The 72,089-nt window shown below is 53.4% G+C and overlaps 1 protein-coding gene across 1 annotated transcript; it reads left to right on the top strand.

Annotated features, from left to right (window-relative positions):
- The first annotated feature begins 16,146 nt into the window (after window positions 1-16,146).
- Window positions 16,147-70,596, top strand: LOC140428864 (immunoglobulin superfamily member 3-like). The gene is made up of 5 exons (XM_072515518.1): window positions 16,147-16,174; window positions 25,530-25,907; window positions 65,557-65,973; window positions 66,207-66,222; window positions 70,350-70,596. Exons 1-5 carry the CDS (start codon window positions 16,147-16,149, stop codon window positions 70,594-70,596), a joined length of 1,086 nt encoding a protein of 361 aa, XP_072371619.1.
- Window positions 70,597-72,089: the final 1,493 nt, after the last annotated feature.

Below are 72,089 nucleotides of genomic sequence, written 5' to 3'. Positions count from 1 at the left end.
GCAGCGGAGCGACAGCAGCGGAGCGGCAGCAGCGGGGCGACAGCAGCGGGGCGACAGCAGCGGAGCGACAGCAGCGGAGCGGCAGCAGCGGAGCGACAGCAGCGGAGCGACAGCAGCGGAGCGACAGCAGCGGAGCGACAGCAGCGGAGCGACAGCAGCGGAGCGACAGCAGCGGAGCGGCAGCAGCGGAGCGACAGCAGCGGGGCGACAGCAGCGGAGCGACAGCAGCGGAGCGACAGCAGCGGGGCAGCAGCAGCGGAGCGACAGCAGCGGGGCGACAGCAGCGGAGCGACAGCAGCGGGGCGACAGCAGCGGGGCGACAGCAGCGGAGCGGCAGCAGCGGGGCGACAGCAGCGGAGCGACAGCAGCGGAGCGACAGCAGCGGAGCGACAGCAGCGGGGCGACAGCAGCGGAGCGGCAGCAGCGGAGCGACAGCAGCGGAGCGGCAGCAGCGGAGCGACAGCAGCGGGGCGACAGCAGCGGAGCGACAGCAGCGGAGCGACAGCAGCGGAGCGTCAGCAGCGGAGCGACAGCAGCGGAGCGGCAGCAGCGGAGCGACAGCAGCGGGGCGACAGCAGCGGAGCGGCAGCAGCGGAGCGACAGCAGCGGAGCGGCAGCAGCGGAGCGACAGCAGCGGAGCGACAGCAGCGGAGCGACAGCAGCGGAGCGACAGCAGCGGAGCGGCAGCAGCAGAGCGACAGCAGCGGAGTGACAGCAGTGGAGCGCAGCAGCAGAGCGGCAGCAGCGGAGCGACAGCAGCGGAGCGACAGCAGCGGACCAGGCAGCAGCTGAGCGGCAGCAGCGGAGCTGCAGCAGCGGAGCGACAGCAGCGGAATGGCCAGCAGAGGTACGGGCTGCAGAGGGGCAGGTGGCGGCCACATAGGTTGGAGGGCCGGCCGCCCAACAGGCCGAGGAGAAGGTGCCAAGCAGGCACCGCATTAGCCCTAGTGTGTACCGGCACCACCTGTCATCAAGGATCTCCCGGACCAGGCATGCCATCGGAGACTCCAGATGAGCAGAGAAACAGTGCAACATATCTGCCAGAAGATGGCACACCTGGCACCGTGGGGATATGGGAGAGAACACCCGCTCCCGATGACCATCAAGATGACGGTCACCGTGAACTTCTACGTGACGGGCTCCTTCCAGTCGCCGAGTGGGGGCCTGTCCGGGATCTCACAGACCTCAGCGCACAGGTGCATCTGCGCCATCACGGAGGTCCTATATTCCCAGGCAGATCATTACATCCATTTCCATGTGGAATGAGCCCACCAGGGTGCCCGGGCAGCGGGGTTCCCTGCCATCATCGGGATGCCCCGGATCCAGGTGGCGATAGACGGGATGCATGTCGCCCTACGGGCACCTGCGGATACCAGGCTGCACTACACTAAAAAAGAAGTACCACTCAATGAACATACAGCTGGTCTGTGACCATCAGCTGCGCATTGTGCATCTCTGCACCCGATACCTGGGCACTGTGCACAACTCTTTCATCCTGGCACACTCAGTAATTCCTGACATGTTCGAGGGGCAGCCCCCCCCCCACCCCCCCCCCCCCCCACCCCCACCCCCGCCCGGCTGAGGGGTTGTCTCCTGGGCAACAGGGGTTACCCGCTGCGGCTGTGACTGATGACACCTGTCCGGAGGCCACAGACCGACATGGAGGTGATCGAGCGGTGCTTCAGCCTCCTGAAGATGAGCTTCAGGTGCCTGGACCGCTGAGGAGGGGCCCTCCAGTAGGATGCTGAGAGGGTCACCCGCATCGCAGTGCCTGCTGGAGGAAGAGGATGAGGAGGAAGGGCAGGCGTTGTCCGATGAGGAGGATGCGGGGGATGGGGATAATGAGCAGGACATGGGGCCCAAGAGGCAGGAGAGGCTGCACAACGTCATCGCCAGGGCCAGCGTGCAGGCCAGATCCACACCCCCTCACCCCCCACACCGCCAAACCGCCCCCTTGCACACCCCTCCATTACACATAACTGCGACGCTATGAGCTGGTGGCCCTGGGTTGGCAGTGACAGCGAGTCTGGCCCCTGGGATGGAGGATGATGACAACCCACATGTGATAAGCTCCGGTGCTCCACATAGTATGACATCATCTGACTCATGCCCACAGTCGCACATCCCACCTGGGTGATCCCTGCATGTGAGCTGGCCAGTCCAGCGCACGGTCCAGTCGAATCCCTGGGCTGGGGATGGTCAGGGCACGGGTGTGGGGTTGGGCAGGGTGTGGGGCAGTGTGGGGGGGGAGGATCACAATCCTCCCTAATCCCCCCCCCCCCCCCCCCCCCCGCCTACTACCCCCGGCCAGTCCGGACCAGCCCACTCCCACACCCCGCACCAAAGGTTTTAAAGGTGGTAACAGGTGTATATTGTGTGGAAATGTATAGTCTGTGCCCTTACCCCCATAACTAAACTGCGCCTTGCACCTGTGCCAACTTAACTGGTGTCTAACTTTCTGGCCTTACAGGCCCTAACGCTATGCCTAGGTGGTTCCCCAGATCGTACAGCAGGAGTGGAGACAGCCTGCTGTGACTCCTGACCTGCGACAAGGGTCTCCGTTGGCGCGCGTCTCCTGGCGCGACTCGGCCTCCATGGGCCCGGTCGCTGTTTCGGTGTCCCAGGTGGCGTGGTGCCACCCTGCTCTGTCTGCTGCCCACCAGGTGCACCATGGACACTGGGGGGGGGGGGGGAGGGTCCGAGATGCTGCACGGTTCCGGCACCTCCCCTGCGGGAGTCACCGGCACGGCCCACGGCCCCATCACCTCCTCCTCCCTCGGGGTGCCCGATGGCCCCCGGGCTACTCCATTGGACGAGGATGCAAGCGGAGCCATTCCCTGAGGCTCCCCCCCGCCACCTGGCATTCCCACTCCTGGAGGCCTGCTCTGCTCTTGACCAGGGTCTGCATGCTCGCGGCCATGGAGCACAGGTAGTGGACTATCTCGGGCTGCGACTGAACCACATCACGCTGCGACTGTGCCACCACTCTGTGAGTCTGTGCCACATCAGCCAGTGACTGGCCCACCTCCCTCATGGACTTAGCCACCCCACCCAGTGTCTACGCAACGCCGGCCTGCTGTGACTGGGCCACACTCAGGAGCGCCGTTGCAATGTCCAGGTGGCTCTGGCACGTGGCGCACTGTGAGATGGCAGCCCTGTCCTCGGCCACCGCCTGCACAGAATGCCCCAGGCCTTGGACATGCTGATCCATAGCCAAAACCATCTCCCCCAATGCCTCCACCGCGGACGCCACTTGTGCGATGTCGGCCTGGGTGGCACGCATGACCGGCACCACCCCTTGCTCCTGCACGCGGATAGACTCCTCCACCTGCACCTGCAGGTGCTGGATTCTCGCCGACATCCCCTCTTGTCGTCTCTGGCTGTCTGACTGCATCTACACTGTGGCTGGGACTGGATGTTCCAGAAGCCCCGGACCCGTCTGGACGGCAGCTGGTTCCTGGGGTCGGCCTGCCCTCCGACCGTCCTGCCCCTCGGCTGCTCCTACCTCCACCTGCCGTACCGGATGCGATGTGTGGTGCCCACCAGATAGTGACCCAGGAACCTCTTCAGTAGTGTGCCCAACCAAGGTGATAGTCTCTGGGATGGTGGAGGGTGCTGGAGACAGCTGTGATGGAAAGACAGTGGAGTGGGGTTGAGGGGGCTGAGGGGGGTGAGGTGTGAGGAGGATGAGGGTTGAGCAGGGTGAGGGGAGTGCGGGTTGAGGAGGGTATGGAGGGGGCGGGGTATCCACACACCTGTCTTGGGGATCCACAGCGAAGCGGGGTCTCACTTCCTCGCCCGCCGCCGAACTCCGTCTCGGTGACCTCCCTTTCCTCCAGGCCGCCGACCATCTCCAGTGCTCTCTGTTCAGGCATGGTGAGGGTCCGCAGTTCTGCTAGTCCCCCTTCAGTCTTCTCTAGCTCCCGGCGGTTGTGAGCAGCCTTCTCCTGAGGGCGGCGCAAACACAAACAACAACACCGTTAGACAGTCCAATGCGTGCATCCCAGGGGTTGGGCAGATGGTGGCCTCAGTGACCAGCGCACCCGGCCATGGCGGCTGGCATGGATGTTGGCATGTGGGGCAGGGTGGTGGTTTGGCTGTCCCCCGGGGGGGGAGGGGCCGGGTTACGGGTGTGTGGGGGGGGGGGGGGGGTTAGTGCCAGGGGCACGGAGCAGCCGATTCGCCCTGGCCGCCCTGAGGAAGTTGTGAAGTTTCTTCCGGCACTGCATGCCAGTCCGTGCGGCCTTGCCCACGGCGCTGACCACCTCTGCCACCTGCGTCCATGCAGCGCCTGCCGGGGTACAGGGTTATGTGCCTCTCCTCCACGGTGTCCAGGTGGGTGTCCAGCTCAGCGTCCCTGAACCGTGGCGCTGCTCTCCTTGCAGCCATCTTGTTGGCTGGGACGATATGTGTGGGGGGATGTGCACCAATCATGGACCCGCCGAATCCGGCACCATTTTCCATGAATTTGATTACGTTCCACGTGGCGAAGGTGCTCGCCCATTTAAAGTAGCTGAATGGGTGCAGCTGTTGTTTTATTCTGGCCCATGATGGAATCATTCACCTGTCTTCTGTCTTGCAGTAGCTGCTGATAATGGGGTGGGCCCTTCTGGTGTCCCCCGCCCCCAACCTCAATCACAACCAGAACCCCAGGTGTCGACGGTGATGACACCCACATGGATGTGAGCCCTCAAAGGCATCCCGAGACACCCAGAGCGCGAATCCAGGGATGGTACTGACTTCCGGTCACAGCTGTCTCCATCACCCTCCACCATCCCAGAGACACTCACCTCGGTTTGGGCACATTAGTGAAGAGGCTCCTGGAACACTATCTGGGGCGCCCCACCACACAGATGCTCTGGTACAGCGGGTTGAAGTAGGAACTCCTGAGGTGGCGGATGGTCGGAGGGCGGGCCGACCCAGGGAATAGCTGCCGTCCAGACGGGATTCGGGCTTCTGGAAAGGACGGTCCCATCGATTGTGGAGATGCAGTCACAGAGCCAGGGACTACATGAGGGGTTGTCAGCGGGTATCAGCATCTGCAGGTGCAGTTGGAGGAGTCCAACCGCGTGCAGCAGCAGGAGATGGTGCGACCATGCGTGTAACAGGCCAAAACTGGGCGGCCTCAGTGGAGGCATTGATGATGAAGGTTTCGGCCCTGGATCAACATTTCCAGGGCCTGGGGCACTTTGTGCAGACAGTGGCCGAGGCCTAGAGCATGTCTGCCCTCTCACAGGTAGCCATGTCCCAGAAACACCAGGGCATTGCAGCGGCACTCCTAAGCATGGCCCAGTCACAGCGGGCCAAAGTGGCAAAGACACAGAGGGAGGTGGCCCAGTCTCACAGGGAGATGGCACAGTCACTGGCTGATGTGGCTCAGACGCAGAATGTGGTGGCACAGTCGGAGGTGGTCCACTCCCTGTGTTCCATGGCTGTGAACATACAAACCCTGGTCGAGACGAGGCAGAGCCAGGTGCTGAGGGAGCCTTAGGGTATAGTTCTGCTCACAGCCCCATCCTATAGAGTAACCCAGGGGCCATTGGGCACCCCGAGGGGTGAGGAGGTGGTGGGGTCGTGCCAGTGACTCCGGCAGGGGAGGTGCCAGAACACCGCAGCACCTCGGACTCCTCTCCATCCCCCGTCCCTGGCGCATCCGGTTTGCAGTGGGCAGAACAGGGCAGTACCATGCCACCTAGGACACCCGAGCAGCAGCCGGGCCCATTCAGGCCCGATCGCCCCAGAAGATGGCTACCAACGGGGCCCAGGTCACAGGTCGGGAATGACAGCTGGTCACCTCCTGATGTGCCATCTGGAGTTCGACCGAGATGTAGCATTAGGGCACGAAAGGCCAGGAAAGTAGACACCAGCTCGGTTGGCCTCGATGATCTGTCAGGTGGCTGTGAGGGGTGGGCTGGTCTGGATTGGTCGCAGGAGGGGCGCAGGGGTGGGTGGATGGATGTACGTTGTGGGTGGGATTGGCCCGGGGATTGCGGTTCAGATAGCGCTGATGCCGCTGGTTGTGCATAGGCGCCGTTGTAGCAGGTCACCGTGTCGGTCTGTGTCCTCCAGATAGGCATCATCAGCCATCACCGCAGTGGATAACCCTTGTCGTCCAGGAGGCACAACCCCAACCGGGGGGGGTGGGGCATGCTAGGAACCGGCAAGTGTGCCAGGACGAAGGCGCCATGCAAAGTGACCGGGTATCGGACGCAAACGTGCATGATACGCAGCTAATGATCACACACCAGCTGCACGTTCATCGAGTAGAACCCATTTCTGTTTGTGAAGACTGGCCTGCCATCTGCAGGTGATGTAGTACCTGGGCATATTGGCGATGGTGGCGAAACCCGCTGCCTGGGCATCCTGGTGGCCTTGGTCCACATTGAATTTGAGTATTGTGCCGACCGGGCATATAGGACCTCAGTGATGGCGCGGATGCATCTGTGCACCGAGGTCTCTGAGATTCCGGACAGGTCTCCCCTTGGCGCTTGGAAGAACTCTGTGGGTGTAGAGGTTCAGGGTGACTATTACCTTGATGGCCACCGGGAGCAGGTGTCACCCCCTATTTCCCCTACGGTGCCAGGTGCGCCATGATCTGGCAGATATGTTGCACTGTCCCCTGCTCAGCTGGAGTCTTCGATGGCATGCCCCGTCTGGCAGGTCCTGGAATGACAGGCGCTGCCCCTACACACGAAGCCTCCTTTGCACCTCCTCCTCACCGGCCTGTTGCATGGCCTGCTCTCCATCCTGAGCGGCTCCCTCCTGTTCTTCTCGGGCAGGTTCCAGTGCTGCCGCATCCTTCTCGAGCAGCTCGAGCTCATACAGCCACAGTGCATCCCCCAGGGCTGCAGTGACTAGGGGCAAGGCCAGCATTGCTGGTTGTATTCCAAGATCCATTGTCTGCAGGAGGTGAAAGGCCGACATGTTATCATGGTGCGTAACCCGTGCCCAACCAGGTCCAACGGGCTATGCGGTGTCCCCGGCTGACACTGCGGACCCTGCCCCGCATGACCCCCTCTCCATCCCCACACCCCTGGCACTGTTGATGCCTGGCACTGTGGGCTCTCTGGCCCTGGTGACCATCCCTGCTGCCAGGATACCGTTCACTGCCATTTCCCATGCCACTGGATGCTCCACGGCCCTATTCCGGCATCCCCCTGTAGGGGCAACTGTGAGCGTTGCCCTTGAATGGGCTGGATGATGCCCCGCCGTTGGGTGGCAGCCGGTTGGGGGGGGGGGGGGGTAGTATTGCGGCGGAGTGTGCAGTGCAGGGGTGTCGGGTGGAGTATGGAGGCCGTGTGTTGGGTGAACCCATACGGCCAGTGTAGAACCAGGGGCTATGATGGGTGGTCAGTGGGATACGCAACAAGGTGGCTGCCTTGCACGCCACAGCAATTTTAGTATGTGCCTGGACACCACCCCAGTCCCTCGGGGGGTCACCCCAGCAACATGGCCTGTCCACCCATAACCCCCCACCGCACCCCATGGCCCTGCCAGAGCTCCCCCACCAGCCCAGCCAGTGTCAGGCCTGGCAACCCACAGTAACGCCTCTCCGTGTCCTACCTCCTCTCTCTCCCTCATCAGCCAGAGGCCTGTTTCCTGATTTTTAAAAGCACAAGTGAACCTCGCCGTCGGGAATTCCCCCCAGTGGAGGCGGAGAATCGCGGAGGCCCCGGAGAGGAATGTGTCAGGCTCGCTAAAGACATGCAAATGCCGTTTATTGTACATGCGTTCCAGAGCGCATTGACGCCGCTGTCGAGGCACCAGAGAATTGCAATTTGCCGTGAACCTGGCGCCCACCACGATTTCGGCGTCTAAGCCGATTCTCTGCCCAATCGCGTTTCCCGATTCCGGCGTCGGCTGAGGATATCCCGCCCTGTGTCTTTCATGACCACTGGAAAACTCAAGCTGCTTCACAGGCAACAAAGTAATTTTTTGAAGAGTAGCCACTGTTATAAAGTAGGGAACGCAGTGATCTATTTGCGCACAGAAAGCTCCGCCAAACAGCAAGGTGATTATGACCTTTTTAATGATCTTTTCCTGTGAGATTGAGGCATAAATATTGACTGAGCCCTGGGGATAACACCCCTGTACTTTGCTGAATCAGTACCATAGGACCCAAGGGGGCAGAGAGTTTAAAGTTTCATCTGAAAGGACAGCACGTCCAACAGTGCCGCACCCCCTCAATACTAGAATGCCAGCGTTCATCTGTGGGCTCAAGTTTTGGAATGGAACTTGAACACACAACCATTGTGAGGGGCTGTTTAGCATAGGGCTAAATCGCTGGCTTTGAAAGCAGACCAAGGCAGGCCAGCAGCATGGTCCAATTCCCGTAACAGCCTCCCCGAACAGGCGCCGGAATGTGGCGACTAGGGGCTTTTCACAGTAACCTCATTTGAAGCCTACTTGTGACAATAAGCGATTTTGATTTTCATTTCATTAATTCAGAGGCAAGCGTGCTTCCACCTGAGCCATGGCTGGCACCTAAATTTAACAACTCATTCAAATGTCAGTGTGGTAAACCACTGTGTTCCTATATTAAGGATTGTAAGGTAGAATCTGCACTACAGGTTCACCTGGGCTCCTGCATGCTAGCTCCGCCCAGGAGCCGGGTTATATATATGCGTGGCCTTCAGCTCGCAGGCATTTCGTCAGCTGCTGTAGGAGGCCACACTTCAGATACTAATAAATTGAGAGAAAAATCGAATGGTCGTGGACTACAGCCAGACTATCAACAGCTCGACGCGTACCCCCTGCCACGCATATCTGACATGGTTAACCAGATTGCACAGTACCGGGTCTTCTCAACAGTGGACCTGAAATCCGCTTACCACCAGCTCCCCATCTGTAAATCGGACCGGCCATACACCGCCTTCGAGGCAGACGGCCAGCTATATCACTTCCTTAGGGTCCCCTTCGGCGTCACCAATGGGGTTTCGGTCTTCCAAAGGGAGATGGACCGAATGGTCGACCGGTACGGCTTGCGAGCTACGTTTCCGTACCTAGACAATGTGACCATCTGCGGCCATGATCAGCAGGACCACGACGCCAACCTCGCTAAATTTCTCTGCACCGCCACTCTCCTCAGCCTCACGTATAACAAGGAGAAATGTGTGTTCCGTACAAACCGCTTAGCCATCCTCGGCTACGTGGTCCAGAACGGAGTTCTGGGGCCCGATTCCGACCGCATGCGCCCCCTCATGGAGCTTCCCCTCCCCCACTGCCCCAAGGCCCTCAAACGCTGCCTGGGGCTCTTCTCGTATTACGCTCAGTGAGTCCCAAACTATGCGGACAAGGCCTGCCCACCCATACAGTCCACTCATTTCCCCGGATAGCAGAGGCCCAACAGGCTTTCGCCCGGATCAGAGCTGATATTGCCAAAGCTGGAATACACGCTGCAGACGAAACACTTACTTTCCAAGTAGAAAGCGACGCATCAGACGTCGCCCTTGCCGCCACCCTCAACCAGGCAGGCAGGCCCGTGACATTCTTTTCCCGCACCCTCCATGCCTCCGAAATTCGGCACTCATCCGTCGAAAAGGAGGCCCAGGCTATCGTTGAGGCTGTGCGACATTGGAGGCATTACCTGGCCGGCAGGAGATTCACTCTCCTCACTGACCAACGGTCGGTAGCCTTTATGTTCAACAACACACAGCGGGGCAAGATCAAAAATGACAAAATCTTGCGGTGGAGAATCGAGCTCTCCACCTATAATTATGAGATTAGGTATCGCCCTGGCAAACTCAACGACCCCCAGACGCCCTATCCCGAGGTACATGTGCCAGCGCACAGGTAGACTGACTCCGGACCCTGCACGACAGCCTTTGTCACCCAGGGGTCACTCGGTTGTACCACTTCATTAAGGCACAAAATTTGCCCTACTCCGTCGAGGAAGTAAGGACGACCACCAAGGACTGCCAGGTCTGTGCGGAGTGCAAACCGCGCTTCTACCAGCCGGACCTCGCGCATCTGGTGAAGGCCTCCCGCCCATTTGAATGCCTCAGCGTGGATTTCAAAGGCCCCCTCCCCTCCTCCGACCGACACACGTATTTCCTCAGTGTGATCAATGAATACTCCCGGTTTCCCTTCGCTATCCCATGCCCTGACATGACGTCTGCCATCGTCATTAAAGCCCATAATTCTATCTTCACTCTGTTCGGCTTCCCAACCTACATCCACAGTGACAGGGGATCCTCATTCATGAGTGATGAGCTACGTCGGTTCCTGCTCAGCAGGGGTATCGCCTCCAGCAGAACGACGAGCTACAACCCCCGGGGAAACAGACAGGTAGAAAGGGAGAATGGGACGGTATGGAGGTCCGTCCAGCTGGCCCTGCAGTCCAGAAATCTCCCGGCCTCCCGCTAGCAAGAGGTCCTCCCTGATGCACTACATTCCATTTGCTCATTACTTTGCACTGCTACTAACAGTACACCGCATGAACATCTTTTTGCCTTCCCCAGGAAGTCCACATCCGGTGTATCGCTCCCAACTTGGCTCACAGCTCCAGGAACCGTGCTTCTCCGTAAACATGTGCGGCTCCACAAGGCAGACCCGTTGGTGGAAGGGGTGCACCTGCTCCACGCAAACCCACAGTACGCCTACGTGGCATTCCCCGACGGCCGCAAGGATACCGTCTCCCTCAGGGACCTGGCACCAGCAGGTACCGCCCCCGCACCACCCTCGTCGCCCCCGGCGCCACCTTCTCCTCCCCCGCCACCCCCATCACCCACCCTAGGACTGTCCGTCCTCCCCCTGCCCACCTCCGTTGATGAAGAGGATTTTGGCACGCTCCCGGAGTCAACTTCGACCACGACAGCACCAACATCGCCGGCTCCACTTCGTCGATTCCAGAGGACGATCGGGGCGCCGGACCGGCTGAACCTCTGACCGGCCCACCGGACGACTAGAGACATTTTTTTTTCACTGTTCTATAAATATTAAAGGTTGCGAATTGTATATAGTTATCCACCACCCCCACCGGACTCAATTTTAACAGGGGGTGAATGTGGTAAACCAATGTGTTCCTATATTAAGGGTTGTACGGTAGAACCTGCACTACAGGTTCACCTGGGCCCCTGCATGCTAGCTCCGCCCAGGAGCCGGGTTATAAATATGCGTGGCCTTCAGCTCACAGCCATTTTGTCAGCTGCTGTAGGAGGCCACACTTCAGATACTAAAGCCTCAGTTTGAATTCAACTTCGTCTCCAGCCAAATTGATTGTGCCTCAGTCAGCATACAATCTTTGGACCTCCTGAACTTTGTCTGTCAGCTATTTTGGGCAGACAGTTGGATATAAATAGGATCCGGGTGTTAAAATAGTCAAATAGACATTGTTAGTGAGTGCTGATCAGGTGTGTTGGGCAGGGAGTTTAGTTTGTGCAGTTTGACCTTCAATCTGCCCCATCCTTCTGACAAAACACCATCCGCCACCCCCTCACCCCAACCCCCCTGGTGCTTCCAACTTACAAATCACAGACAACCAATTTGCAAACTGTCGTAATGCAACCCAGACATGGAGCAATCCTAGGCTTGTTACTACATTTCATCCTAGACTTGACATTGTTCAAAATGAATCTTTTACACAGCTGTGATCTGGAACGTACTGCCTGAAAATGTGGTGAAAACATTCAATTATAATTTTCAAAAGAGAATTGTATATATACTTGAAGGGGAAAACCTTACAAGGCTATGGGGTAATGGGCAAGGGAGTGGGAGAAATTGATTATCTCCTTGAACGGGCAAGCACGGGCACAAGGGGATGAGTGGCCTCCTCCTGTACTGTATCATTCTATGATTCTGATTCTAAATAGGCCGACTAGATAACACACTGCACATGGACTCTATTGAAATACTATTTATAATAAAAAGCCATTAAAAGGAAGTAAATTCCCTGCAAGAAGAGGAAGGTATTAGGGAAGGATTTCACTATTTTTTCAGAGGTTTGAATTAAACCACATTTGGAGATGTATGAAGTTTTGTTTTTAATCTACACGTTTCCTGGAAAAAACTAAATTGGAATATGAATTTGACACCATTGATTTGTTGCGACATGCTGATTGACACTGCTTGAGGTACATGTTTCATAAAAGGCCACACTGCATTATTGTTGCTGGAACTCCCTAACAGAGAGTTTATGAGAAAGACACAACTTTAATTGATCAAATTGATGACTTCGCTTAAGTTCAGTTTCAAACATAAAACCCTGCTTGTGGTGATATGCATCACTGTAAATACACAAGGGGTTAATATAAATACACTATGACTAAGTAAACACGAGAGGGAGAACCAGAGACGTCATGACATGCAGACATACAGCTAATGAACACATAGAATAGGACACGACCAATGGGCAGTCAAGACACCCAGAGGTGACACGACCACAAAGGGGCATTACACAATCCATATATAAGGACAGGGCACACATGCTCTGTCTCTTTCCACAGGCGACAGTAGGACAGGGGCAGATCAGAAGCATCATACGCACCACGTGGCATAGAGCAGGCTGGTTAGTTAGACTGAGTTACTATGGCAAGATTAGCAGGAGAGTCGAATTCATAGAGAACTGTGCTAATGGTTCAATAAATCACATTGAACTTACTTCAAAGTCTGGAGTATCTTTTGGACAAAGCTGCATCGAGTTGCAGTCTGTGTTATCCTAGAGTACATAACACAACACTGCTAACCAGTCTCCCCCCCACCCCCATCCATTGTAGTGCAATGTCAAAACAGGACGTCCTCTGATATTATTGAAGGAACAGATCAAAAGGCTTTTAGGGCGGCATGGTGGCACTTTTGTTAGCACTGCTGCCTCACAGCGCCAGGGACCCAGCTTCAATTCCAGCCTTGGGTCACTGTCTGTTTGGAGTTTGCACTTACTCCCCGTGAGTGTGCAGGTTTGCTCCGGGTGCTCCGGTTTCCTCCCACAGTCCAAAGATGTGCAGGTTAGGTGGGTTGGCCATGGTAAATTCCCCCTTAGTGTCCAAATGTTACGTGGGGTTGTGGGGATGGGGTGCTCTTTCAGAGGGTTGGTATAGACCTGATGGGCTGAATGGCCTCCTCCTGCACTGTCGGAAATCTATGCTTCTGTCTGTTTTAAAAAATATCCTCCATCATCCAGATATAGGAGAAAGAAAGAACTTCAATTTGCATAGCACCTTTTCAACCTCGGGGTGTTCCCAAGGGCATTCTGGCTAATGAAATTACATTGTAGTGTAGGAAACTTTGAACACTAATATTTGATGAGCAGAGTTATTATTACAACTTATACCAATAATGCATGTGATTGAATATTTATAACTGATGCTCAGACATTTATGTTCAGATGTTTTAGAGAATATTAACAACAGATGATTAGATTAGTATGACAATTCAGAGGTTTTGTAGAATATTAATGGGATATTTCTATCATTCTTATCTGGATATTCAAAGTTCTATCGAAGTAAAAATTGGAAGCATCTGAGTAATAGCTTCACTGATGAATATGGTCGCTGACAATCCTCTTGACAACATGGTTTAATTAGCTAGACAGATGCTTTCCCTCTCTCCTTATTGCCTCAGTTTGAGAGATGGAAAGAGTTGATGATTCAGTACGACTTTCGACACAGATAATGATGGGAGGGAATTTGACGATCTCAGGGGTTGGAAGCTGGTCTCATAATAAAATCTTGGGCGGGATACTGCGACCCAGCAGGGGGGGCGGCGTGAATCCCGCCCTGCCGCTCCGACGCCGGCTGTCGTATTCTCCGGCGCCCGTTTTCGGGCAAGGGCAGGGATCACGCCACGCCAGTCGGGGGCCGTTGGTAGCGGCCCCCCCCGGCAATTCTGCGGACCCCGATGGGCCGAGAGGTTTCTGGCCAGTCCCACCGGCGTGGATTGGACATGGTCCCACACAGCGGGACCTGGCTTGTAGGCCGGCTGGTGCGGTCCTCGGGGGGGGGGGCACGGTGGCCAGGGCCACGATCGGGGCCCACCCATTGCAGGCGGGACTGTGCTGTGGGGGCACTTCTTCCTTCCGCATCAGCCTCTGTAGGGCTCCGCCATGGCCGGCACGGAGAAGACACCCCCCTGCACATGCGCTAGAATAGGCCGGCCAGTCTGCGCATGCGCGGAACCACCCCGCCGGTTCTGCGCATGCGTTAACTCGCGCCGGCCTAGCCCCTGGAAGTACAGTGGATTCTGCAACTTCCGGTCGGCCCGCGCCTGAGTGGTTCGCGCCGTTTTTTACGCTGGTGTCGGGCCATCGTGAGGATTCGGGAGAATCCCACCCCTTATCTCTGCCATTCTGCTAGCATGACTTGAAAATGAACACAAATCACCCGGGGAGGTGTCTATGGGACTATCGGAGGACTCGACGACTGCACCTTTGGGCCAATTGATGGGGCATCTTACTAATTCCCACATTCAACTGAAACATATTAGGAACACTCAAATGCCAATTAAAGGATTTGAGCACCTTACCACATGGTGCACATCCTTGTGAGAATCCATTCCGCCTTGGGGCCATATTTTGATTGGGTTCCGATGGTCATTTGTCCCTCTCATAAAAAAGCACAAAGCTCAGATGGATCGATCTGTGAAGGCACAACAGCCAAGATGCATATGCCAAATTTCCTGAAGACACTTACATATCACAGCTGAAAGGTTTTACACACCTCAACAAGTACAGTCATGACATTAATGCAAGGCTGGGCTCTAGTCTAATCCAGATGCGGCTGCTAGCACTTGCCTGCACTCATCCACATAGAATCATAGAGTCACTACAGTGCAGAAGGAGGACATTCAGCCCATTAATTCTGCATCGACCCTCTGAAAGAGCACCCTATCTAGGCCATGGCCCCACCTTCTCTCCGTAATCCAATACCCCACCTAACCTTTTGGACACTAAGGGGTAATTTAGCATGTCCAATCCACCTAACCTGCACACTTTTGGACTGTGGGAGGAAACCCATGTAGACATGGGGAGAACTAACAAACTCCACACAGACAGTAACCCAAGGCTGGTATTGAACCCGAGTCTCTGCCGCTGAGGCAGCAGTGCTAACCACTATGACACCGTGCCGCCCAATAGCTGCTGGTGGATTGTTAGGTGGATTGGCCATGTTAAATGCCCCTTAGTGTCCAAAAGGTTAGGTGAGGTTACTGGGTTACGGGTATAGGATGGAGGGCTTAAGTAGGGTGCCATTTCCAAGGGTCGGTGCAGACTCGATGGGCCAAATGCCTCTTTCTGCACTATAGATTCTATAATTCTATACTTCCTCAGGAAACTAAGGAAATTTAGCATGCCCACATTGACTCTTGCCAATTTTTACAGATGAACCATAGAAAGCATCCAATTTGGCTGCATCACAGCCTGGGATGACAACTGCTTGGCCCAAGGCCGTAAGAAATGACAGTAAGTCGTGAACACAGCTCAGTCCATCACACGAACCCGCCTTCCATCCATTGACTCTGTCGACATCTCCTGCTGTCTTGGGAAAGTGAGCAGCATAATCAAAGACCCCTCTCACCCGGGTTATTCAAACTTCCAACCTCTTCCATCGGGCAGGAGATACAAAGGTCAGAGGACACGCACTAACAGATTCAAAAACAGCTTCTTCCCAGTAGTTACCAGACCCTCTTATGGACTGAACTGACCTCACCGTGCATCTTCTCTACTGAGTAGTACCACACTCCTTATGCTTCTGTGTCTATGTATTTACATTGCGTATTTATGTATGTCCTATGTTTTTCATGTATGGAACGATCGGCGTGGACTGTACACAGAACAATACTTTTCATTGTAACTTGGTACATGTGACAATAAATCCAAATCCAAATCCAAGACTCCTCTCGTAGTCCACGTGACGGAAAATTTCACCCCTTTAATCACTGATGCGCAATCAATTACTCTCGAGACATGGTGAATCATAACTAATAGGCTTTAATCTGCTAGAACTGTTTCCCAGCAGCTTCGATACAGAATGTGAAGGCTGCTGGGACGGCATTGGTTCTTATACTCCACCTCTCAGGGCGGAGCTATGTACATCAGCCAATGGTAGACTCCTGGGTCCAGCCAATGGTCATCCACCTCTCAGGTACCACAATACCTTGTATTACCACATTCACCTCCTGTTACAAAAGGGCCCGGCGGGGTGATGGCCAGCGTTAATGGTCACCTTTCGCAAGGTAGGACCAGGTATGGAGGTATCGTGATGTCGAGGGTAATAGCAAAGTGTTCATGGTGCAGCAATCAGTCGATCGGGTGGCCTGGTCGTCCTTCTGGAGCGCCTGGGCTTCGGCGGTGATCCTGATGGGGTCCCGGCGGTTGCAACTCCGGGAATGTGGTGTCGTCCTCCCAGGCAGCTTTGTCACCCCTAGGCGGCGCTGTTGGGGTGAAAGGTGTGCGGTGGGGGGGCGCCTGTAGGGGGCGTTGGGGCTTGTTCGGGCCTAGGCAGGGGCGGCGGGAGTACTGACCCTCCCGTCAGGTGCTGCGGGGGTGGGGTCACTGGTGCAGGGTGCGCGTGGGGCTCCGGCGGGCGCCAGGTCCCGAAGGGAGACCGTGTCTTGGCGGCCATCAGGGAACGCTACATAGGCGTACTGGGGGTTGGCGTGCAGCAGGTGGACCCTCTCGACAAACGGGTCCGACTTGTGCACCCTCACATGTCTCCGAAGCAGGATGGGTCCGGGTGTCGCTAGCCAGGTTGGGAGCGAGGTCCCGGAGGAGGACTTCCTGGGGAAAACAAGGAGACGTTCATGAGGTGTCGGATTTGTGGTAGTACAGAGCAGCGACCGGATGGAGTGAAGGGCCACCGGGAGGACTTCCTGCCAGCGGGAGACTGGTAGATTCCTTGACCGTAGGGCCAGCAGGACGGTCTTCCAGACAGTGCCATTCTCCCTCTCAACCTGCCCGTTTCCCCGGGGCTTGTAACTGGTCGTCCTGCTCGAGGCGATGCCCTTGCTGAGCAGGAATCGACGGAGTTCGTCACTCATAAAGGAGGACCCCCTATCACTGTGAATGTATGCGGGGAAACCAAATAGTGTAAAGATACCCTGGAGGGCCTTGATGACGGTGGTTGCGGTCATGTCTGGGCAGGGGATGGCGAACGGGAACTGGGAGTACTCGTCAATCACGTTAAGGAAGTACGTGTTGCGGTCGGTGGAGGGGAGGGAGCCTTTGAAATCCATGCTGAGGCGTTCAAAGGGACGGGAAGCCTTTATCAGGTGTGCCCTCTCTGGTCGGTAGAAGTGCGGTTTGCACTCCGCGCAGATTTGGCAGTCCCTGGTGACTGTCCTGACCTCCTCGATGGAGTAGGGCAGGTTGCGGGTCTTGATAAAATGAAAGAAACAAGTGACTCCCGGGTGCCAGAGGTCCTCGTGGAGGTTTCGGAGGCGGTCCACTTGTGCAGTGGCACAAGTGCCGCGGGACAGGGCATCAGGAGGCTCGTTCAGCTTCCCGGAACGGTACATGATCTCGTAATTGTAGGTGGAGAGTTCTATCCTCCACCGCAAGATCTTGTCGTTCTTAATCTTGCCCCGCTGTTCATTATCGGACATGAAGGCAACCGACCGTTGGTCCGTGAGGAGAGTGAATCTCCTGCCGGCCTGGTAATGCCTCCAATGTCGCACAGCTTCTACTATGGCCTGGGCCTCCTCTTCGACCGAGGAGTGCCGAATTTCGGAAGCATGGAGGGTGCGGGAGAAGAAAGCCACGGGCCTGCCCGTTTGTTTGAGGGTGGCCGCCAGAGCTATGTCGGACGCGTCGCTCTCGACCTGGAAGGGGAGGGGCTCGGCGATGGTGCGCATTGTGGCTTTTGCAATGTCTGCTTTGATGCGGCTGGAGGCCTGGCGGGCCTCCGTCGACAGGGGGAAGGTTGTGGACTGGATCAGGGGTCGAGCCTTGTCTGCGTAGTTGGGGACCCACTGCGCATAATAACTGAAAAACCCGAGGCAGCGCTTCAGGGCCTTGGGGCAGTGAGGGAGGGGTAACTCCATGAGGGGGCACATGCACTCAGGGTCGGGGCCTATGACTCCACTTCGCACAACGTAGCCTAGAATAGCTAGACGGTCAGTGCTAAACACGCATTTATCCTTATTGTAAATCAGATTAAGGATATTCGCGGTCTGGAGAAATTTTCGGAGTTTGGTGTCGTGGTCCTGCTGGTCATGGCCGCAGATGGTGATGTTATCAAGGTACGGGAACATTGCACGAAAGCCGTACCGGTCAACCATTCGGTCCATCTCACATTGGAAGACCGAGACCCCGTTCGTGACACCGAATGGAACCCTTAAAAAGTGATAGGCAATGTACTAGCGGTCACCATTATGGAGGGGTAGCTGGTGGTAGGCAGACTTGAGAAAACCTTGTATTGCGCAATCCTGTTCACCAGGTTGGATATGCAGGGGAGAGGGTACGCATCCAGCTGCGTAAACCTGTTGATGGTCTGCCTGTAGTCAATGACCATCTTATGTTTCTCCCCGGTCTTTACCACCACTACTTGAGCCCTCCAGGGGCTGTTGCTCACTTCGATGACCCCTTCCCTCAGCAGCCTTTGGACCTCCAACCTGATAAAGGTCTGGTCCTGGGCACTGTACCGTCTGCTCCTGAGGCGACGGGTTTGCAATCCGGGGTGAGGTTCGCAAACAGGGAAGGCGGGTCGACCTTAAGGGTCGTGAGGCCGCAGACAGTACGGGGGGGTATAGGGACGCCAAATTTAAAAGTCAGGCTTTGCAGATGGCACTGGAAATCCAGCCCAAGGAGGGTGGCTGCGCAGAGGTGCGGCAAGACGTATAGGCGGAAATTGTTGAATCTCCTGCCTTGGACAGTGAGGTTCGCAAGGCAGAACCCCTTTATCTCCACCACGTGTGACCCGGAGGCCAGGGAGATCCTTTGGTTTACGGGATGGGTGACAAGAGAACAGCGCCTTACCGTGTCGGGGTGAACAAAGCTTTCCGTGCTCCCAGATTCGATCAAGCACGACGTGCTTGGCCACCATTGATGGAGGTCGTCGTTGTAGCTTTCGCAAGCGTCCGGGGCCAACTCTGGTCCAGAGTCACCGAGGCCAGCTGCAGTAATGGAGAGTTCTGGTCGGGCAGTATGTAGTCGGCTGCGCAGGGGGCCCCATCCAAGATGGCGTCAGCCATGGGTCGCACATGGAGTCCGGGATGAAGAAGATGGCGGCGGCGAGGGACAAAATGGCGGCGCCTATCCGTCCAGAGTGGTGGCCGGGGGGGGGGGCAAAATGGCCACGCCCGCGGGTCGCACGCGGCCTGAGGGTAGGGGGGTGGCGGTGGGCGCTGGACGGACGGGGCCTGAAAAGGGGGTTGCCGATAGTCGCTGGAGACCGTGGCCACGGCGCGGGCCTGGCAGACCCCGGCATAGTGGCCCTTCTTGCCGCACTCTTTGCAGGTGGCGGTGCAGGCCGGGCAGCGCGGGCGGGGATGATTTGCCTGCCCGCAGAAGAAACAGCGTTGTCCGGTGGCGGTAGCGGGCCATCTCGCCGTGCAGGCTTGCGGGGTCAGAGAGAAGGTCTGAGGGGCTGCCGCAACGGGGTGCCACGCAGCCCAGGGGGCCGCCGCGCATCCGGGAGCAAAAGCCAGCGCGTTGTTATACGCAACATCCATGGACCCCGCCAGGGCCCGTGCCTCAGCAAATCCCAGAGTGTCCAATTCTAGGAGCCTTCGGCGGATATCGGGGGAAGTCATACCTGCCACAAAAGCATCCCTGATCAAAAGTTCCGTGTGCTCATTCCCCGAAACTGGCGGGCAGCCATAGTTTTGGCCCAGCACCAGCAGTGCCCGGTAGAAGTCTTCCAACGTTTCTTCAGGGCTTTGCCTCCTAGTTGCCAGCAGGTGACGAGCGTAGACCTGGTTCACAGGGCGGATATAGTGTCCTTCTAGCAGCTCGATTGCTGCCGTATTATTCTCCGGCTCCTCGATCAGAGGGTAGATCCCAGGGCTGACCCGCGAACGTTGAAGGTGCATCTTTTGTCTTTCCGTGGGGGTGTCGGCGGCCGTGTCGAGGTAGCCCTTAAAACACGCCAGCCAATATTTGAAGATAGCAGCAGAGTTGTCCGCATGGGGGCTGAGCTGAAGGCACTCCGGTTTGATATGGAGGTCCATCCTTTCAACTGAAGTTGTAGCAGATTAAATTGATGCACAATCAATTACTCTCGAGACAAGGTGAGTCATAACTAATAGGCTTTAATCTGCTAGAACTGTTCCCCAGCAGCTTCGATACAGAATGTGAAGGCTGCTGGGACAACATCGGTTCTTATACTCCGCCTCTCAGGGCGGAGCTATGTACATCAGCCAATGGTAGACTCCTTTGTCTAGCCAATAGTCATCCAGCTCTCAGGTACCGCAATATCTGGTATTACCACAATCACTATATATAAAATTAGCAAAATTTCCTGTTGTTGAGCATTTCTAAGTTCTGTAAAACTAGTTGACCAGTGAAGGTTCCTCAAAACAAAAACTATTACTGTAAGACTATAGTCACTGGAGAGAGTGGGATGAAGAGAAATTCCAAACACCTCAACATGTTTAAACTTGTTTGGATCTTTCACTGTGGAATTATTGCACTTTGCTGGGGTAGGTGCTTCTTATTTGCTTATCAGCTGCCTTTCATCAACCTTTTGGCTTAACACTTAACTATTTCCACTGCAATTCAACTTTAATGGGTGTAAACCGATAGATTTGAAGGAGCTGCAGTCCAAATGTTATCAACATATATTTCTGTTCTTAACGTCATGCCATGACTTTGTGGCACTCAATTAATGAAATATATATCTATATCAACCAAATGTAGTTCAAAGGGAAGTCATATTTTTAGACAATTAATAGCAATGAACATGAAAAAGTAAGTTTTACAGCAACGTTATATTTACATGTATTGAGAACTTGTACGCAATTGGCTGGTGAAAGCAAGGTGGATGCTTGTGAAACTAGTAGGTGCCACCATAAAAACAAAACTAAATTGGTGCGTTTTTTCAAATAAACAAGAAAGAAATAGGTGCGATAGATCACAAATACTTAAAGTCAATATTAACATCAAAGTAAAATTCCAGGATATACCTCGAGAATATTTTGACTGTATGTTTAAAAAAAATTATTCCTAAGATTATATAAACCAGAGATCAGTCCACATTTAAACAATATACTGACATATACTGGTTATATGATAGCATTACACATAGGTCATTTTGTGCATTGAACACTGTGATACCAGCATGAATATGTGTATAGAGTCATAGGGCATGATTCTCCGGCCTCATTGCGCTCTTGCTCAAGCGTAATGAGGCTGGTAAATAGCGGGAGAGGCCAAAAATGAGATCCACGCCAGCCGCCAAACAGTTTGTGATTAAACCAGCCCGCTCCCGTAGACGAAATCGGGACCTCACCGTAACGTGGTGAGTAACCAATTATCACCACTTAAGCCCCATTTCCATACAATGAACAAGAGCCACCCCATACCCTACAGCCTCCTGTCATTCAGCGGCCTGCCAGCTAGTGTTCACACTGGCGCCGATTAGTACTCCTTTTGAAAAACGTGAACCTTCTGGAAGGGCTTCTGTGGGAAGCCAAGTGGATTCTCATGGGTAGGCGGGCCATGTAGCATGTGGGAGTCATTGCCTAGCATCCCAATCAATCCTTGATGCCTGGACATATGCTTGAACACTGCAGGAGGTAACACCACACACGCAACACCGAACATAGAACATAGAGAAATACAGCACAGAACAGGCCCTTCGGCCCACGATGTTGTGCCGAACCTTTGTCCTAGATTAATCATAGATTATCATTGAATTTACAGTGCAGAAGGAGGCCATTCGGCCCATTGAGTCTGCACTGGCTCTTGGTAAGAGCACCCTACCCTTGTCAACACCTCCACCCAACACTAAGGGCAATTTTGGACACTAAGGGCAATTTATCATGGCCAATCCACCTAACCTGCACATCTTTGGACTGTGGGAGGAAACCGGAGCACCCGGAGGAAACCCACGCAGACACGGGGAGGATGTGCAGACTCCACTCAGACAGTGACCCAAGCCGGAATCGAACCTGGGACCCTGGAGCTGTGAAGCAATTGTGCTATCCACAATGCTACCGTGCTGCCCTTAAGAACAAATAAATCTACACTATATCATTTTACCGAAATCCATGTACCTATCCAATAGCTGCTTGAAGGTTCCTAATGTTTCCGACTCAACTACTTCCACAGGCAGTGCATTCCATGCCCCCACTACTCTCTGGGTAAAGAACCTACCTCTGACATCCCCCCTATATCTTCCACCATTCACCTTAAATTTATGTCCCCTTGTAATGGTTTGTTCCACCCGGGGGAAAAGTCTCTGACTGTCTACTCTATCTATTCCCCTGATCATCTTATAAACCACTATCAAGTCGCCCCTCATCCTTCTCCGTTCTAATGAGAAAAGGCCTAGCACCCTCAACCTTTCCTCGTAAGACCTACTCTCCATTCCAGGCAACATCCTGGTAAATCTCCTTTGCACCTTTTCCGAAGCTTCCACATCCTTCCTAAAATGAGGCGACCAGAACTGTACACAGTTCTCCAAATGTGGCCTTACCAAAGTTTTGTACAGCTGCATCATCGCCTCTCGGCTCTTAAATTCAATCCCTCTGTTAATGAACGCTAGCACACCATAGGCCTTCTTCACAGCTCTATCCACTTGAGTGGCAACTTTCAAAGATGTATGAGCATAGACCCCAAGATCTCTCTGCTCCTCCACATTGCCAAGAACTCTGCCGTTAACCCTATATTCCGCATTCATATTTGTCCTTCCATAATGGACAACCTCACACTTTTCAGGATTAAACTCCATCTGCCACTTCTCAGCCCAGCTCTGCATCCTATCTATGTCTCTTTGCAGCCGACAACAGCCCTCCTCACTATCCACAACTCCACCAATCTTCGTATCATCTGCAAATTTACTGACCCACCCTTCAACTCCCTCATCCAAGTCATTAATGAAAATCACAAACAGCAGAGGACCCAGAGCTGATCCCTGCGGTACGCCACTGGTAACTGGAATCCAGGCTGAATATTCGCCATCTACCACCAGTCTCTGACTTCTATCGGTTAGCCAGTTCGTTATTAAACTGGCCAAATTTCCCACTATCCCATGCCTCCTTACTTTCTGCATAAGCCTACCATGGGGAACCTTATCAAATGCCTTACTAAAATCCATGCTTTACCTTTACTACATCCACTGCTTTACCTTCATCCACATGCTTGGTCACCTCCTCAAAGAATTCAATAAGTCTTGTAAGGCATCCTTGGGGCATCGGAGGCCTCTCACAAATCCGTGCTGACTATCCCTAATCAAGTAGTGTCTTTCCAGATGCTCAGAAATCCTATCCTTCAGTACCCTTTCCATGACTTTGCCTACCACTGAAGTAAGACTAACTGGCCTGTAATTCCCAGGGTTATCCCTATTCCCTTTTTTGAACAGGGGTACGACATTCGCCACTCTCCAATCCCCTGGTACCACCTCTGTTGACAGTGAGGACGAAAAGATCATTGCCAACGGCTCTGCAATTTCATCTCTTGCTTCCCATAGAATCCTTGGATATATCCCGTCAGGCCCGGGGGACTTGTCTATCCTCAAGTTTTTCAAAATGCCCAACACATCTTCCTTCCGAACAAGTATTTCCTCAAGCTTACCAGTCTGTTTCACACTGTCCTCTCCAACAATATGGCCCCTCTCATTTGTAAATACAGAAGAAAAATACTCGTTCAAGACCTCTCCTATCTCTTCAGACTCCATACACAATCTCCCGCTACTGTCCTTGATCGGGCCTACCCCCGCTCTAGTCATTCTCATATTTCTCACATATGTGTAAAAGGCCTTGGGGTTTTCCTTGATCCTAATCGCCAAAGATTGTTCATGCCCTCTCTTAGCTCTCCTAATCCCTTTCTTCAGTTCCCTCCAGGCTATCTTGTATCCCTCCAACGCCCTGTCTGAACCTGCCAGGGAATGGGACACAGCTCTGGGGCCATGTCCACAGCCAGAGTGTGGGTGAGCGTCACGGGGAGGGCGGGCTGCCTGAAGAGATGGGCAAAGGGGCCAGGGGTCAGCGTGCATTGCAGAAGAAAGTGGCAGAGGCATCATAAAGATTGCGAAAAAAGGAGTTGAATGTGCTGTACAGTACCCTACTCCAGGTGGTGCCAACCCCCACCCCACAACTTCCAACACCCCCCCCCTTCCTACCTCCTACCTACCCCCCTCCCCTGGTGCCCTCAGTGATCCTCAATGTGCCTGGACCTCCTAGCTCTACTACTATATCTAGGTGTTTCTCAGGATGCACATCTGAGGTGGAGGCAGCCAGATGCCTACCTCATCCCGTGGCCTCCGATGCCCCTGGCGGGCGTCCTCTGGGGCCAACACATGCACAGCCGTGCCACCCTGTCCCATGTGCTGACCTTGAGATGTCTCCTCGTGATAGGGGTCGAACCCTGGGGAGCTGGTGCCCACCACTCCATGGGATGGGTCTGGGTTAGAACTCAGCGATCCCTCCTCCCGGTCAGTGCCCATAGGGCCCTGGGGTTCACTTTGGGATGGAGGGGCAGCTGGTTTGAGCCCTGGCTATCCGTGCATCATCTGGTTCTGCCAGCCCTGGCGGCTCCCCAATGTCTGCATCATGGTATCTATGCCCTCTGCGGTGCTCCTCAGTGACTGGGACATGCTCTTCAGCACCTTGGCAATGCCCACCTGCGACCGGGACAAGCTCCGCAGCGACTCGGCCATGCCCATCTGAGAGCGAGACAAGTCCCACGGAACGTCATCAAGGTTTCCCCTTTAAGGAGAAAATAAATTTAGAGTATCCAATTCTTTTTTATCCAATCAAGGGACAATTTAGCATGGCCAATCCACCTACCCTGCACACCTTTGGGTTGTGGGTTGAGACCCACGCAGACATGGGGAGAATGCGCAAACTCCACACAGACAGTGACCCAGAGCCGGGATTGAACCCCGGTCCTCAGCGCCGTGAAGCAGCAGTGCTAACCACTGTGTCACCGTGCTGCCCTCCGACTGGTGGCGATTTAATCTGAGGATCACGACACCTCAGGTGAGGCCAAGGTTGAGAAGGCAGGGCCTTCATGAATAACCTCAGCCATTACGGGAATTGAACCCGCTCTGTTGGCCTCGTTCTGCTTCACAAACCAGTGGTCCAGCCAACTGGGCCAAACCCATCAAGGGGATGGTTTAGCACAGGGCTAAATAGCTGGCTTTTAAAGCAGACCAAGGCAGGCCAGCAGCGCGGGTTCAATTCCCGTACCAGCCTCCCCGAACAGGCGCCGGAATGTGGTGACTAGGGGCTTGTCACAGTAACTTCATTTGAAGCCTACTTGTGACAATAAGCGATTTTCATTTCATTTCACTCTTCCTTAGTTCCACAAGAAATCTGGCTTTGCTCACCCAATGGCATTGATGTTTCTTTACTCTTTCTATTTTTGTTGGGCGTGTGTCTTTTCAGAAGAGGTTGGTGTATACATATTAAATAAAGCATTTGTTTATACCTTGATGCAGATCTGTGTGTTGCTCAGAGACAAGTGCAAACACAAAGGGGCCCACTCGTCCGGGCTGAAGGATACCATATAACTATCCAGTGCAATGTGAGTGGATATCAGCAATCACAAGTGCAGAACTTCGAGTGGTCCATCTTTCGACCAGCTCAGCCAACACTGAAAATCCAGATTATCAGCACAGCTAGTTCCGATTTCCCTTATGCCGTGTATGGGAAGAGGGTGCAGAATAATGAGGTCTACACACAGAGGATTAACGGAGACTCGGCGCTGTTACACATTACAAAGCTGCAGAAAACAGATGAAGGGAAATATGAGTGTCACACCCCCAACACGGACCATGTATACCATGGGTCCTACCATGCTATGATGTCTCTGGCAGGCAAGTGTACTTGTCCATTTCTTCAGTGAAGCTGTTTTGTGGTTCTTGTGGTCATTTGAATTCCCTCAATCCTCATCAGACTTTAAGAAAGGTTGAAACTTCCTAATATGCGGAGCGATCAATTTTTGGCAATCCAAGTCACTGACAAAATGACAAAGAATCGATATTTCAGAATATACTACCAAGGTTGGGCAGAAACAAGAATCAATCATCATGATATTGTAGCAGATTCAGAATCAAACATGATTATACCAGGAGCAGCACAGTATTACTATTATGCAGAAGGAACATATAGGGCACGATTCAGCGAACCCAGGACCCAGACACATTTAGCGGGTGTTTCTCAGCGGTTGCGGTACCGAGAAACACCCAGCTATCCAATGGCACTTTGCTGGGGTTTTTATGGCCTTGGGGGCATTCCAGGCCGCACTTAGAGGGATTTCCTGCTGGCGAGCTCAGATCAGGGCACCATTTTGTGGCAGCGCCAATCTTTCTCCCCTCCAACTTTTCAGGTCCTCCCCCCATGTCATTTGACCCCACTCACTTCCCCCAGCCTGGGGAAGCCACGACAACCGCCTTCACAACCCTCTACCTAGCAAGGCCACCCGACCACTGGCAGTGTCAACCTGCCACCTGGCGCTGTCAGCCTGGCACCCTGCCAGTGCCACCCAGGCACCCTGGCAGTGGCAGAGTTGCACTGCCATGGTGCCAGGCTGGCAGTGCCAAGGTGCCCGGGGGAGTGCCATCCTGCCCTGCCCCCAACCACCCAGAGGTCTTCAATTACCTAGGAGACCCCTCCATGTGCCGTTATGCCTGGTTCATGTTTGTGTGGTCCAGTACTAAATGGTGCCTGGACGAGATCTCCCAGGCCCGGCCAATGAGCCCCGGTGAATCTGGCTCATTAAAAAATTTAGTTCAGGATCTCGCCCAGGGAGGGTGACTGATTGGCGCGGCGCCCGGTGCGAAGCCCGATTTGGGGCTCCCTCGCGATTCATCTATTGTACCCAGATCCGCACTGGGGGCAATGGGGTCACTGATTTGCACCTGTAATGTGTAATTGTTCATAGTAAAGTATGTTTAGAGAATAGCAAAACTGTATAGATTCTTAAAAGATAGTGAGCAGTACCAGAAAATTTTGGAGTAGCAACATCTAACCTCATTGATGTGTTTAATAGCTCACATAGTTTGATCCTACCACATGCCCAAGTTCCTCATTTCATTTCTGTTAAAGAGAAGGAAGTGATGGTGGAGACTTGAAACTTTATTACACTCAGGTCTAGACTGTCTCAGACTGATACATAAACATCAGAGTATGTTATGTTCAACAAAATGGAGGAGGCTCTTCAGTATGATCATGGTTAACCTTCCACTTAACTCCACTTTCCTGCACTGTCCCTAGTTCCCTTAATTCCCTCACTACCCAAGTATTCACAACTTTGGTATAGAGTATTCTGAAGATTAACAATCCTTTGAGTGAAGCAATTTCTACTCACCTCAGTACTTACTCTGAGGCTGAACCAGTGTTCTAAATTCACCAGCAAGAGGAAACATTTTTTCAGCATCCACCTTGTCAAGCTCCTGAAGAATTTTATATGTTTCAATTAGATTATCTCAGAATATAAGGCCTAGTCTACTCAATCCCTCCTCATAGGACAAACTCCTCATCCCATGAACCAGTGCAGTGAACCTTAATTGCACCCACTTGAGGGAAAATGTGTCATTCCTTTGGTAAGGAAATCAAAGCTGCATACAGTATTCCCACTGTGTTTCCACCAATGCCCTAGATATTTGTAGTAAGACTTTATTATTCTTGTATTCCAACCCCTTTGTAACAAACTAACATATAAATTGCTTGCTCTGCCTGCATGTTAACCTTCTTTGATTCATGGACAAAGGCACCGAGGCCACTCTGAATGCAAACGTCACCCAGTCTCTCAACATTCAAAAAATATTCTTTTTAATTTTAGCGATCGAAGTGGATAACTTCACACTTCACCACATTATACCCATCTGCCATGTTCTTGTTGTCGTAGCGTGACCCCTTTAAGGGTCGTGCCCTCACGGTCCACATGACTGTCTCAGTGCCGACTGTGAGGAATCACAGAATCATAGAATTTACAAGGCAGAAGGAGGCCATTCGGCCCATCAAGTCTGCACCTGCCATTGGAAAGAGCACCCAACGCAAGCCCACACTATCACTCTATTCCCGTAACCCAGTAACCCCACCCAACACTTTTGGACACTAAGGGCAATTTAGCATGGCCAATCCACCTAACCTGCACATCTTTGGACTGTGGGAGGAAACCGGCGCACCCGGAGGAAACCCACGCACACACGGGGAGAACGTGCAAACTCCACACAGACTATGACCCAAGCCGGGAATTGAACCTGGGACCCTGGAGCTGTGACGCAACTGTGCTAACCACTATGTTACTGTGCTAACCACTATGCTGCACTACCCCCACAAACTGGAAGGGCAAGCCCCAACCCATGAGGGATTAGTACGGGTCCCAAGGAATGGGGTTCTTGTCAGAGTGAACCCGTGAGTCAGCGTGTTAACACTTACAGACTTGGTGCCTGTACATGAGTTACCCTTGTTAGTTGCCAATAAACACTTACTATCTACCTGGTATTGTCTTGAGACACCACATTGGTGACAAGTATAAACTTGATCCACCCCAAGTCACAGTCGTCAAATTCGTGGAGGGGTGGAAAGCCTCCAAGACACGCCAGAGTTGGAAAAGGTCGACAATACCAGAGAACAATGAGTGAAAAATGTTCGTGATTGGGAAGATAGGTCCATTCGACCAGGGGGTCGAAGATTGGAGTCAATATATTGAGCAATTCCATTACTTCTTCAGGGCAAATGAAATAATGGAGGAGGATAAACAATTATATCGTGGGGGAGTCTGAAATCGGGGCTGGTTTAGCACAGTTGGCTAAACAGCTGGCTTGTAATGCAGAATAAGGCAGCAGCGCGGGTTCAATTCCCGTACCGGCCTCCCCGAACAGGCACCGGAATGTGGCAACTACGGGCTTTTCACAGTAACTTCATTGAAGCCAACTTGTGACAATAAGCAATTATTAGTATTATTATTATTATTATTATTAATAGGGAAGCGTACCAGGCGCCAATCCGTTTCCGATCTAACTGGCCCGCTCCCATTGCGAGATCAGGATCATGCCACAATGTGGCGAGAAACCAATAATCACCAATTGAAGCCAATCTTCATCCGATTAGCAGGAAGGAGCCTCTATCTAACGGCCACCCGGGATCTAACTGCAGTCACGTGGGCGCCGTTTAGCACACCTATTTAAAATTGTGAAGCTATCAAAATGGCTGCTATGGCGATGGATAGCTATCTTGGTAAATGGGCACTCAGCCCAGGGGCCACTGGGCTGTCTCCAGTGCAGGGCGGGGGAGGTGGTCAAGACCCATCAGGGGTGTTAGCTGCCACTGGTGGGGTGTTGCCCCTGGGCTGGGGGGCAGGGGGCTTAACGCCCGTGGGTCTGACATGCCACCCCCCCGGATTGGGTATACCCCTACCAGGGGCGAACTCAGCTTCTGCCTGTCCATCCCCCCAACACCTCCAATTCAGACTCATCCGTGATAGTCTGATGCAGGTCACTCTAACCCGCACCCACCGTGCCGGCCTCTGGCCGCACAGCCAAAGGATATCGCCAATCGGGAATTGGCAATGTCAGTAATAGGAGCACTTCACAGCTCACACGTGGATACCCGTGGGTAGGCATGCCATGTCGCATGCAGGTGTTACTTCAGACTTTGTGACCTGGACACATTACCTGAACATTAAAGGCTGCACAACCTCAGGAGCAGCAGCCAACAACCATACACCATAGAGCTGGGCCGCAGCACTGGGGACACTGGCCCAGTCCCAGTTCCGTTCCTGGCGAGGGTTTGGTGTCTCGGGTCTGAGATTCAGTGCCCAGGGGTCCCTGCTGTGGCCGGGGATGCCTGTGCCGGGCAGGGTCACCCTTCTCACGGACTGGCATCCTGAGAAATAGTAGGGAATGAAAGGGTGGCTAGGGGATTAGAGGGTAACAGGGTGGAAGTCATAAATGATTGTCGGTATCACAGCCTCTCGAATTCTTTACAGATATCACATGATGGATGATATTGTGGACGCTGCAGCAGCTGCCCTCATGGTGGCGTTGGCAGTCCAGGCGGCCAGGCTCAGGAGAAGGCGGCGACAGCAACGGCAGCAGAGGCTCAAGGTGGTGGCCCAGGTGCAGGGCCCCACCCCACACCCACTCCCATCAGGCCAGGGAGGGACCCAGAGAGGGAGGCCAGCGATGGCCAAAGATGCACAGGCGTCGCTGGTCATTTGAAGAGATGTCGGACAGCATGCGCCACAGGAGGCTCCGCCTCATCGACGGGATGGTACGGCACCTGTGCCATGTCCTTGCGGACTTGGCACTATGTGGAGGAAGAGGAGGAGGACGCCCGCTCCCGGTGGCCGTCAAGTCACTGCAGCCCTGACCATTTATGCCTCGGGTTCATTCCAGAGCTCGAACGGGGACCTGTGTGGCATCTCACAGCCAACAGCCCACAAATGCATCCGTGAAGTCAAACCCATCACCTGCACATGGTATGCCTTGGCATTGGAGGGGAAGATCCAAGATCACCGTGCCTGGGGGGCTATGGCCGGAGGAGGGTGGAAGGCCAACTGGGGAAGGGAGTGCTGGACAGCCTGCAGAACAGAATAACATGACAAATGCTTCACGTCTCGGGTGTACAGTACTTAAATGGTGCACAATCTTGAACCTAACTGTTCCTGACTGCTGATGGTGCTGCCCACCCCCCCCTCACCTGCACCTCCCCCCCCCCCCCCCCGCTCCCCCCCCCCCCCCACAATGTTCTTTGATCTTCCTAGCCATCCGTGCTCTGCCATTACGTCTCGGCATGTCCCCAGGATGCATATCAGGGGTGGAGGCAGCCTGCTGCTTACTGCCCCCTGTTGTCCTTCGATGCCCCTGGCAGGCGTCCTTTGGAGTGCCTGGAGACAGAGAGCCCCGGCCACCATGCTGACCCTGAGATGCGCTACTGTCTGGAGGGGACGACTCGGGAGAGCCACTGACCGCTGTCGCCTCCCCGTAGGACGGCTCTGGGTCGCCTCCAGCACTCCCTCCTCCTGGTCGGTGCATGTCAGACCCTGGGGGTCATCTTGGGATGGAGGGGCAGCTGGATTGAGCTCCAGAGGCCCCTGTCTGGTACTGTGAATCTGGGGGCTCCCCATTGTCTGCACCACGATGTTGATGCCCTCAGCGATGCCCCTCTGTGAACAGGCCATGCTCTGCAGTGCCTCGTCAATGTCCACCTGCACCTGGGACCCAGCAAGGTGCACTTGTGGCTGGGATAAGGTCCCCAGTGACTGAGAAATGCTCTGAAGTGCCTCGGCATTGCCCACCTGAGACTGGGACATGCTCCGCAGTGTCTCGGCAAGGTCCACCTGCATCAGGGAAACGTTCTCCAGTGAATGAGTCATACAGTTGAGGCACTCAGCCATGGCAGTCACAGACTGAGCAACGCCTTGGACACCACCATTCACGGTGCTGACATTGTGCTCCAGGCTTTCCACTGCAGTGTTGGCCTCAGTGCCACCCATTACCAGTGCTATCTTCTGTACCCGTAGCCTTTGGGACATCTCCAATTGGCTATGTGTAGTAGTCACCACTGATGTATATATAGGATGTTGATTATAGGTGCTTTACGGTAAGGCCCATGTACTACAGGTACAGGGGTAGATCCCTGCCTGCTGGTTCCGTCCAGTAGGCGGAGTATAAATATGTGTGCTCCCAGTACAGCAGTCATTTCGTTAGCTGCTGTAGGAGGCCACACATCTCAGTGTAATAAAGCCTCGATTACATCCTACTTTGAGTAATTGATCGTGCATCAATTTATTACACTGAGTTTTTCAGAAGATGGATCTCCGCATCAAGCCGGACCGCCTGCAGCTGCATCCGCAAGCAGACAACGCCAAAAAGGACTTTGAACATTGGCTAGCCTGTTTTGAAATGTACATCGGGTCTGCGCCAGACGAAATTCCAGACGCACAGAAGCTCCAGATCCTTTACACGCGACTGAGCTCCAACATCTTTCCATATGTCCAGGACGCACCGACCGACGCAGAGGCCATGGCGCTACTGAAGGAAAACTACGCTCAGTGGACTAACACTCTACGCCAGGCTCCTCCTCTCCACGCGACGTCAACTTCCCGGTGAGTCGGTGGAAGATCTCTGGCGCATCTGCTCCCCCGAGTTAGAGACTGTGACTGTCAGGCCGTTTCGACCACTGTGGTGGTATGTATCAGGGGTAATACGGTACACCATGAATGCCGAGGATCGATGGTGCTACAACCACGGAACACTCCAATTTGCTAATGAGAGACACATTTGTTCCGGGCATAAGGCCTGACTACATCTGCCAGCGCCTCTTAGAGGGGCCCACACTCGATCTTGCGGCAACCAAAAAACAAGCACTTTCACTTACGGCCGCATCACGCAACATTCAAGCCTATGCCCCCGACTGCGCGGCCCACCCCCCCCTGTGCATCGTGGACTCCGCAGTGGACTCCATCAACGACCGTCCTCAGCCAATCCCATGCCTGTGCCGCGCGGCAGCCAACTAACCCCGGAGGGCCCAAATGCTACTTCTGTGGGCAGTCAAAACACCCCGACAGCGCTGCCCGGAGCGAAGCGCCCTCTGCAAGGCCTGTGGCAAGAAGGGACATTTTGCTGCAGTGTGCCAGGCCCGCTCAATCGCCGCTATTGTCCCGGCACCCTCCACATGCAGCCAGTGGACGCTGCCATCTTCCCCTCCGAGGACCAAGTGCGGCCCGTGGGCGCCGCCATCTTGTTCCTCCCAGGACCAACGGGTGCTGCCATCTTGCTTCCCCCACGACACGTGCGGCCCGTGGGCGCCGCCATCTTACCCGACTCAGGATCCATGCCCGTCAGGCACCTCATCCAGCCGCTCATCTCCTGCAACCGCCAACGACCAGCCGCGTCTCACCTCGGTCACGATTGACCAGTCTCGACCACACAACCTCGCGACTGCTTCAACTAAAGTGAAGATCGATGGGCACGGGATCTCCTGCCTGCTGGACTCCGGGGGCACTGAGAGCTTCACTCACCCCGATATGGTAAGGCGCTGCTCCCTCGCGGTACACCCCGCTAACCAGAGAATCTCCCTGGCGCCGGGTCCCACTCCGTGGCGATCCGGGGGTACAGCATCGCCACTCTCACTGTCCAGGGCGTGGAGTTCAGCCGCTTCCGCCTCTACATCCTCCCTAACCTCTGCGCTGCCTTGCTACTCGGCCTGAACTTCCAGTGCAACCTCCAGAGCCTAACCCTGAAATTCGGCGGGCCCCTACCACCCCTTACTGTGTGCGGCCTCGCGACCCTTAAGGTCGACCCACCTTCCCTTTTTGCAAATCTAACCCCGAATTGCAAATCCTTCGTCACCAGGAGCAGACGGTACAGCACCCAGGACAGGACCTTCATCAGGTCTGAAGTCCAGCGGCTGCTTCGGGAAGGCATCTTCGAGGCCAGCAACAACCCCTGGGGAGCCCAAGTTGTAGTGGTCAAAACTGGGGAGAAAAACAGGATGGTCGTTGACTACAGTTAGACCATCAATCGGTACACGCAGTTCGACGCGTACCCCCTCCCACGCATATCTGATATGGTCAATCAGATTGCACAGTACCGTGTCTTCTCGACGGTAGACCTGAAATTGGCCCACCACCAGCTCCCCATCCGCAAGGCGGGCCGCCCATACACTGCGTTTGAGGCAGACGGCCGCCTTTACCACTTTCTTAGGGTTCCCTTCAGCGTCACCAACGGGTTCTCGGTCTTCCAACGGGAGATGGACCGAATGGTTGACCGGTACGGGCTGCGGGCCACTTTCCCGTACCTGGACAACGTCACCATCTGCGGCCACGACCAGCAGGACCATGACGCCAACCTTGCCAAATTTCTCCACACCGCCACCCTCCTCAACCTCACGTATAACAAGGAGAAGTGCGTGTTCAGCACGAACTGCTTAGCTATCCTTGGCTATGTGGTCCAGAACGGAGTTCTGGGGCCCGACCCTGATCGCATGCGCCCCCTCATAGAACTCCCCCTCCCCCACTGCCCCAAGGCCCTCAAACATTGCCTGGGGTTATTTCGTATTACGCCCAGTGGGTCCCAAACAATGCGGACAAGGCCCACCCACTCATTCAATCCAATGTTTTTCCTCTGACGGCCGAGGCTCAGCAAGCCTTTAACCGTATCAAGGGCGACATTGCCAAGGCCGCGATGCACGTGGTCGACGAGATGCTCCCCTTCCAAGTCGAGAGCGATGCATCAGACGTCGCTCAGGCCGCCACCCTCAACCAGGCAGGCAGCCCCGTGGCATTCTTTTCCCGCACCCTTCATGCCTCCGAAATTCGGCACTCCTCCGTCGAAAAAGAGGCCCAAGCCATCGTTGAAGCTGTGCAGCATTGGAGGCATTACCTGGCCGGCAGGAGATTCACTCTCCTCACTGACCAACGGGCGGTTGCCTTCATGTTTAATAACACACAGCGGGGCAAGAGCAAAAATGATAAAATCGTGAGGTGGAGTATCGAGCTCTCTGTGGTAGTATGTATTGGGGGTCATGTGGGACTGGAAGCCCTAATGTCATTGGCTGACAGATCCCGGGTCCTGGTTGGCCGTTGACCTCATACTCCGCCCTGAAGGCGAAGTATAAGAAGCCGGTGCCTTCCCCCGCAGGCCAGTTTACTATCGGGCTGCTGGGGAACAGACACGCTTAATAAAGCCTCACCGACTTCACTCTATTCGTCTCACGGAGTCTTTGTGCGCCACACTCTCCAACTACAATTACGAGATTTTGTATCGCCCCGGCAAGCTCAATGAGCCCCCCGATGCCCTATCCCGAGGTACATCTGCCAGCGCACAAGTGGCCCAACTCCGGACCCTGCACGACAACCTCTGTCACCCGGGAGTCACATGTTTGTACCTCTTCATCAAGGCCCGCAACCTGCTCTACTCCATCGAGGAAGTCAGGGCGATCACCAGAGACTGCGAGGTCTGCGCCGAGTGTAAACCGCACTTCTACCGGCCAGACCGTGTGCGCCTGGTGAAGGCCTCCCGCCCCTTTAAACACTTCAGCGTGGAATTCAAAGGGCCCCTCCCCTCCACCAACCACAACACGTACTTTCTCAGTGTGGTCGATGAATATTCCCGATTCCCCTTGTCGCACCGTCAATATGACGCGAGGCAGGTTGAGGTAAAGTCAATTGAAGGCTTTATTAAGCAGAACTTTATCCCCAGCAGCGTGGTTACAGAATGCAACTACTGAGGGAAATGGAGGGAAAAACTGGGTTCTTATACCGCATTTCTGGGTGGAGTCCAGTAGGTGGCAGATCCTATCAGGACCTGGCATCCCTCCACCAATAGCTTGTCGACACGTGGTGTACCGTATTACCCCTAATACATACCACCACACCCCTTTGCCGTCCCATGGCCCGACATGACGTCTGCCACCGTCATCAAAGCCCTCAACACCACCTTCGCTCTGTTCGGCTTCCCCGCCTACGTCCACAGCGGCCGGGGATTCTCATTCATAAGCGATGAGCTGCGCCAGTACCTGCTCAACAGGGGCATTGCCTCGAGCTGGATGACAAGCTACAACCCCCGGGGAAACGGGCAGGTGGAGAGGGAGAATGGGACGGTCTGGAGGGCCGTCCAGCTGGCCCTACGGTCCAGAAATCTCTCAGCCTCCAACTGGCAGGAGGTCCTCCCCGACGCACTCCACTCCATTCGGTCGCTCCTGTGCACCGTAACTAATGAAACCCCCCATGAACGTCTCTTTGCCTTCCCTAGGAAGTCCACCTCCGGGGTTTCGCACCTGACATGGCTGGCAGCCCCAGGACACGTCCGTCTCCACAAAGCGGAACCGTTGGTTGAGAGGGTACAGCTACTTCACACCAACCCGCAGTACGCCTACATAGCATACTCCGACAGCTGCCAAGACACAGTCTCCCTCAGGGCCCTGGCATCAGCTAGTTCCACACACACACAACCCCCTGCCCCGGTGCCACCCTCCCCTCCCCGGCGCACCCCACCGCAGCCCCCGTTCCAGGACAATCCGTCCTCCCCTTGCTCACTCCCGGGGATGAAGAGGATTTTGCCACGCTCCCGGAGTCACCGAAGACCAAGCCGCCGCCAGAGTCGCCATGGGGGTAGATCCCTGCCTGCTAGTTCCGCCCAGTAGGCGGAGTATAAATATGTGTGCTCCCAGTACAGCAGCCATTTCATCAGCTGCTGGAGGAGGCCACACATCTCAGTGTAATAAAGCCTCGATTACATCCTACTCTCGTCTTTGTGTACTTGATCGTGCATCACCATGGACTCGCTGGAGTGTCGCTGACATCCCCTTCTGAATATCACGGCTGCACCTGAGAGTCTGCATCAGCTCCGGGATTACCTCGTCCACAGGCTCAGCATCTGACTGGGATCCGGCTGGGTCCTGGGATCCAGAACACCTCCGACTCCGAGGTGTTTGTCGTTGCGCTGGTGGAGGGTAGGGGTGAGAGCTGTGGCACCTCAATGGTGGCATCCTCAGAGCTCTCCTCCGTTGTGTTCTCATGGGTGATCGGTGGCGGGGGGAGGAGGCTCCTGGATGGGCCAGTGCGGTCACAGACCGTGTTAGGGAACTGGAGCTGGAGCTTGATGAACTGAGGATCATTCAGGAAGCTGAGGGGGTGATAGATAGAAGCTACAGTTACACCTGAGAACAAAGGTAGCTGGGTAATAGTTAGAGGTGGGAAGAAGAGGAAGCAGTCAGTGCAGGGATCCCCTGTGGTTGTTCCTCTCAACAATAAGTATACCGCTTTGGATACTGTTGGGGGGGATTAGCAGGCCTAGCAGAGGTAGGCTGCAGTGACCGGGTCTCTGGAATGAGGTCAGGCTCTGGGGCTCAGAAGTGAAGGGGAGAAATTAGGAGAGCACTAGTTATAGGTGACTCAATAGTTAGAGCTACAGACAGGCGATTCTGTGGGCAGGGGCGAGACTCTCGGATGGTTTGTTGCCTCCCAGGTGCCAGGGTCCATGACGTCTCGGATCGTGTCTTCAGGATCCTTAAGGGGAAGGGTGAGCAGCCAGAAGTTGTGGTACCAACGACGTAGGTAGGAAAAGGGGTGTGGATGTAATAAACAAGCTTTGGGAGTTAGGCTGGAAGTTAAAAGCCAGGACAGACAGAGTTGTCATCTCTGGTTTGTTGCCGGTGCCACGTGATAGTGAGGAATGGAGAGAGAGTGTAGCTGAACACGTGGCTGCAGGAATGGTGTAGGAGGGAGGGCTTCAGGTATTTGGATAATTGGAGCGCATTCTGGGGAAGGTGGGACCTGTACAAGTAGGACGGGTTGCATCTGAACTAGAGGGGCACCAATATCCTGGGAGGGAGTTTTTCTAGTACTCTCCAGGAGGGTTTAAACTAATTCTGCAGGGGAATGGGAACCGGATTTGTAGTCCAGCAACTAAGGTAGCCGATGTTCTGGACGTCAAAGCGTGTAGTGAGGCAGTGGGGAAGGTAACACTGACAAAGGAGAGTACTTGCAGGCACGGAGATGGGTTGAAGTGTGTATACTTCAACGCAAGAAGCATCAGGAATAAGGTGGATGAACTTAAGGCATGGATCGGTACTTGGGGCTACGATATTGTGGCCATCACGGAAACTTCGATAGAAGAGGGGCAGAAATGGTTGTTGGAGGTTCCTGGTTATAGATGTTTTAATAAGATTAGGGAGGGTAGTAAAAGAGGTGGGGGGGGGGGGGGTGGCATTGTTAATTAGAGATAGTATAACAGCTGCAGAAAGGCAGTTTGAGGAGGATCTGCCTACTGAGGTAGTATGTGTTGAAGTAAGAAATAGGAAAGGTGCAGTAACCTTGTTGGGAGTTTTCTATAGGCCCCCCAATAGCAGCAGAGATGTGGAGGAACAGATTGGGAAACAGATTTTGGAAAGTGGCAGAAGTCACAGGGTAGTAGTCATGGGTGACTTCAACTTCCCAAATATTGAATGGAAACTCTTTAGATCAAATAGTTTGGATGGGGTGGTGTTTGTGCAGTGTGTCCAGGAAGCTTTTCTAACACAGTATGTAGATTGTCCGACCAGAGAGGAGGCCGTATTGGATTTGGTACTTGGTAATGAACCAGGACACGTGATAGATTTGTTTGTGGGGGAGCATTTTGGAGATAGTGACCACAATTCTGTGACTTTCACTTTAGTAATGGAGAGGGATAGGTGCGTGCAACAGGGCAAGGTTTACAATTGGGGGAAGGGTAAATACGATGCTGTCAGACAAGAACTGAAGTGCATAAGTTGGGAACATAGGCTGTCAGGGAAGGACACAATTGAAATGTGGAACTTGTTCAAGGAACAGATACTACGTGTCCTTGATATGTATGTTCCTGTCAGGCAGGGAAGAGATGGTCGAGTGAGGGAACCATGGTTGACAAGAGAGGTTGAATGTCTTGTTAAGAGGAAGAAGGATACTTATGTAAGGCTGAGTAAACAAGGTTCAGACAGGGCGCTGGAGGGATACAAGATAGCCAGGAGGGAACTGAAGAAAGGGATTAGGAGAGCTAAGAGAGGGCATGAAAAATCTTTGGCGGGTAGGATCAAGGAAAACCCCAAGGCCTTTAACACATACGTGAGAAATATGAGAATGACTAGAGCGAGGGTAGGTCCGATCAAGGACAGTAGCGGGAGATTGTGTATTGAGTCTGAAGAGATAGGAGAGGTCTTGAACGAGTGCTTTTTTTCAGTATTTACGAATGAGAGGGGCCATATTGTTGGAGAGGACAGTGTGAAACTGACTGGTAAACTCGAGGGTATACTTAAAAGGAAGGAAGATGTGTTGGGCATTTTGAAAAACTTGAGGACAGACAAGTCCCCCGGGCCTGAAGGGATATATCCAAGGATTCTATGGGAAGCAATAGATGAAATTGCAGAGCCGTTGGCAATGATCCTTTCGTCCTCACTGTCAACAGGGGTGGTACCAGGGGATTGGAGAGTGGTGAATGTCGTGCCCCTGTTCAAAAAAGGGAATAGGGATAACCCTGGGAATTACAGGCCAGTTAATCTTACTTCGGTGGTAGGCAAAGTAATGGAAAGGGTACTGAGGGAAAGGATTTCTGAGCAACTGGAAAGACACTGCTTGATTAGGGATAGTCAGCACGGATTTGTGAGGGGTAGGTCTTGCCTCACAAGTCTTATTGAATTCTTTGAGGAGGTGACCAGGCATGTGGATGAAGGTAAAGCAGTGGATGTAGTGTACATGGATTTTAGTAAGGCATTTGATAAGGTTCCCCATGGTAGGTTTATGCAGAAAGTAAGGAGGCTTGGGATAGTGGGAAATTTGGCCAGTTGGATAACAAACTGGCTAACTTGTAGAAGCCAGAGAGTGGTGGTGGATGGCAATTATTCAGCCTGGATCCCAGTTACCAGTGGTGTACCGCAGGGATCAGTTCTGGGTCCTCTGCTGTTTGTGATTTTCATTAATGACTTGGATGAGGAAGTTGAAGGGTGGGTCAGTAAATTTGCAGACGATACGAAGATTGGTGGAGTTGTGGATAGTGAGGACGGCTGTTGTCGGCTGCAAAGAGACATAGATAGGATGCAGAGCTGGGCTGAGAAGTGGCAGATGGAGTTTAACCCGGAAAAGTGTGAGGTTGTCCATTTTGGAAGGACAAATATGAATGCGGAATACAGGGTTAACGGTAGAGTTCTTGGCAATGTGGAGGAGCAGAGAGATCTTGGGGTCTATGTTCATACATCTTTGAAAGTTGCCACTCAAGTGGATAGAGCTGTGAAGAAGGCCTATGGTGTGCTAGTGTTCATTAGCAGAGGGATTGAATTTAAGAGCCGTGAGGTGATGATGCAGTGTACAAAACCTTGGTAAGGCCACATTTGGAGTACTGTGTGCAGTTCTGGTCACCTCATTTTACTGGAAGCTTTGGAAAAGGTGCAAAGGAGATTTACCAAAATGTTGCCTGGAATGGAGAGGAAAGGTTGAGGGTGCTAGGCCTTTTCTCATTAGAACGAAGAAGGATGAGGGGAGACTTGATAGAGGTTTATAAGATGATCAGGGGAATAGATAGAGTGGACAGTCAGAGACTTTTTCCCCGGGTAGAACAAACCATTACAAGGGGACATAAATTTAAGGTGAATGGTGGAAGATATAGGGGGGATGTCAGAGGTAGGTTCTTTACGATGATTTACCGGGATTTACTGTAATGACTGGAGTACACTGGCAGTGTACCGTTATACATGTAATGTATGTTCAGTGGTTTACCACATTCACCTCCTGTTTGAAAAAGAGTCCAGCGGGGGTGAAGCGAAGTTACAGGTTGAGTCTGTCGGGGGCTTGGACCTTCCGCCGCGATCGCCTCAGCCCCAGCTGTGGTGTGGGCGACGACGTGGGTACCTGCGACTCCGGGACCGTGTTGTCCTCTCCTTCTTCACCCAGTAGTTGAGCCGGTGGGGGGATGGGCGCTGCCGGGGCGGTGGTGGCGGTGATAGGCACTGGTGGGGAAGGGAAACGGTGCAGGGGCGGGTGTGGCAGTGGTCGCCACAGGAGGGGGGGGGGGGGAGATGGTACCAGATCGGGGGTGGTGGTGATGGTGCATGGGGAACCAGCGGGTGCCAGGTCGCGGAGGGAGTCTGTGTCCTGCCGCCCGTCATGGTGTGCCACGAAGGCGTACTGTGGGTTTGCATGGAGGAGGAGGACTTTTTCGACGAGAGGGTCTGATTTATGGCTCCTCGCATGCTTCCAGAGGACAGGCCCAGGAACTGTCAGCCAGGTCAGGAGCGAGACCCCGGAGGTGGACTTCCTGGGGAAGGCAAACACACGTTTGTGAGGGGTCTCATTAGTAGCAGTGCACAGGAGCCACCAGATGCAGTGGAGCGCATCAGGGAGGACCTCCTGCCAGCAGGAGACTAAGAGACTCCTTGACCGTAGGGCCAGCAGGATGGCCTTCCAGACCGTCGCATTCTCCTTCTCCACCTGCCCGTTTCCCCGGGGGTTGCAGCTGGTCGTCCTGCTAGAGGCGATGCCTTTGCTGAGCAGGAATTGACGAAGCTCATTGCTCATGAACGAGGAGCCCCGATCACTGTGGAAGTAAGTGGGGAAACCGAACCAGATGAAGACACTGCTCATTGATGACAGTGGCAGACGTCATGTCAGGGCATGGGATGGCAAAGGAAAAACGGGAGTACTCATCAATGATGTTGAAGAACTACACGTTGCGGTCAGTGGAGGGGAGGGGCCCTTTGAAATCGATGCTGAGGCACACAAAGGGGCGGGAGGCCTTCACCAGGTGCGTTCTGTCAGGCCGGTAGAAGTGCAATTTGCACTCCGCGCAGACCTGGCAGTCCCTGGTCACGGTCCTGACCTCCTCGATGGAGTAAGGCAGGTTGCGGGCCTAGATAAAGTGGAAGAACCAGGTGACCCCCGGGTGACAGAGGTCGTTGTGGAGAGCCCAAAGTCAGTCTACTTGTGCGCTGGCACATGTACCGCGGGATCGGGCATCTGGGGGCTCATTGAGCTTCCCCGGTCGGTACAAGGTCTCGTAGTTATAGGTGGAGAGTTCGATCCTCCACCTCAGGATCTTGTCGTTCTTAATCTTGCCCCGCTGTGTGTTACTAAACATGAAGGCAACCGACCGTTGGTCAGTGAGGAGAGTGAATCGCCTGCCTGCCAGGCAATGCCTCCAGTGTCGCACACCTTCCACAATGGCTTGGACTTCCTTTTCGACAGAGGAGTGCCGAATTTCGGAGGCGTGGAGGGTACAGGAGAAGAAAGCCACGGCCTGCCCGCCTGGTTGAGGGTGGCTGCCAGAGCCACGTCCGATGCATCGCTCTCCACCTGGAATGGGAGGGACTCGTCGACTGCGTGCATCATGGCTTTGGCAATATCCGCCTTGATGTGGTTGAAGGTACGGCGGGCCTCAGCCGTCAGGGGGAAGGTGGTGGACTTGATGAGTGGGCGAGCCTTGTCCGCATAATTAGGGACCCACTGGGCATAATATGAGAAGAATCCCAGGCATCGCTTCAGAGCCTTGGGACAGTGAGAGAGGGGGAGTTCCAGGAGGGGGCGCATGCGGTTGGGGTCGGGCCCTAGGACTCCATTTTCCACAACGTAGCCAAGAATGGCCCGGCGGGTTGTGCGGAAAACCCATTTCTCCTTATTATAGGTAAGGTTAAGGAGTTTAGCGGTGTGTAGGAATTTCTGGAGATTCGCGTTGTGGTCCTGCTGGTCGTGGCCGCAGATGGTGACGTTATCCAGATACTGGAAAGTGGTCCGCAGCCCGTACTGGTCAACCATTCGGTCCATCTCTCGCTGGAAGACCGAGACTCCATTGGTGACGCCGAAGGGAACCCTAAGGAAATAATTGAGGCGGCCATCTGCTTCGAATGCAGTGTATTGGCGGTCCTCCGGGCGGATGGGGAGCTGGTGGTAGGCGGATTTCAAGTCAATGGTGGAGAAGACTCGATACTGCGCAATCTGATTGACCATGTCAGATATGCGGGAAGGGGGTACGCATCGAGCTGCATGTACCGGTTGATTGTCTGACTGTAGTCGATGACCATCCTGTGCTTCTCCCCCGTCTTCACGACCACCACTTGAGATCTCCAGGAGCTGTTACTGGCCTCAATGACCCCCTCCCGCAGAAGTCGTTGGACCTCCGACCTGATAAAGGTCCCGTCCTGGGCAATGTACCGTCTGCTCCTTGTGGCGACAGGCTTACAGTCCAGGGTGAGATTCGCAAAGAATGAGGGTGGATCGTGAGGGTCCACTTAAGGGTCGTGAGGCCACAGACGGTGAGGGGGGGCAGGGGTCCGCTGAACTTTAGGGTGAGGCTCTGGAGGTGGCACTGGAAATCGAGACCCAGTATCAAGGCAGCGCAGAGATGGGGGAGGACGTAGAGTCTGAAGTTACTGTACTCTACGCCCTGTACCAAGAGGGTCGCGACGCAGTACCCCCGGATCTGTACGGAATGGGATCCGGAGGCCAGGGAGATTTTCTGGGTCACGGGGAGAACCGGGAGGGAGCAGCGCCTTACCATAGCTGGGTGTATGAAACTCTCCATGCTCCCGGAATCGAAGAGGCAGGTCGTCTCATGCCCGTTGATCCGTACGGTCATTGTAGCGGTCGTGAGTTGGCGAGGCCAAGACTGGTCGAGGGTGATGGAGGCGAGCTGCGGAAGGTGGTGGGAGGGCTTGTCGGCGGTGGCGGAGGTGTCGGCGGTCCGCATACGGCCAGACGCGCAGGGGTCCTGGGGTACGTTCCAAGATGGCGCCAAAGATGGCGGCGCCCATGGGGCGCACATGGCGGGCGATGTCCAAGGTGGCAGCATCCACGGGCTGCACGTGCTGGGCGGCGGCGAAGATGGCGGCGCCCCTGGATCGCACATGGGGGATGTAACGGGAGCGATGCTGGGCCTAGAAACGGCAGCGACCGATCGAGCCTGGCAAACAATGACGAAGCAGCCCTTCATACCACACCCATTGCAGGTTGCGCTCCGTGCTGGGCAGCATTGTCTGGGGTGCTTGTTCTGGCCACAAAAGTAGCATTTGGGGACTCCGGAGTTAGCTGGCTGCCACGCGGTGCACCCATGTCGGATGATGGCAGGGCCCATGACGGCCACGAGGGTGCCGCGCGGTCGGAGGTGTGGGACTCCAGGTTGCGGGAGGCCACTTCTAAGGAGTTCACGAGCTGTACAGTCTCCGTGAGGCCGAGTGTACCCCCTTCTAATAAGCGCTGGCAGATGTATTTGGACTTAATGCCGGTAACATAGGCGTCCCTGATCAGCAGCTCCGTGTGTTGAACTGCTAACACCACCTGGCAACTACAGTTTCTACCAATTAGCCGCAAGGCACGCAGGAAATCGTCCTGAGACCCCCTGGGGAGTTGCCGTCTCGTGGCCAGGAGGTGCCTGGCGAACACCTGATTTACAATCCTGATATACTGTCCTTTCAGTAGTTCTATAGCCTCCGTGTAGGTGGGAGCGTCCCGAATGAGGAGGAAGACTTGTGGGCTCACCTGTGCGTAGAGTAGTTGGAGCTTCTGTGGGTCTGAGATGACTCCAGTGGATGCTCTGAGATATCCTTCAAAGCAGGCTAGCCAGTGCTCGAAAGTCGCTGTGGCGTTGGCTGAGTGTGGGTTCAGTACTGGCGATCTGGCTTGAGTAAGACGTTCATCTTCAAAATTCCAACACAATAAATTGATGTACCATCAATGACCACGAAGCGAATGGTGAACTATTGTGGCTTTATTGTGCTAGATGTAAAGCCTCCGGCAGCTGGACCCAAGAATGGGGGCAGTGCAGGAGAGCGTATACTTTTATACAGAGCCTGCTGGGTGGAGCCAGCAGGCCGGGATTTACTGTAATGACTGGAGTACACTGGCAGTGTACCATAATACATGTAATGTATGTTCAGTGGTTTACCACAGACAGTAAGGAAAAACTTCGACCATGTGAGGATCCGGGGGAAGAATCTCCGAACATTGTGGCCGGCGGCCAGCTCCATGCTCCTGTGGTAGAGCAAGAACAAAGGAGATCCCGAAGGCTCGAGGAGGCCCCATTATTGATCCAGGAACAAGTTCAGGAAATAACCCTGTGAGGTTGGTGGACCCTCAAGAACATTCTGCTAATTGTGACGACATTGTTACCTCTGAGTTGGAGGAACCAGTTTGGGAATAAGACGGTCCTCGAGGCCCAGGAAATTTCCTGATAGATTAACGTGCTCTGATGCACTGTTTGAACGCTCTTCCCCTTTGTTTCCTCAGTCTTATATTGAATATAATTATTGGTTACAGCCTGTTTGTCCATATGTTAATTGAGGGATTTAAGGCGGGAGGGATGTGGTAGCATGGCCCCTTTGCCATGGCGATCCATGCGACTGGCTTGGGGCCCATCGTGCGGGAGCGCACAAACTCTGTCCAATGAGGATCTCGTGAAGCGGGGTCCGTGTCAGAGTGAACCTGGGAGCCAGCATGTGACTATGCCTGTACTGTCTCAGGCAAGTGGCCATTTGGAAGCGATGTGTGTGGAAAGGTTTGGCATCTTTCTGGTTACTATACATCCCCTCCTACTCCCCAAAGGGTCTCCTGCACCTGATCCATATCTGGGCTGGGGTGTTTATGTCCCTGCCGTCCGAGGAGAAGGGCGGTTAGCCTCGCCCCCTCATCTGGGTAGATTGTATTGAGCGGAGACCACAGGGATTCTGATGTTGCAGATTCCTGGGCCTCCTGTCAGGCTATAACACCACTCTTTTCCTCCACCATGTCCGACTCCTGGTCAGACTGGTCAATCTCCCCCATTTCCGAGTCGCAGGCTCTAGCCACTGTCATGATATGTTGACAGGCATTTACTGAGATACAGACAGGCAGCTAATGGGCACAGGGAACAGGACATAACCAATCAGCAGGCAGAACACATGGGAGGTGGTTTCCCACTATAAAAGGCACGAGGCACTCACACTCCGCCTCTTTCCACTAGGGACATCTACAGAGTGAGTCCAGTGTACATATCACATAACGCATACAGCACATGGAGAAGAGCTAGTCTGGTCCAGTCTAGATAGAGAAATCACAGCTATGTTAGCAGAGAGTCGAACTCACATAGAACTGTGCTAACTGTGTGACAGGTTCAATAAATCAAGTTGAACTAAACTCAAGGTCTGGAGTCTACTTGAGTTATAGCTGCATCCAGTTGCAGCTTGTGTTACCTCAACGTGCTTAACACGACAGCAAACATGGATGCATTACATCAGTTGCCTCATCTAAGACCGACAGAGACTAAGACTATGCCAAGAGGGTATCTCAGACCACTTTAAGCCTGCATTGGCTGTTGTATAATGCCAAGCATATTCTCAGTGTAACACTTCTTCTTAATGCCTAAGTTGTGTGCTGTGTGTTTTCAGCGAAAGCAGATATGCATGAAAACATGTTTCTGAAGAACATCTTTGTTACTGCACCTACAGCATCAGATCATTTTATAGAGTGTGTGCAATATGTAAACTTATGTGCATATGGTGTTTTATTATCCCTTTGTGATGAATCTTAGATTGCTTTGCAAATAAGGTCACTCAGTGATTCATGGAAAGGGGCGGGATTCTCCGACCCCACCCCCGCTGGGTTGGAGAATCGCCGGGGGTCGGCGTGAGTCCTGCCCCCGCTGCCCTCCGAATTTTCCGGCCCCCCAAAAATCGCCCCGGCGTGAATCGCGCCGCCCGCCTCGGAGAATGGTGGGGACCGGCGTGACTCAATGGGCCCTGGGGCTGCCCGAATTCTCCAGGCCGCGATGGGCCGAAGTCCCGCCTGTTTAACGAGGGTCCCGCCAGCGTAAATCAAGGTTGGTCCCTACCGGCGGGACCCAGATCCGTGGGCTGCCTCTGGGGTTCTCAGGGGGGCGCGGGGTGATCTAGTCCCAGGCGGGGCCCCCACGGCGGCCTGGCCCGCGATCGGGGCCCACCAATCCGCAGCCGGGCCTGTGGCGGGGGGGCACCCTATTCCTCCTCATCGGCCGCTGTGGTCCTCCGCGATGGCCGAATCGGAGACGAATCATCCCGTGCATGTGATGGGATGACGCCAGCACACGCTGGCGCTCCCGCGCATGCGCCAACTCGCGGCGGCCGGGAAGGCCCTTCGGCGGCAGTTGGCGTGGCGCCAAGCCCCTTCCCGCCGGCGATGGGGCGCAAACCACTCCGGGGCGGGCCTAGCCCCTGATGGTGCGGAGGATTCCGCACCTTTAGGGCGGCCCGACGCCGGAGTGGTTCACGCCACTCCACGGTGCCAGGACGCCCGCCGGGTAGGGGAGAATCCCGCCAGTACTTAACGTTCAATGTTCCGACAATAAAAATACTGATAGAAAACATACATCTCAATAGAAACATCACGGAAAGTCTAATCTCACAATATGCATCGCAGCCTATCTGATGAGGCAATAAGTAAAGCCAGCACTGCAAATAATTGTAGCTGTTCCTCATAATTATAGTACATCATTTCCACAAAATTAAAGGACTTTCAGCTCCAGATTATAATCTGTGTTTGCAGCTGGAAAGTATTCAATGCTGGTGCTCCCATTCTTCTTCTCATGTTTTGTACCATTGACTGTTACATTCTGTACCATTGCCCTGGACCATTGCCCTGTACCATTGCCCTGTACCATTGCCCTGTACCATTGCCCTGACAGCCAGTGACACAGAGAGGAGTTTGAAAAAAATGCACATCATTTCACATTTACCACACTCAATCCCATGGCCAGAATTCTCCCCTACCCGGCAGGGCAGGGGGTCCCGACAGGATGGAGTGGCGGGAACCACTCCAGCGTCGGGCCGCCCCAAAGGTACGGATTTCTCCGCACCTTCAGGGGCCAAGCCCTCACCTTGAGGGGCCAGGCCTGCGCCGGAGTGGTTGGCGCCCCGCCGATCGACGGGAAAGGCCTTTGACGCCACGCCAGCCGGGGCCGAAGGGGCTGCGGCGGGTGGCGGAAGTCCGCGCATGCGCGGGAGCGTCAGCAGCTGCTGACGTCATCACCGCGCATGTGCGGGGGGGTGTCTCTTCCACATCGGCCATGGTGAAGACTGTGGCCGAGGCAGAGGGAAAAGAGTACCCTCACAGCACAGGCCCGCCCGTGGATCGGTGGGCCCCGATCGTGGGCCAGGCCATCGTGGGGGCACCTCCCGGGGCCAGATCGCCCCATGACCCCCCAGGACCCCAGAGCCCGCCCGCGCCGCCTTGTCCCGCTGGTAAGAGAGGTGGATAGATTCTCGCCGGCTGGACAGGCATTCCAGCAGCGGGACTTCGGCCCATCGCAGGCCCGAGATTCGCTGGGGGCTCTCGCCGACCGCAGAGGCGCGATTCCTGCCCCCGCCAAATATCCGGTGCCGGAGAATTTGGCAACCGGCGGGGGTGGGATTTACGCCAGCCCCCGGCGATTCTCCGACCTGGCGGGGGTCGGAGAATCCCGCCCAATAGGCGGGATTCTCCGTCGGCTGACGCCGGAATTGGGAACACGATTGGGCAAAGAATCGGTTCAGATATCTAAATCGTAACGGGCCCCGGTTTCAGGCCAAATTGCAATTCTCCAGTGCCTTGAGTCTATGCGTTTCACTTCCACGTACAGTAAACGTCGTTAGTATATCATTAGTATGCCTGCCCTGGTATTCTCCAGGGCCTTCGCGATCCTCCACCTCTACTGGGGGGAATCCCAGATGGTGAGGTTCACTTGCGCTTTTTAACAAAATCAGGAAACAGGCATCATGGCTGATGAGGGAGCGAGAGGAAATGGGACGCGGAGAGGCAAGACCGTGGACTGCCAGTCCTGACACTGGCCAGACTGGCGGGTCGGAGAGGGGCGCTGCCGTGACCCCCAGGGAACTGAGGTGGGGTCCAAGCATGGTCAGCCATTGCCGTGGCCAAAAGGCAGCCATCTTGCTGCACACCCCACTGAGCACCCACCATGGCGCCTGGTCCTGCAGAATGCCACCGGCCAAATAGGTGCCCCACTACCACTGCACCCCAGCCCCGACCCTCCACCCCGCCCCCAGCCATACCGCCTCCAACCCAAGCGACCGCCACCGCCGATGGGCACCATGTGGCCCGCCCCAGGACAACAACCACAGTAGCCCCTACACCGGGCGCCAGACGGGGGCCGTGGAGCAGGCCGCTGGCAAGGGCCCCGCCAGCCGACAGTACCTCTAGCAGTAGGGACGGGCACCACGGCCAGAAACCCCCACGGTGCCGGGCACCGGCGATGTCAGGGGTGGGGGGCTTGCGGGGGCAGAGCCCGCACTGCCAACCGGGGCCACCTTGTAGCCCCGTGGGTCTGTTTGGGCATGGGGGCATGCACCATGCTAACATGGCGGCCTTTCAGCCCCTGCAGACAATTGATATTGGAATTCAACCAGCAATGGTGGCCTTCCTCCTAGTCACCACAACCCTGCGGTTTACAATGTGGCTTTATCAGCTGGCGTTGCTCGAGGAGGAAGAAGCTGCAGCAGCAGAGCCTGCCCCAGAGGAACAGGTGGCAGCTGCAGAGGATGGAGAGCCGACCACCCAAAGGCCGAGGAGGAGGAGGTGGAAAGGAGGCCTCACGTGTACCAGCAGCGCCTGTTTTTGGAGGGCCTGCGGACCAGACCTGCAAAGGCTCCGGCTGAGCACCTGGCACCGTGGGTGTATGGGGGAGGAGACCCACTCCCGCTGGCCATTAAGGTGACGAACGCCCTGAACTTTTACGCAACGTGGGGACCTGTCCAGGATCTCACTGAGCTTGGTGCACAGGTTCATCCGCACCGTCATGGAGGCCCTCTATGCCCAGTTGGCACATTACATCGATTATAATGTGGACTGAGCCCACAAGGATGCCCGGGCGGCGGGGTTAGCCGCAATCGCTGAGATGCCCTGCATCCAGCGGGTGATTAACGGGGTGGTCGCCCTACAAGCAGCTGCAGATGACAGGCCGCTCTACACAAACTGAAAGATGTTCCACTCGATGAACGTGCAGTTGGTGTGTGACCATGAGATGCGCATTATGCACGTCTTTGCCCGATACCCAGGCAGTGTGCACAATGTCTTTGTCCAGGCATATAAGACGATTCCCGGCCTCTTCGAGGCGTACCCCCGGCTGGGCTGTTGGCTCCTGGGCGTTAGGGGTTATCCACTGCAGTCGTGGCTGATGACACCTAGCTGGAGGCCACAGACCAATGCAGAGACCTGCTGCAACAGCCCCGTAGCGACCAGGAGCGTGCTCGAGAGGTGCTTCGGCATCCCAAAGATGCGGTTCAGGTGCTTGGACCACTCTGAAGGAGCCCTCCAATATGACGCTGAGAGGAACGCCTGCATCGTGGCTGCCTGCTGTGTCCTCCACAACATCGTGCAACAGAGGGGTGATGTGCTGGAGGATGAGGATGATGCCAGGCCTTGTCCAATGAGTGTGGTAGTCACCACTGTTTGGAGAAACGTGTATTAGAGGTAATACAGTAAGGCTCCTGTACTACAGGTACGGGGGTAGATCCCTGCCTGCTGGCTCCGCCCAGTAGGTGGAGTACAAATGTGTGTGCTCAGCGAGCTGCTGCCATTTTGGTAACAGCTGCAGGTGGCAACAAAGCGTTGATTACTCTCCACTCTCGTCTCGTCGTAATTGATAGTGCATCAATTTATTAAGCAGAGATATTACACCGATGGAACTGCGCATCAAGCCAGATCACCTACAGCTGCACCCGCAAGCAGACAACGCCACGTCGGCCTTCGACCACTGGCTAGCTTGCTTTGAAGCCTACATCGGATCAGCGACAGAACAACCCAGAAGCACAGAAACTCCAGATCCTGTACTCACGGGTGAGCTCCAATATTTTTCCCCTTATCCAGGATGCGCCCAACTACACTGAGGCCATGGCGCTTATGAAAGAGAACTACACACGGCCGATCAACAAACTCTACGCCAGGCACCTCCTGTCCACGCGGCAACAACTCCTCTGTGAGTCACTGGATGATTTCTGGCGTGCCCTGCACACCCTGGCAAGGAACTGCGATTGCCAGGCAGTGTCGGCCGTTGAACATTCTGAACTCTTAATCAGGGATGCTTTCTTTACGGGCATGGGGTCGGCGTACATCCGCCAGCGCCTCTTAGAAGGGATTACGCTCGACCTCGCGGCGAGCAAACAACTCGCGACCTCACTAACGGTAGCCTCCCGTAATGTACAATCGTAGGCCCCCGACCAAACGGCGCCCCCCTCATGGACATCGTGGGCCCTACCAGCGGCCGTCCCCAGCCTGCGCTGCACGGCAGCCAGCCAACCCCGGGGGGCCCAAGTGCTATTTCTGCAGGCAGACAAAGCACCCCCGGCAGCGCTGCCTGGCGCGGAGTGCACTCTGCACTCTGCAAGGCCTGCGGGAAGAAGGGGCGTTTCGCTGCGGTGTGCCAGGCCCGGTCAATCGCCACTGTGTCCAGGCCCATTGTTCCTGCACCCCCACGTGCGACCCGTGGGCGCGTCCATTTTTGTCCCCGCAGCCCACGTGCAGCCCGTGGGCACCGCCATCTTCCCCGCATCAGACCTCGTGTGGCCCGTGGGCACCGCCATCTTTAACGCTGCCCGCGATGTGCGCCCAGTGGGCGACCCCATCTTCGCCGCCATTTTGGACAGCACCTCAGGACCCCTGCTCGTCGGGCACCTCATCGTACTGCATCGCCACCCTCACCGTCCATGGCGTAGAGTTCAGCAACTTCCGGCTCTACGTCCTCCCCAACCTCTGCGCTGCCCTGTTACTCGGCCTGGACTTCCAGTGCAACCTCCAGAGCCTAACCCTGAAATTTGGCGGGCCCCTACCACCCCTCACCGTATGCGGCCTCACAACCCTTAAGGTCGACCCACCTTCTCTGTTTGCAAACCTCACCCCGGATTGCAAACCCATCGCTACCAGGTGCAGGTCGGAGGTCCAGTGGCTGATGCGGGAAGGTATCATTGAGGCCAGCAACAGCCCCTGGAGAGCCCAAGTGGTAGTTGTAAAGACTGGGGAGAAACAGAGGATGGTTGTTGACTACAGTCAGACCATCAATCGGTACATGCAGCTCGACGCGTACCCCCTCCCATGCATATCTGATATGGTCAATCGGATTGCACAGTACCGGATCTTCACTACAGTGGACCTGAAATCTGCCTACCACCAGCTCCCCATCCGCAAGGCGGACCACCAATATACGGCGTTCGAAGCAGACGGCCGTCTTTACCATTTCCTTAGGGTTCCCTTCGGCGTCACTAACGGGGTCTCGGTCTTCCAACGGGAGATGGACCGAATGGTTGACCGGTACGGACTGCGGGCCACCTTCTCGTACCTAGATAACGTCACCATCTGCGGCCACAACCAGCAGGACCACGACGCTAACCTTTCCAAATTTCTCCACACCGCCAAACTCCTGAACCTAATGTATAACAAGGAGAAGTGCGTGTTCAGCACCAACCGCTTAGCCATCCTTGGCTATGTTGTGCAAAATGGAGTTCTGGGGCCCGACCCCGACCGCATGTGCCCCCTCATGGAACACCCCCCTCCCCCACTGCCCCAAGGCCCGCAAATGATGCCTGGGGTTTTTCTCCTATTATGCCGAGTGGGTCCCTAACTATGCGGACAAGGCCCGCCCACTCATTCACTCCACAGTTTTCCCCTGACAGCTGAGGCCCACCAGGCCTTCAACCGTATCAAGGCTGACATCGCCAAGTCCGCGATGCACGCGGTCCACGAGATCCTCCCCTTTCAGGTCGAGAGCGATGCAGCAGACGTCGCTCTGGCTGCCACCCTCAACCAGGCAAGCAGACCCGTGGCATTCATTTCCCACACCATCCATGCCTCCGAAATTCGGCACTCCTCTGTCGAAAAGGAGGCCCAAGCCATCGTAGAAGCTGTGCGACATTGGAGGCATTACCTGGCCGGCAGGAGATTCACTCTCCTCATTGACCAATAGTCGGTTGCCTTCATGTTCAATAATACACAGCGGGGCAATAAAATCTTAAGGTGGACGTTCGAGCTCTCCACCTACAATTACGAGATTTTGTATCGCCCCGGTGAGCTCAACGAGCCCCACGATGCCCTATCCCGAGGTACATGTGCCAGCACACAAGTGGACCGACTCCGGGCCCTACACGATGGTCTCTGTCACCCAGGGGTCACCGGTTCTTTCACTTCATAAAGGCCCACAACCTAGCCTATTCCATTACGGAAGTCAGGGCAGTCACCAAAGACTGCCAGGTCTGCGTGGAGTGCAAACCGCACTTCTACCGGCCAGACCGTGCGCACCTGGTGAAGGCCTCCCGTCCCTTTGAACGCCTCAGCATGGACTTCAAAGGGCCCCTCCCCTCCTCCGACCGAAACACGCACTTCCTGAACGTGGTCGATGAATACTCCAGATTCCCCTTCTCCATCCCATGCCCCGATATGACGTCTGCCAGTCATCAAAGCCCTCAACACCATCTTCGCTCTGTTTGGTTTCCCCGCTTACGTCCACAGCGACCGGGGATCGTCCTTTATGAGTGATGAGCTTCGTCAGTTCCTGCTCAGCAAGGGCATTGCCTTGAGCAGGACGACCAGCTACAACCCCCAGGGAAACGAGCAGGTGGAGAGGGAGAACTGGACGGTCTGGAAGGCCGTCCTGCTGGCCCTACAGTCTAAAAATCCCCAGGTCTCCTGCTGGCAGGAGGTCCTCCCCGACGCGCTCCACTCCATCCGATCGCGACTTTGCACTGCGACTAATGCAACGTCTCCTTGCCTTCCCTAGGAAGTCCACCTTCGGTGTTTCGCTCCCAACGTGGCTGGAAGCTCCAGGACCCGTCTTCCTCCACAAGCACGTGCGGCTTCACAAGGCGGACCCGTTGGTCGAAAGGGTACAGCTGCTGCATGCGAAACCGCAGTATGGCGTACCCCGACTGCCGCCAAGACACAGTCTCCCTCAGGGACCTGGCACCAGCTGGTTCCCCACCCCCCTCCGATTGCCCCGGCGCCCCACATCCTCTCCCCAGCACACCTCACTACAGCCCCTGCCCCAGGATGATCCGTCCTCCCATTGGTTCCACCAGGGGATGAAGATGAGGACTACACGCTCCCGGTGTCACAGGCGACCAAGCTGGCGCCCACATCACCACCGGGACTGCGGCGCTCACAGTGGAGGATCAAGGTAACCGACCGTCTAAATTTGTAAACTTCCACCAAACTGTGCACTTTAAAAATTCTCACATACCGGGAAATAGTTTTTCCACCACCCCCGCTGGACTCCATTTTTTACAGGGGGTGAATGTGGTAGTCACCACTGTTTGTATAATATGCGTATTAGAGGTAATACGGTAAGTCTCCTGTACTACAGGTACGGGGCTTGATCCCTGCCTGCTGGCTCCGCCCAGTAGGCGGAGTATAAATGTGTGTGCTCACCGAGCTGCTGCCATTTCGGTAGCAGCTCAGGAGGCAACACTTAATAAAGCCTTGATTCCTCTCTACTCTCATCTCGTCGTAATTGATAGTGCATCAACGAGCAGGTTGCGGGGAGGACGAGGATGGCCTGGACATGGGGCCCAGGCAGGCCTGGGAGGCCGCACAAAGTGAGCGCCTTCAGGTTCACCCACTAGGGGGGGAGGGGGGGAACGCCAACCACCTTCCCCCCTCCTCCTGGAACCTCCTCGTTGGAACCACCTAATACCATGCCTGCCTGGGTGCGGGCCCTGGGTTGGCAGTAACAGTGGGGCGGGACTGGTCCATGGGATAGAGAATGATGACAACCCGCTCTGGGATGAGCTTTGATGCTCCACATCATTTGATGTCTTTTTTATTTATTCGTTCTCGGACATGGGCATCGCGGGCTGTCCCCGCATTTATTGCCCATCCCTAATTTCCCTTGAGGGGGCAGTTAAGAGTCAAGCACACTGCTGTGAGTCTGGAGTCACGTGTAGGCCAGATCAGACAAAGATGGCAGATTTCCTTCCCTAAACGGAAGGACATTAGTGAACCAGTTGGGTTTTTACGACAATCGTTTCATCATTCGACTTTTAATTCTAGATATTTTATTGAGTTTAAATTCCATCACCTGCAGTGGTGGGATTCGAACCCGGGTCCCCAGAGCATTATCCTGGGTCTCTGGATTACTAGTCCAATGACAATACCACTATGCCACCGCTCCCATGGCCACAGTAGCACTTTCCACCGTCCACCTGAGTGATCCCATTGATTCCCTGTGTTGGCAAAGGTGGGGACCAGGGGCTCTGGGGGTGGGATAGGGATGGGACACCGGAGTGGTGAGTGCTGGCTGAACTGCGGTCACTGAGCCAGGCCAACCCACAATATCCGCCCATTATCCCCCCCGACCCGCTGCACCAATCCACAACAGCCCACCCCTCACACCCAACTGACAGAGAGCACTGAGGCAGGTTGTAACACTGCACAGGTGTTTGATGTGACATTATATTTACAGATACATGTCCCAGCCCCTATTACTAAACTGTGCCCTGCACCCGTGCCAACCTAGCTGGTATCTACTTTTCTGGTCTTAAGGTGGATCCCCCAGATGGTAGATCAGGAGTGGAGGCAGCCTGCCCTGCGCCCTGGGTCCCCTTTGGCAGAAGTCTTCTGGGGCGACCGGGCCTGGATGGGCCTGCTGCTATTCGGGTGCCCCAGGTGGCGTGGTGCCAGTCTGTTCTGCCCACTACCCACCAGATGTGCCAGGGACAGGAAGGGAGGAGTCTGAGGTGCTGCAGTGTCCAGGCATCTCCCTTGTGGGAGTCACTGGCACGGGCCCCATCACCTCCACCTCCCCCCTTGGAGTGCAGATGGCCCCTGGACTACTCCATGGGATGGGGGTGCGAACGCAGCTATCGCTGAGGCTCCCCCGCCACCTGGTGCTGCCAGTCCTGGAGGCCCACAGCCGTCTCGACCAGGGCCTGCATGCTCACGGCCATGGAGCACAGGGCGTGGATCACTTTCGGACGGTCACCTCAGCACTTCGCTTTACCGCAAACCCACGGATAACCTCACGATTCTCCACTTCTCCAGCTTCCACCCTAAACACATTAAAGAAGCCATCCCCTATGGACAAGCACTCCGTATACACAGGATCTGCTCAGACGAGGAGGAGCGTAACAGACATCTACAGACGTTGAAAGATGCCCTCATACGAATGGGATATGACACTCGACTCATCGATCGACAGTTCCAACGCACCACAGCGAAAAACCGCACCAACCTCCTCAGAAGACAAACATGGGACACAACCGACAGAATACCCTTCGTCGTCCAGTACTTCCCCGGAGCGGAGAAACTACGTCATCTTCTTCACAGCCTTCAACACGTCATTGATGATGATGAACATCTTGCCAAGGTCATTCCCACACCCCCACTACCTGCCTTCAAACAACCGCGCAACCTCAAACAAACCATTGTTTGCAGCAAACTACCCAGTCTTCAGAACAGTGACCACGACACCACACAACCCTGCCATGGCAATCTCTGCAAGACGTGCCAGATCATCGCCATGGATACCACTATTACATGTGAGAACACCACCCACCAGGTACGCGGTACATACTCGTGCGACTCGGCCAACGTTGTCTACCTCATACGCTGCAGGAAAGGACGTCCCGAAGTGTGGTACATTGGCGAGACCATGCAGACGCTGCGACAACGAATGAACGGACATCGCGCAACAATCACTAGGCAGGAACGTTCCCTTCCAGTCGGGGAACACTTCAGCAGTCAAGGGCATTCAGCCTCTGATCTCCGGGTCAGCGTTCTCCAAGGCGGCCTTCAGGACGCGCGACAACGCAGAATCGCCGAGCAGAAACTTATAGCCAAGTTCCGCACACATGAGTGCGGCCTCAACCGGGACCTGGGATTCATGTCGCATTACATTCATCCCCCACCATCTGGCCTGCGAAATCCTACCAACTGTCCTGGCTTGACACAATTCACACCTCTTTAACCTGGGGTTACCCCATCTCTGGATCTGTAAAGATTTAATCACCTGCTAATGGTCGCATTCCAAGCATTGTTTGGCATCTTTGAATCTGGCTATATATGTGTTTCTGGAACATACCTCTTCATTCACCTGAGGAAGGAGCAGCGCTCCGAAAGCTAGTGACATCGAAACAAACCTGTTGGACTTTAACCTGGTGTTGTAAGACTTCGTACTAAAATTATGAAGGGAATAGATAGGATAGATGCGGGGAGGTTGTTTCCACTGGCGGGTGAAAGCAGAACGAGGAGGCATAGCCTCAAAATAAGGGGAAGTAGATTTAGGACTGAGTTTAGGAGGAACTTCTTCATCCAAAGGGTTGTGAATCTATGGAATTCCTTGCCCAGTGAAGCAGTAGAGGCTCCTTCATTAAATGTTTTCAAGATAAAGATAGATAGTTTTTTGACGAATAAAGGAATAAAGTGTTATGGTGTTTGGGCAGGAAAGTGGAGCTGAATCCACAAAAGATCAGCCATGATCTCATTGAATGGCGGAGCAGGCTCGAGGGGCCAGATGGCCTACTCCTGCTCCTAGTTCTTTTGTTCTTATGATAACTCCTCCTGCAATCCCGGGCTTTGCGAATGCATCTCCACGATTGGTGGAACTGTCCGTTCCAGAAGCCCCAAACCCATCTGGATGGCAGATAATCCCTATGGATGGCCCGCCCTCTGACCGTCCGCCCCTGTGGTGATATGCGCATGGGTATATCTATGTATAATTGTATATAGTTGTACCAATGAATATATTTGTATATAATAGCACCACTGTACATAGCCATTGACCAATACATGTAGGGACAGTTATGACCTCACCGGTACCAGTGGCCACCCCCCATCTCCAATGGCATTGAACGCCCCCCCCCCCCCAAGGTGAGCAACACTCCGCTATGGGGTCACCAAATGCTCTACCTCAACTTCCCATTTCATGCCCCCTTCAGACCCCGCCCCTTTTAGTACCCACCCCTTTCAGGCCCACCCTATGGCAGTGCCAGCCTGTCACTTCCCCCTGACAGTACCAGTTTGGCACTGCCAGGATGCACTGCCCTGCCATGTCCCTGACCACCTGGGCTCCAATGTCCTCGGTGCCCCCTGGCATGGGCATCACGTCTGGTCTCCAGAGTTAGAGACAAGTGGCGATTCCTGTTGACTTCACACTGTGCCGGCGGTGGTTTGAATACCTGGAGCCGGAAGAATCCAGCTTCAAATCCAGCTTCAAAGGGAAATTGTAAACGCACTAGTGATAATTTATCAAAATTCACTAGACTCTGGGGTGGTCCCAGAGGATTGGAAAGTAGCAAACGTGACACCACTGTTTAAAAAAGGAGGTCGGCAGAAAGCGAGTAATTATAGGCCGGTAAGCTTAACTTCGGTTGTAGGGAAAATGCTGGAATCTATCATTAAGGAGGAAATAGCGGGGTACCTGGAGGGAAATTGTCCCATTGGGCAGACGCAGCATGGGTTCACAAAGGGTAGGTCGTGTCTGACTAATTTGGTAGAATTTTTTGAGGCCGTTACCAGTGCAGTAGATAACGGGGAGCCAATGGATGCGGTATATCTGGATTTCCAGAAAGCTTTTGACAAGGTGCCACACAAAAGGTTGCTGCATGAACTAAAGATGCATGGCATTGAGAGTAAAGTGGTAGCATGGGTAGAGGATTGGTTAACTAACAGAAAGCAGAGAGTGGGGATAAATGGGTGTTTCTCTGGTTGGCAACCTGTAACTAGTGGGGTCCCTCAAGGATCAGTGTTGGGCGCGCAGTTGTTCACAATTTACATAGACGATTTGGAGGTTGGGGACCACGTGCAATGTGTCAAAGTTTGCGGACGACACTAAGATTAGTGGTAAAGCAAAAAGGGCAGAGGATACCGGAAGTCTGCAGAAGGATTTGGATAGGTTAAATGAATGGGCTAGGGTCTGGCAGATGGAATTCAATGTTGCCAAGTGTGAGGCTATCCATTTTGGGAGGAATAACAGCAGAATGGATTATTATTTAAACGGTAAGATGTTAAAACATGCTGCTGTGCAGAGGGACCTGGGTGTGCTGGTGCACGAGTCGCAAAAAGTTGGTGTGCAGGTGCAACAGGTGATTAAGAAGGCTAATCGAGTTTTGTCTTTCATTGCTAGAGGGATGGAGTTCAAGACTAGTGAGGTTATGCTGCAATTGTATAGGGTGTTGGTGAGGCCGCATCTGGAGTATTGTGTTCAGTTTTGGTCTCCTTACCTGAGAAAGGACATATTGGCACTGGAGGGAGTGCAGAGGAGATTCACTAGGTTGATCCCAGAGTTGAGGGGATTAGATTATGATGAGAGGTTGAGTAGACTGGGACTGTACTCATTGGAGTTTAGAAGGATGCGGGGGGATCTTATTGAGACATATAAAATTATGAAGGGAATAGATAGGATAGATGCGGGCAGGTTATTTCCACTGGTCGGGGAAAGCAGAACTAGGGGGCATAGGCTCAAAATAAGGGGAGGTAGATTTAGGACGGAGTGTAGGAGGAACTTCTTCACCCAAAGGGTTGTGAATCTCTGGAATTCCTTGCCCAGTGAAGCAGTTGAGGCTCTTTCTTTAAACGTTTTTAAGAAAAAGATAGATGCCTTTCTAAAGAATAAAGGGATTCGGGGATATGGTGTACGGGCCGAAGAGTGGAGCTGAATCCACAAAGATCAACCATGATCTCATTAAATGGCGGAGCAGGCTCGAGGGGCCAGATGGCCTACTCCTGTTCCTAATTCTTATGTTCTTATGTTCTTATGTAAACCATCCCAGCATATTTAAATTGATATTTAAATATGCTGATCAAGTGCTCACGCCCTCGCTAGGCGTGAACCAGGTTATGCCACCTGCAGCAGGCCGGGAGCATCAAGTTCTGTTTGGTACCCGGCACGAACCCCGTTTAGGGCCTCTCCCCCTATTCTCCCGACCTGGAGCAACACGGCCGGAGAATCACCCCCACTGGCAATGTACCTATTAACTGGAAACCAATAGGAGGTTGAACAGACAGCAAATCAAACTGAGAGTGAAATGAAATCACCGTATAGAGTACAGCCTGATTATGATGATCGATACAGTCAATAGCCCAAGTCATCATTATAATGAGCTGATCTTTATAGCTGATACTCTTGGCATGCTGCAGCTCAATTTTGTGATACTAAAATAACCATTAAGTCCATCTGAGCCAAAACGATTGGGCATTCGTGCCAATGCTAAAGAAGCCATGAAATAAGAAAATGATGCACACGGCGCTTCTGGCCACTTCCGGTGTGACGTGCAAGGTACCCCCGACTGCGAAGGGCACGAACATGGACATGCAATGGGTATGTGGAAAGCCCTTGCAGTGGGCAGATTGTGGCATCACACAGCCATTCTAGCTAACTGAAATATGGACACGCAAGTCCAGTGGATGCCTCGGTTTATCACTCACAGGCTCAACACGGGCTCTCGGCTACTAATGCTATTTAAAAGGGACAGTCATCCAGTTTGCATTAAGGTGCTTCTGGCTTACTTCCGCTATTGCACTGCCCTGTCATGTCCCTGGCCACTCGGGGCTCCAATGTCCTTGGTGCCCCCTGGCATGAGCATCACGTCTGGAGGTTTTGGGAGGTTTTGTGGTGAGTTCCTCAATTTGGCAGGGCATTGGTTCAAGCTCTGTCATTCTAAAATACACGTCACAGATAATTGGTATGTGATGCGCAATCAATTACTCTCGAGACAAGGTGAGGCATAACTAATAGGCTTTAATCTGCTAGAACTGTTCCCCAGCAGCTTCGATACAGAAAGTGAAGGCTGCTGGGACGGCATTGGTTCTTATACTCCGCCTTTCAGGGCAGAGCTGTGTACATCAGCCAATGGTAGACTCCTGGGTCTAACCAATGGTCATCCACCTCTCAGGTACTGCAATACCTGGTATTACCACATTCACCCCCTGATAAAAAAGAGCCCGGCGGGGTGATGGCCAGCGTTAATGGTCGCCTATCGCATGGTATGACCAGGTATGGAGGTACCGTGATGTCGAGGGTAATAACAAAGTGTTCATGGTGCAGCAATCAGTCGATCGGGTGGCCTGGTCGTCCTTCTGGAGCGTCTGGGCTTCGGCGGTGATTCTGATGGGGGTCCCGGCGGTTGCGACTCCGGGAACTTGGTGTCGTCCACCCAGGCAGCTTCGTCACCCCTAGGCGGCGCTGTTGGGGAGAAATGTGGGCAGGGGGGGGCGCCTGTAGGGGGCGTTGGAGCTTGTTCGGGCCTAGGCAGGGGCAGCGGGAGTACTGACCCTCCAATTAGGTGCTGTGGGGAGGATGGGGGCAATGGTGCGGGTGCGCGTGGGGCTCCAGCGGGCGCCAGATTCCGAAGGGAGACCGTGTCTTGGCATCTGTCAGGGAACGCTACATAGGCGTACTGGGGGTTGGCGTGCAGCAGGTGGACGCTCTCGACCAACGGGTCCGACTTGTGCGCCCTCACATGTTTCCGAAGCAGGATGGGTCCGGGTGTCGCTAGCCAGGTTGGGAGCGAGGTCCCGGAGGAGGACTTCCTGGGGAAAACAAGGAGACGTTCATGAGGTGTCTGATTTGTGGTAGTACATAGCAGTGACCGGATGGAGTGGAGGGCCACCGGGAGGACATCCTGCCAGCGGAAGACTGGGAGATTCCTGGACCGTAGGGCCAGCAGGATGGTCTTCCAGACCGTTCCATTCTCCCTCTCTACCTGCCCGTTTCCCAGGGGGTTGTAACTTGTCGTCCTGCTCGAGGCGATGCCTTTGCTGAGCAGGAATTGACGTAGTTCGTCACTCATAAAGGAGGACCCCCTATCACTGTGAATGTATGCGGGGAAACCGAACAATGTAAAGATACCCTGGGGGGCCTTGATGACAGTAGTTGTGGTCATGTCTGGGCAGGGGATGGCGAATGGGAATCGGGAGTACTCGACCAACACGTTAAGGAAGTACGTGTTGCGGTCGGTGGAGGGGAGGGGGCCTTTGAAATCCATGCTGAGGCGTTCAAAGGGACGGGAAGCCTTTATCAGGTGCGCCCTCTCTGGCCGGTAGAAGTGCGGTTTGCACTCCGCGCAGATTTGGCAGTCCCTGGTGACTGTCCTGACCTCCTCGATGGAGTAGGCCAGGTTGCGAGTCTTGATAAAATGAAAGAAACGAGTGACCCCCCGGTGGCAGAGGTCCTCGTGGAGGGATCGGAGGTGGTCCACTTGTGCAGTGGCACAAGTGCCGTGGGACGGGGCAACAGGAGGCTCGTTCAGCTTCCCGGGACGGTACAAGATCTCGTAATTGTAGGTGGAGAGTTCTATCCTCCACCGCAGGATCTTGTCGTTCTTAATCTTGCACCGCTGTGCATTATCGAACATGAAGGCAACTGACCGTTGGTCCGTGAGGAGAGTGAATCTCCTGCCGGCCAGGTAATGCCTCCAGTGTCGCATAGCTTCTACTATGGCCTGGGCCTCCTCTTCGACCGAGGAGTGCCGAATTTCGGAAGCATGGAGGGTACGGGAGAAGAAAGCCACAGGCCTGCCCGCTTGGTTGAGGGTAGCCGCCAGAGCTACGTCGGACGCATCGCTCTCGACCTGGAAGGGGACGGACTCGTCGATGGCGCGCATCGTGGCTTTTGCAATTTGCAATGTCTGCTTTGATGCGGCTGAAGGCCTGGCGTGCCTCCGTCGACAGGGGAAGATTGTGGGCTGGATCAGGGGTCGAGCCTTGTCTGCGTAATTGGGGACCCACTGTGCGTAATAGCTGAAGAACCCGAGGCAGCGCTAAAGGGCGTTGGGGCAGTGAGGGAGGGGGAACTCCATAAGGGGGTGCATGCGCTCAGGGTCGGGGCCTATGACTCCACTTCGCACTACGTAGCTAGGATGGCTAGACGGTCGGTGCTAAACACGCATTTATCCTTATTGTATGTCAGATTAAGGATTTTCACGGTCTGTAGAAATTTGCGGAGGTTGGTGCCGTGGTCCTGCTGGTCATGGGCGCAGATGGTGACGTTATCCAGATACGGGTAAGCCGTGTAAGCCATACCGGTCCACTATTCGGTCCATCTCTCATTGGCAGACCGAGCCCCCATTCGTGATACCGAAGGGAACCCTTAAAAAGTGATAGAGCCGCCCGTCTGCTTCAAAGGCGGTGTACTGGCGGTCACCAGTACGGAGGGTTAGCTGGTGGTAGGCAGACTTGAGATCCACCGTGGAGAAGACTTTGTATTGCGCAATCCTGTTCACGAGGTCGGCTATACGGGGGAGAGGGTACGCATCCAGTTGCGTAAACCTGTTGATGGTCTGGCTGTAGTCAATGATCATCCTATGTTTCTCTCCGGTCTTTACCACCACTACTTGAGCTCTCCAGAGACTGTTGCTCGCTTCGTTGACCCCTTCCCTCAGCAGCCTCTGGACCTCTGACCTGATAAAGGACCGGTCCTGGGCACTGTACTGTCTGCTCCTGGTGGCGACGGGTTTGCAATCCGGGGTGAGGTTCGCAAACAGGGAATGCGGGTCGACCTTAAGGGTCGCGAGGCCGCAGACAGTAAGGGGGGGTATAGGGCCGCCGAATTTAAAGGTCTGGCTTTGCAGATTGCACTGGAACTCCAGCCCAAGGAGGGTGGCTGCGCAGAGGTGCGGCAGAACGTACAGGCGGAAATTACGGAATTCCCTGCCTTGGACAGTGAGGTTCGCTAGGCAGAACCCCTTTACCTCCACCGCGTGTGACCCGGAGGCCAGGGAGATCCTTTGATTTACGGGATGGGTGACAAGAGAACAGCGCCTTACCGTGTCAGGGTCAACAAAACTTTCCGTGCTCCCAGAGTCGATCAGGCACGACGTCACGTGGCCGTTGATGGAGATCGTCGTTGTAGCTTTCGCAAGCGTCCGGGGACGACTCTGGTCCAGAGTCACCGAGGCCAGTTGCAGTAATGGAGAGTTCTGGTCGGGCAGCATGTTGTCGGCTGTGCTGGGGGCCTGGGGCCCCATCCAAGATGGCGTCACCCATGGGTCACACATGGAGTCCGGGGATGAAGAAGATGGCGGCGGCGAGGGACAAAATGGCAGCGCCCAGCCGTCCAGCGTGGTGTCCAGGGGGCAAAATGGCCATGACCGCGGGTCGCACGTGGCCTGAGGATAGGGGGGTGGCGGTGAGCGCTGGGCGGTCGGGGCCTGAAAGGGGGGTTGCCGATAGTCGCTGGAGACCGCCACATAGTGGCCCTTCTTGCCGCACCCTTTGCAGGTGGCGGTGCGGGCCGGGCAGCGCGAGCGGGGATGATTCGCCTGCCCGCAGAAGAAACAGCGTTGTCCGGCGGCGCTAGCGGGCCTTCTCGCCGTGCAGGCTTGCGGGATCAGTGGAAAAGTCTGAGGAACTTCTGCTACGGGGTGCCACACAGCCCAGGGGGCCGCAGCGTGTTCGGGAGCAAAGGACAGCGCATTTTTATAGGCAACGTCCATGGACCCCGCCAGGGCCCATGCCTCAGTAAGTCCCAGAGTGTCCATTTCTAGGAGCCTTCGGCGGATATCGGGGGAGGTCATACCTGCCACGAAAGCATCCCTGATCAAAAGTTCCGTGTGCTCGTTCACCGAAACTGGCGGGCAGCCACAGTTTCAGCCCAGGACCAGCAGTGCCCGGTAGAAGTCTTCCAACGTTTCCTCGGGGCTTTGCCTCCTAGTCGCCTGCAGGTGACGAGCGTAGACCTGGTTCACAGGGCGGATATAATGTCCTTCTAGCAGCTCAATCGCGGCAGCATAATTCTCCGCCTCCTCGATAAGAGGGTAGATCCCAGGGCTGACCCATGAGCGTAGAAGGTGCATCTTTTGTCCTTCCTTGGGGGTGCCGGCGGCCATGTCGAGGTAGCCCTTAAAGCAAGCCAGCCAATGTTTGAAGATAGCAGCAGAGTTGTCCGCTTGGGGGTTGAGCTGAAGGCACTCCGGTTTGAGACGGAGATCCATCCTTTCAACTGAAGTTGTAGCAGATTAAATTGATGCGCAATCAATTACTCTCGAGACAAGGTGAGGCATAACCGATAGGCTTTAATCTGCTAGAACTGTTCTGCAGCAGCTTCGATACAGAAAGTGAAGGCTGTTGGGACAGCATCGGTTCTTATACTCCGCCTCTCAGGGCGGAGCTATGTACATCAGCCAATGGTAAACTCATGGGTCTAACCAATGGTTATCCACCTCTCAGGTACCGCAATACCTGGTATTACCACATTATGGAAAGGCAGATTATGTGCACTAGAGTAATAAATGCAAAGTTTGTCATTTGCCTTTTAGTAATGAAACAGGTTGGAACATTAGGAGCATAGGGACAAAAAGACAGTAGTAGGCCATTCGGCTCCTCAAGACATTTAACTTAGGCCTTCAATTGGAAGAACAAGTCCATAACTGTTAAACTAAAAGGATGTGGAGATGTCAAACTAAACGGAGCCATGGGAACTCAAGATTCCTGAATAAGTATAATAACATCCATCATCCCTGCCCTTCCTCACCTATGTTACCCCCATGGCCAATAAGGCCTCAGATTCAAAATGAGCATTCTCCTGTTCAAATCGTATTACAGTCCCACCCCTCCCAATCAATAACCTTCTCCAGCTCTATAATCCTCCAAACAGTCTGCATTTCTTCAGCTTTGCCTTCTTGCGCATCTTGAAATCTATTCACTCCAACCATTGGCAGATGAGTCCTAAGTTATCTGGAGTCTAAACCCAACAAATTTCCTCCCTAAACCACTCTTCCCTTCCACTACAACAATCCACCCTCCTGGCCCCTGTCCCACCTTCAAATCCAGTTTTTTTGTCTGTGCATTTATGGGCATCTCTTCCAATATGTTTGCTTCTGTGATGATTTCTGTTTGCAAATGTTTATGTCAAGTGTATTGGAACACATTTCAATGTAAAGGACACTTGATAAATGCAGTTTGTTGTTGTTTGTCTCAGTCAAATTACAGGAATATATAATTTTATCATATGGAAACTTCACATTGCTCAAATACTTATTTATATTAATTCATTAATTGGTTAAAAACAAATAGAAATCATTAACCGGCAGTTTGCTCTTTTCAATAATTTAACGTCGCATTTGACTGAAAAATATCACTGTTCTTATTTATTTTAGTAATTGCAGACACGCTCAGTGCAGTATCGGTACCCCAGACCCTGAATAAAGTCGAAGGTGACTCCCTGGAACTGAGTTGTGAAGTATCCAAGCAAACATCCCAGCACACACACGTGGCTGTCGCATGGTACCTACAGAAGGGAGATCAGAATCTCGAGGTCATCTCTTTGACAAGAGATTTTATTCTGCATTCTGGAGCAAGATATAAAGAAAGGCAGGCATCAGGAGATGTACGACTGGACAAGATTGGAGTGACTTCATTCAAACTCAGTATCTGCAAACTACAAGTGTTTGATCAGGGAGAGTTTTATTGTGAGGCTAGAGAGTGGGTGCAGGACCCAGATAAATCCTGGTATAATATTGCCCATAAGTTCACTGAAAATACAACAGTGTATATAAAACCAGCAGGAATACAAGGTATGTATTTGGACAGACCCGATTCTGGTGATAGTGTTGCCAATAATACCATTTGTTCAAATATTTGAAAATATGTAAATTTACAGTCATCAAAATCTATATATGCCATATTCTATGATTAGTAATAATGCTGTATTGTGTAAAACCATTCAAAGTGCCATACTTTTAAATTCTCTCATCGGTGCTAAAATGCTAACTGTACTTTACATTAATATGTTTTTGTATTGATATAGTCTTTAATTCAGATAGGTATTGAGGGTAAACAGTGCTACATTTTAAAAGCAGTACACTTTACAATGTTACAACATTGCAGGTTAGCATGAGCTTCTTAATTTTCATCTCACCTTATCTTAGCAAGTGATTCGCTTTTGTCTGGCAGTCAGACCTTGTTGTAGACCTCACATGATTAGAATTTCAGCGATTCTGTTAAATAAGGTCACGTTTGAAACCTGAATGATTCTGTACAAATGTAGCCATTTTGAAATCACAGATGCATACACAGGGGAGTCACATGACTAAGCCACACGCTTGGCAATGGCATTTTCTTGGAGACACTGTTTCGATTCTGTTGACGGATGACTATCTGCCAAAATGCAATAGCTGCATTCAGATATTAATAGTTAACATTGCAAATCTGTTGACCTACTTAAAATGCTGCCAAGCAAAAATATTCCAAAGATAAAGTGGAGATTGGGATAGAATTAAATTGGCTGCAGCCAGTGTAGTTTTGTGGCGAGCTACAGCTCTTCTGGTACACAAATGGAAAGAAGATTGTTTTGATGTTCAGTGTTAAGACAGTAATAAGATACTCTTTAAAGACTGGCATCCAACAGACTTCTCACTTCGATAATGCAACAACACTGAAAATCAAGAAGATTGTTTTCTATATAATATAAAATAAAAACAGAAAATGCAGTCGATACAGAAATTCTGCCAGCATCGGTGGAGAGAGAAACAGAGTTAACGTTTTGTGGCCGAATCACTCTTCTTCAGAGTTAAAGTTGTGGTGTTCTTTGTGTTGTTTATTTCAGGATGGCTGGCATAGTGGTAACAAAGACCACAAAACAGCTTGAATTTGAACAAAGCTATAAATTTATTAACACTAGGAATTTGGATTTGACACAGACTGCTAAATTATACACAGTTGATTATTAACATATAAACTACACTCACCTACACCTAATCTCTATTCTGTTAGATACTATGATCTGCTCTTACTCACACTATCTTGACTTCAGTCTGTCTCTAACTAACTCCTGCACTACTCTCTCCTCACAAAGCATAGCATCAATGCCTTATATACTTGTAACTGTAGCTCCCTCTAGTAGCTATTCTTATTTTTTAAATCATCTTTATTGTCACAAGTAGGTTTACATTGCAATGAGGTTACTGTGAAAAGCCCCTAGTCACCACATTCCGGCGCTTGTTCGGGTACACGGAGGGAGAATTCAGAATGTCCAAATTACCTAACAGCACGTTTTTCTAGACTAGTGGGAGGAAACCGGAGTACCCGGAGGAAACTCACGCAGACACGGGGAGAATGTGCAGACTCCGCACAGACAGTGACCCAAGCCGGGAATCAAACCTGGGACCCTGACGCTGTGAAGCCACAGTGCTAACCACTGTGCTACCGTGCTGCCCACATTCTAAACATGTAATTAACCCTTGCAGTCCTTACATTTATGATAATACCACAAAAGTGAGGGAGAAATGTATTGGATTATCTACCCTGACACCAACTCTCACAGCTACCTGACCTACAGCTCCTCACACCCCACTTCCTTTCACACTCCATCTCAATCTACCTGTTTCTCCGCCTCCGCCGTATCTGTTTCAATAAATGGCACTTCTTACATGCCTGCCTTTTTCCTGAACCGAGGTGTGGTTGAAGGGAACTCAACTGGGTTTGACCCATCTCCCACACCTCTGCCTTCACCCCTTCCCCCTCCTCTCAGAACCATGGCAGAGTTTCCCTCGTTCTGACTTCACCCCATAAGCCTCCGCATTCAGAGGATCATCCGCTGATCATTTTCACCAACTCCTTCCTCCACTGTCAGCATTCTGCAGGAACCGCTCTCTCTGTGAAACCCTGATATGCTCCTTCATCACTACTAACTCCTCATCCCCTCCCACAGCACCTTATCTTGCAATTGCTGAATGTGAAATACCTTTTCCTTTACATCCTTCCTCCTCACCATTTAAGGCCCCAAACACTCATTTCACTTGAAGCAACATTTCACTTGCTCTTCCTTCAACTGTATTTGCTGCTTCCAATGAGGCCTCCTTCACCTCGAGGAGACTAAGTACAGATTGGGTGACCATTATGTGAAATACATTCGCTCAGTATGCAAGCATGACTCCAACCTTTCTGTTGCTTACCACTTCAAATCAGCATCTTGCTCTCACACCCACATGTCAGTTTTTGGCCTTTTACAATTTACCAGTGAAGCTCAAACCGGAGGAGCAGCACCTCATGTTCTGAGTAGGTACATTACAGCCCTTGTGAGTCAACATTGAGTTCAACAACTTTAGACTGTGACCTTTCTCCTCAATCTTGACCCCTTTTTATTATCCAAAACATTTTTTGTCCCAATGAAAAATACTCCTTCCCTTCCCCACTGGGCCACCTGTCACTTGTTCTTAAGCATTGCTTTCACTGAGCACTATCCTTAGTCCTCCGATTGCCATTAATTCTTCCTCTGTCTTGTATCCTTTAATAATAATCTTTATTGTCACAAGTAGGCTTACATTAACACTGCAATGAAGTTACTGTGAAAAGCCCCTAGTCGTCACACTCCAGCACCTGTTCGGGTACATAGAGGGAGAATTCAGAATGTCCAAATTACCTAACAAGCACGTCTTTCGGGACTTGTGAGAGGAAACCGGAGGACCCGGAGGAATCCCACGCAGACACAGGTACAACGAGCAGACTCCACACAGACTGTGATCCAAGCTGAGAATCGAACCTGGGACCCTGGCGCTGTGAAGCCTCCTGAACACCACACCGCAACCTCCGCTGTAACCACCGTGCTAGAGTGTCCTACATATCTATATTACAATCTTCCTAGCTCTCACTTTCCATTCTACTCCAGCTGTTCCACCCCCTCTTATACAGTATCAAATCCATCTTGTCTCCCCCTCTTTAGCTATGAAGAGTCATACAAACTCAAAAAGTTCTCAGTTTCCCTCCCCTCAGATGCTGCCAGATCTGCTGCATTTTTCCAGAATTTTCTGTTTTTATTTAAAATTTACATCATCTGCCGTATTTTGCTTTTAAAATTGTTTTTATACACCTGCCACAGTAACTTCAGTGTCCTTAATTAAATTTCATGCACCTTCTTCTGAGCTTTAGGCACATAGCTGGTCTGGCACAGATTGATTGAGTGATAGGCTGCACATGTCCCTCTCGGTGCCCCATGGTACCAGGGAGGCCGCCTCATGAACAGGAAGGGGTTCCACTCCCTCAATGTCCAGGTGGTGTGTGACCACCAGGTGAGCTTCATATATGTGTGCGTTTTCCAGGAAGCGTGCAAGACAACTTCATCCTCGGCCAGACACAGATCCCTGCAGCACCGAGAACAACCCCGCTATCAAACAGGACTCTTTTTTTTTTGGCCTTGGTCGGGAATGTCCTGCCGAGGCTGCAGTTGCCTTATTACCTACCCTGGCACCCCGATTTCTACCCCCCCCCCCCCCACCCCGAACACCACACCGTTACCTCCGGCCCCCCACCTGCCCCAACCTAACTCATAAGGGATCCTCTCGCTCACGCCACCTCCTAAGGTGCAGGGCACCCCCAGACCCAATCCCTGACATGGGCAAACTGGCACCCGGCTCTTTCGCACTGGTATCCTGGCAGTCCCACCTGGGCACTATGGCAGTGCCAATGTGGCATTGTCAGGGCACCTGGGTGGCAGTGGAAGTGCCAGGGTACCAACCTGCCCAAAGCCTGATCACTTGGGGGCTTCCCGTGGCCTGGAGGACACCCCCGCCCCAGGTGCCGTTATGCCTGGTCTGCACAAACATGGACCAGTGCTAAGCGGCGCAATAGCAAAGTCTCCCAGGCGCGGGCGTTTGCTCCCAGGCTTCGGAAGAATCGGATGGCGGCGTATTATATTTTTCGTTAGATCTTGCGAGGCTGTCCGAGTATCTTAATCTCGCGAGAGGCCCTTTTATGAGATTTAATGGTCTTGTCGTGTCACCGAGTCAGGTGCAATGAGACCGTTCGATTGTGCCCATAATTATTTTTATGCTACGTGAACTACAGCAACTGAGCATTTTGCTGCTACTTTATTCAAATATTTGTCAATTTATACTCTTCAGTTCTCAAATGGTATTTTTTAACGCAACTCACAGGAATTCCTTTTTTATTGCAGCTTACAAGACAAGGACCAGTCCTTGTTCACAGGCACCCTGGATGCACATGCAAACCTGGAAGATATTCTTTCTTTACATTGCAAACCTACTGCTGATCTAATGGAGAAAAGCATCATTGCTTTGCTGGGCCAAGAACACATCCAGCAAATTTCTTCAATTTGCCAAGTGGCTTCCTTGCAAAAATTACAGTGGTTAAAGAAATTCAAGAGTCATCGTTTTGTGTTTGGCAACTCTCTTTGTGGTTAGGCACGGAGAAGACCCAGAAAAGCCATGCAGCATTTTTATGATGTTGTCACGCACAAGGACTACAATGCATTAATGTGGGGTTAATGAGCTCGAGGTTCAAGTATGCCACACCCATTCCTCAGGCTAAATGACTGCTTAGGTGTCCAATATGATGTGAGCAGGGGGTATATGCTCATTTCTGACCATTTGTCAGATTTATCGATTGACATCTAGGGTGCACATCAAAACATTGAATAATATGTTCAAATGCTACAGATTCAACTTCTGTACATGTCCTCCAGTATCCTGTAGAGAAAATTCAACCTTGATGTCTTCCAAGCAGTGAATGTTGCTTAATGAGAGTACAAGTCACCAATAAATTCCGCTAATATCATAGGGCTACTTTTACAACTCCAGTTTCTGTTGAGGTGAGGCTGTGTGCTGGAAGGGCAGTGTCACTAAAGTTACATCAGTATTGTCTCCTCACAGCGAAGTCTTTACATATGGGGCCTGAAATACAGGTGGGTGATCACTTGGCACTACAAGTGGACTATTCTGTCTACAAATGTGACCATATCAATATGGTGCCAAATGTAACTTCATTAGCATTATTGCTTCACAGCGCCAGGGTCCCAGGTTCGATTCCCGGCTTGGTCACTGTCTATGTGGGGTCTGGACGTTCTCCCCGTGTCTGCGTGGGTTTCCGCCGGGTGCTCTGGTTTCCTCCCACAGTCCAAAGATGTGCTGGTTAGGTGGATTGGCTATGCTAAATTGCCCTTAGTGTCCAGAAAAAGGTTAGGTGGGGCTGCTGGGTTACGGAGATAGGGTGGAGGGTGCTCTTTCCAAGGGCCAGTGCAGAATCGATGGGCTGAATGGCCTCCTTCTGCACTGTAAATTCTATGATCCTTGATCAGCTATTTTATTTCAAAGAAACTCGACACAAACCTTTTCTCATGGGCTTGCTATTTCTTTCCATTTGAGCTTCCTCCCACAGTTTCTTGGAAGCAGATTGTTCTATTCATGCATGGTGGGCTATTAGGTTCAGGCAAGGGGAGGCAGGAGAATACACTGATGGTAAAACATTTGTCGGAACATAGTTTACTGGGATCTCCATCAAATCTTCAGGGCTGCCTTTTGGGGGATGAGGCAGATTTGTTCCTACCAATTTCTATTTTAGATTTTATTGCATTTTTAAAATTTATTACGTTTTTAAAATAAATGTCTTTGTTTATTTTCTTGCTGTCATTGCCATGCTGTTTCAATTTCTTACATACTTATTTGTTGTCTTTTGATCTTTCAACTATTTTTCCAACAATATATGTTCAGCTAATCTGCCTATAGTTACCCATTTTATGCCTCCCTCCCTTTTTGAATAGGGTTACATTGGCAGTTTTGCAGACGACACAAAGGTTGGTGGAATTGTGGATAGCGATGAGGACTGTCAGAGGATACAGCAGGATTTATATCATTTGGAGACTTGGGCGGAGAGATGGCAGATGGAGTTTAATCCGGAC

The sequence above is a fragment of the Scyliorhinus torazame genome, chromosome 8 (genome assembly GCF_047496885.1).
Source record: "Scyliorhinus torazame isolate Kashiwa2021f chromosome 8, sScyTor2.1, whole genome shotgun sequence".
In the NCBI taxonomy this organism is placed as follows: Eukaryota; Metazoa; Chordata; class Chondrichthyes; order Carcharhiniformes; family Scyliorhinidae; genus Scyliorhinus; species Scyliorhinus torazame.
This window is presented reverse-complemented; position numbering and strand designations above follow the sequence as displayed.

Coding starts and splice junctions, on each gene's coding strand:
- LOC140428864 (XM_072515518.1), top strand. CDS start 16,147: ATGGTCACCTTTCGCAAGGTAGGACCAG. Junction 16,175..25,529: donor CTTTCGCAAGGTAGGACCAG/GTATGGAGGTAT, acceptor ACCTTGATGCAG/ATCTGTGTGTTGCTCAGAGA. Junction 25,908..65,556: donor TGCTATGATGTCTCTGGCAG/GCAAGTGTACTT, acceptor TATTTATTTTAG/TAATTGCAGACACGCTCAGT.